The sequence below is a fragment of the Ascaphus truei genome, chromosome 3 (genome assembly GCF_040206685.1).
Source record: "Ascaphus truei isolate aAscTru1 chromosome 3, aAscTru1.hap1, whole genome shotgun sequence".
NCBI lineage: Eukaryota > Metazoa > Chordata > Amphibia > Anura > Ascaphidae > Ascaphus > Ascaphus truei.
In genome coordinates, this window is record NC_134485.1 from 431,518,609 (window position 1) to 431,590,697 (window position 72,089).

The 72,089-nt window shown below is 47.6% G+C and overlaps 1 protein-coding gene and 1 long non-coding RNA gene across 2 annotated transcripts; both read right to left on the reverse strand.

Moving 5' to 3' along the window:
- Nucleotides 1-20,545: 20,545 nt before the first annotated feature.
- On the reverse strand, nt 20,546-23,306 carry LOC142491214 (uncharacterized). The gene is made up of 4 exons (XR_012800348.1): nt 23,144-23,306; nt 22,543-22,656; nt 22,182-22,280; nt 20,546-21,337 (listed from the first exon to the last, which is right to left on the reverse strand). It is a non-coding gene; the product is annotated as an uncharacterized LOC142491214 (long non-coding RNA).
- Nucleotides 23,307-45,425: 22,119 nt separating this feature from the next.
- On the reverse strand, nt 45,426-50,305 carry LOC142490521 (uncharacterized). Its single transcript, XM_075592910.1, has 3 exons — nt 50,153-50,305; nt 49,787-49,885; nt 45,426-46,734 (listed from the first exon to the last, which is right to left on the reverse strand). Exons 2-3 carry the CDS (start codon nt 49,873-49,875, stop codon nt 46,209-46,211), a joined length of 615 nt encoding a protein of 204 aa, XP_075449025.1. The 5' UTR covers nt 49,876-49,885; nt 50,153-50,305; the 3' UTR covers nt 45,426-46,208.
- Between the last annotated feature and the right edge of the window lie 21,784 nt (nt 50,306-72,089).

A 72,089-nucleotide genomic window follows, 5' to 3' on the forward strand; every position in this document is an offset into this window, starting at 1 on the left:
TTATACAAAAAACTAAGGGCATGTTAATACATAACATATCATGTTTAACAATGAGAAATAACAAGTTTCTGTAGAGGTTATGTATCTGTGTCTTTGGACAAAGCATTAGTAAATTATCACATCTTGCTTGTGTTTGGCCGGCAGTTTCTACTTCTACATTACAAAGAGAAATACAGGGAATGTTTATCAATAGCATGCAGCTGTATTGTTTGGGACATTTTACGGCTCTTGTGCTATTGTATAAAAGGCAAACTGAGAACAACAGAAGTAAATAAAGATTACAACTAGCATAGTGAGTTAATTCTCTCAGTACTGGAACAGCCGTATAAGAAAGATAAAGGTAGCAGATTATATTCGCCCTTTCAATCCCTGAGACTTGTAGAGCTGACATATAATTTTAACCCCTTAACACAGTAAAAACAGTGGGAAAAAATGAGACACGGTTACCGCACTTACTCCGCTGGCGTCTTCACCCAGTTGATACCGCACTCAAGGATATGCGCTGTTGACGCGGTGTGCTTCGGATCGTTGTCCTGGTAGAAACGGGGACCATCCGGGAACTCACGTGTGATGTATTCCACAATCTCAGGCACAATTTTGTCTTGGAAGAAAGCTTTATTCATGATTCCTATAACAAGAAAAGAAAAGTGCTCAAAAAACTGCACACTAGTACAGTGCGTAAGGCAAAAGCGTGTGACATACATTTTACTGTAACTTCAAAGATGACGATGCATCCTGGTCCACGCCTAGAGATGGCACCCCACATATGCATCTTCACTGGGTGTTTTGGCCGCGGCTTCATAGATATGCAACCTTTTTTGTGGAATGCAAAGGTGGCAAATCTCTCCAGCGAAACAGTAGACTCGTCAGTTGAAGATGCAATCCCGGAAAGTTTCTCCACTGTCGATCCATGCCTGGGCCTGGACCTGGACCACTCTCTTGATTTTGTTAACGTCCCTTATCATGGGGCACACTCTGTAATGACAAGGGATAAATAATTTTAGCGGTACAGTACAGTTTCTTAAACAACACTTTTACCTCCTGTACTGTCCAGTACTAACCTCACACGTCCATATTTCCATCCAATTCTGCGTCTCATCTTCTTTATGCTGGTCTCGGATACAGTGAGATTGTGATTTTCCTGCAGAGTGTATTTGACCCTTAATGCACTGTTCTCATCATTCTCACTTATTTTGTCGACCAGAAAAGTTGTCTCCCTACAATGTACAGAAAAACAACAATCCGGTAAGTTACAGTGCAGTAGGCCACAAGCACAGCACATCATTGGCAGTAAAAATAGTATACAATGAGATAGATCTACACAATATTTTGTTCTATTAATATGCAGCAATATAAACAATATATATATATTGTTCTATTAATATGCAGCAATATAAACAATATATATATACTGTTATATAAATTTACCGAAATAACTATAAAATTAGATAGATATACACAATATATTGTTCTATTAAAATGCAGCAATATAAACAATATATACTGTATACTGTTATAAAAATATACCAAAATAACTATAAAATTAGATAGATATACACAATATATTGTTCTATTAATATGCAGCAATATAAACAATGATATACTGTATTATATAGTTATATAAATATACTTACGCGTTAGTTACCGTTGGTGTCCTCGTGCGTTGTTTGTTTTTTCCGTGTGCATGATAGCACACGGTGGTTGATGGTACAACGAGGCCAGAAGCAGCTAACCAGCGTTGGATATCTTCAATTCGGTGTCCGCTCGTGTACATCTCCTTAATTCTCATGCTGAGATCCTTTGAAATCTTTTTAACAGGCATTGCTGCGAGTAGAAAGAAATAGAAACACAAGAATGTATATTCGATGTTTAGTCTGTGTATTCAATGTGCAGTGAATCCACAAAATGGATGGTGTATTTATATGTTAATGACTCACATTAGAGTACGCCCACTTTCAACACATGTACCTCGTCGCCATGCATAAAAGGTTACACACTTTGCATAGCCCACCACTAGATGATCTTTATCTGAACTTGCCCTTGTCCAGATACTGCATTGTGCCATCTGCTTCCATGGATCAACCCCGATTCTACGGACGCAGGAACCCACTCGCCTCTGCCGTGCTTCTCATGCAGAAAAAGCGAAAGGCGGCGGCGGCAACAGCCATTTCCAAGCCAAGGCCAAAGCGACAGGCTAAGGCCAATAAAGAAAACCTTCTGCTGACCCCAAAGGCTAAGGGTTTTAAAACACGTAAGCCTTATTATGTCAAGAAGAAATACGGTGATGTACACTCAACGCAAAACAAATGGCAGCCAACCCATCGAACCCACAGGCCACTTCCTCGTTTATACTTCGACGACTCTGCCGCCGCTCTCCTGGAAATCTACAGCCCATCTTCTCCACTACTCGTCCAAGACACTGCCGCCGCTCCCCCGGAAACCCACAGGCCATCTTCGTCACTGCTCTTCGACGCCGCTGCCGCTGGTGCCCCTGAAATCCACGGGTCACTTTCTCCATTACGCTTAGACGACTCTGCCGCTTCTCGCCCGGAAATCCACAGGTCACTTTCTCCATCCCTCTTCGATGATGCTGCCGCTTCTCCTCTCCCGGAAATCCACAGGTCACCTCCTCCACCCTTCTTCGGCGACGCTGCCGCTTCTCTCCACGGAACCCCCATCTCATCCTCCGTAGCACCCATCCACCCAGATGTCCACAGCACGCCATGCACAAGAACCAGCTCGTTAGACCGCATCCTGAATGGGGTAAGTGTGGATATCCCCGGGAACTCTATTGTGCTGGCAAAGATAGATCTGCTTCTGTAGACCATTTTAAATATGGAGCAACGGATGCTAAATATGGATCAACGGATGGATCGACGGATGGAGAAGATAGAGGCTGACATAGCAGGGATACATAATTTGCTCGGTGTTCATGCCCCTGTATCCCCGATGCCGGAGCAGGAGGATGGCATGGATGTGATGAATGGGACCTTGGACCACCTTCCATCAGCAAGCGCACCCCCTCCACCAGAAGATTTTGTGTACATGTATGCCGTTGAGGAGGAGGATAACATGACAACCCCGTCAAGACCACGCCAGGAGACAACACGGCGACCAAGACAGGAGGAAAGCTTCCTCCCAGACAACCTACCCTCGCCTGCAGCCACAAGCACACCCGCTCACAAAAGCACACCCGCTCCCAGAACCCAACCTATATACGCTTGCATCGAGACGGTGCCCGACATCATCCTGCGCGAGCTTCCCCAGCCACTCAGGGAGAAGTATAGGGTGATGAGTGCTGGTATACCCCACAAGTATGCCATGTTAATTTTTAAGCACCACATGTCCTACTTGGTGTACAGCGAGTGGGCCTACAAAGTGAACTATGAAGGAAATCGCGAAAAAAAGGCGCTTTCTGACAATTTAACAAAGACTATTCTGGAGGAATTGCGGTCCTTTTTTTCAATTACAGATCCTTTAATGAAAAGCGTTCGAGACTCCATTAATGTCATTTTGCGCCATACAAGGCATCGGCCCTGGAAGTACAATCTGCTGGGGTACGCATTTGCGTGAGTGTTCAGCCTGGCGGTTGTGTCAGCAATTTATGGACCTTTGGGATGCAGTGGGTACAGGAAATGCAATTCCTTGGAGTTGAGGACATAGAGTATTTGGCCCATTTCCAGAAGTATCTTAAGTTCCTGTTGGAAAATGCTGGTGGGATCTCTACTAAGTTTCTTGTATGAATTAACATCGTTGAGTTGCCTACAGGCTTCCTTTCTATAGTCCTCAGAGGACTGGACAACAATGGCCCCACCCTTGTCAGCATTTTTAATGACAGGGGATTTGTCATTCTTAAGATTGTAAAGCTCCCGCTGCTCACCTAGTGTAAGGTTTTTGCAGAAGGAAGGAGTACTTACAAGACCATTGGCCAGTGCTCTAAGGTCCCTCTCTACCAATTTTTCAAATGTAGTAATAAAGGGCCCCTTAGAGGCACCTGCACAAAATGTAGACTTTTTGCGAAGATGTGAATGTTGATGAGAGAAGAATATCCCCTGAGGAATTCAACGTAACTGTTTGTTCATCAAGTAACCCCTCCATGTCAGTAAGAGTGCAAAGTTCCCTAAAGCTGAGTGTCTGATTGCATGTAGTAACAATACCATAATCATTGTCCCCACCTTGGGAAGTATTGGTCCCCAGCAAAGATGATGCATCCATGTCTGGTTGGGATTGCCTGTTGGAATTTTTTTTTTAAAACATAATTTACGTGTGAAACATTGGAGATCAATAGTAGTATTAAAAAGAAGGAAATCATTATTAGGTGCAAAATCTAGACCCTTGTTGAGGAGAGAACATTGTTCTGGGGTAAGTATAATGTCCGAATTATTAATGACATTGTCCTCAGAAGTGTCTATGCATATTTTTTCCTTTTGGTTGCCCCCCTCTGTTCGCCTCTTCCTCCTTTACCTCCTCGTCCTAAAAAAGGCCTGTGGCTACCTTCTTTCCAAGTTGGCAGGTCAGTTTCATTTTGCCAGGTTACGACAGACCAATGCAGATCATTCTTCCTTTAATTATACAGGCTGACAAGAATTTTAACCCAGGTGAGTGTTAGGACCTGCTACGGTCATGCCTTGTAAGTGGCATCAGGCTTAAGACACTTTGGCCAAAGGGTTAAACTAAATGACCCTTTTTTCAAGAGAATATATAGGTATTGCACTGTGGATTTTTGTCACATTGGAAGTAGCTTTGGGCATCTTTGTTTTTTGTTGTATACATTGTCAGGGGGACCTGCATTTCCATAACCTCAATGACCCTGGAGTTATTAGGAGGCACTTTCCTAGACAGCTGCTTGGGGGTGTAAGTCCATCAGGGATCCCATCTGCCCATCATCAATACGATTTCCCAGCTGTCCTCCTTAGGGACCAGGTGTACCTACCTACTGCAAGGCTGACGTTAGAACATCCTGGCCAGTGACAGTTCTGGGGAACGCTGGTTTAGGGATCTCCCTCTGGGAACCGGTCACACATACACTCCCTCAGTGGGCTGTTATGGCCTTCCATCAGATGTTAAGTGGCCCTATCTGGTTAGGGACACTTTCCCTAACTATGAACACAATAAAGGGGTCTCACACCTTAAACACAGAGTTACACACTTACTAGACTTGGGGTCTTATTCACTAAACTTTGATATGTGACTTATAGAACTATAATCGCCCTTATAGTGCGATGTTGCCTGTGTTGCTATTCGCAAAGCTCAGATAACAGTGCAATATCGCACTAAAACGGCTTTTTATAGCGCTATAACACGCTGGCTAAAACAAGCCGGGCGGTGAGCCAGAAAATGCCCCAAATCACAATTTATGCCAGAAACTGCTATTCACTAAACTCTGATATGCAAATAGTGCTATAAAAACTTGCAATCTTTTGTCGCCCGCTAAAGGATGGTGCTAAAGGAATTGCCATATGCATAAAAGGAGTTTCTTTAATTTTTACTGCATAGAATTAATACCGGAGGCCTGAGGGGACCCCCAGAGATCTAGGGGTTTTAGCCTAATTGGTAGGAGCGCAGGAATCATTCTTTGTTTTTCTATATGTTAAGGCCTATCTTTTTACCTGCAGCAAACTTCTATAGGGGGGAGCGAGGCATTATGTACAGTTTCTCACAAATATTAGGCAATCCTTTTCCTTGCTGCATACTCCCTAAGGGCATTGTAATATAGTATCTCTGAAACATCATAGGGGTAGGTTTATTGGCTCATCTGCTTTACATAGCAGTTACTGAGCCCCTACCAATTTTCCAATTAGTGCAGGTATAATACACCCCAGTGTCAGTCTGGACATCACCGTCTATTGAAGAGTAGGTGAATGTATAAGGCTAATAAATATAATTGCTCGCCTAATATATTTTCTGTGTCCTGAGTATAAAAGGTAGGTGCAAGGGAGTTAAATGGTATATACAGTACAGAGGGAACCCAAAAGAGATGAGTTCAAAGCACCCCACTATTTGCACTTATTACCATTGTTCACAATTAGATTCTCCTTTATGCCAATAGCCCGATCCCCATCAGGGAAATTGTGAGCGACAAAAACAAAAAAGTTTTATTACATATATAAGTACACATTAAATGGTTAAAATTGTAAAATTCCCCACGGAGGAGTAGTGGAGAAAAGAGGGTATTGTTACTGGTATACTACAATAAGACCTGTAGTCAGAAAAATCCCTTTCTTCTCCTGCGGTTATTGAATCATACGGTGCCCACTATCTATTGTCAGTGGGGGTGTTACTACACTTAATTGCAGATAGGTAATAGTTGATAAGCTATTTGTATAACAAACTAGTGTAACGGGTATTCCCTCCTGTCTGACCCACCCAATCTCACATTGGCCCGTGTGGTCTAACCGGTCCCCATTACGTGATGGTGTATGGTGGTGCACCTGCAGGCAACAGGACTCCTGAGTCTCCCACACGATGGTATTCGGGGATGTCATCAGGAACAGGTAGCTGAGGTAGTGGGTGTGAGTCCTACCTATATCATGTGCAGCGCCTCCACCTCATCAGGATCTATGCTTCCGCAGGGAGATGGTCCTGGTGAGGAACTCCTTCTCGGTGGTGACTGCCACTGCAGAGTAATCTCACACTCACACAGTGGGGGTATCTTTGAACAGGGCATCTTTATTGATGTACTCGATGAAGTAGACTGCCCCATGCAGCTGTCAGCTCTAGCCTCACATTTCTCCGTGCTGTCCCTTTGCCAGGTACTGCCCTCCAAATTGGAGTGGGATCCCCTCTCCCAGTAGGGAGATCACCCCAGTGCCAGGTCCCTAGTCACAGTGTGGCCTTGACAGGCTTGATCTGGAAATCAATGCCACTAGTTACAGCACTAATGGGCACAAAGCTATCCTGCAATCCCTTTCACAGGAGCCAAACACTTTAGCAACAACAAAACTAACTTGACAGTGTTGTGCCTTATATACCTCAGGGGGCAGGCACATCTCTGATGTCACTAACCAGGGACTCAGAGCATGTAGCCACTCCCATACATACATAGGGCACCTCACCAGGGTGTGAGGGAAAACCTCCATAACTACTGCTGGCATTCCTGTACTTACCAGGGTTTACTCCCAACCGGGAAGATGTCTGCAGTCCATTATTATGCATGGCTACATACTCCCCCTGGTGAATCCCCACCGTCCCGGCTGGGACCTAAATTTGGTGTACCTTGCATCAGGAAACACTGCAAAAGAACACAGAAATTTAGAATGGAAAACATCATTACATCACATAATAATGCCACGGTATGACACTCACTGACCAGCAGGGAGCGCTAGATTAAACACAGACTCTCTCTTAGGCAACCTAATAATAGTGTTGAGGGTCTGGCTTTTTCACCTCCCTCCCGGCTTCATCGGTCACTGTGACACTATACTCCCGGGGCAGACCTCGCTCATTGCGGTACACCACCTTGTGCATGTACACGCTGCGGCCGATAGTCCACACCCTCATTAACTGAGAAACCCTCTGCTCAGCTTGGACACCCGTAATGGCACCCTCTTTATTAACAATATAGTACTCAATGTCGGCCCGTAGCCACCTATCCCTATGCTCTTCAATCTCCCGCATAAGGCGTTCTGGGACATATGGGTACTCAAGCCCATGAGACCTCTTATATTTAGCCGCAATAGCTCGCTCAGCACGGCAGGACCGGGTCAACCTAGCATAGCCCGCCTGTAAGGCATCCACTCCTGGCTTTGATTATAGCTTTTGCAGACTTCTGCAGTTGCAAAAGCTTCCTCTGGCAATCAATGGCACATGTGCTGCTTCTCATTGCAGCTTCTGCCCTGTGCTCCATCATTGGAGAAATACTCACACACCCTCCTCCTGTGATTGGATCTCCCCCCTTTATATCCTGGGCGTTGGCACTGAAACAGTGCCGAGAATAATTTCCTACCCTGGACACGTTACTGTTTCTGCCACAAGCCACCCTAGCTTGTATCCTTGTGTACTAACCTTTCTGGCTCTTGTCCCTAGTTCCTGAGGCCTGCTGCTAGTTCCATGCGGGGGCCCGTTCCTGACTTCTCTGCTGAAGCGTTGTTTCCTGAGGCCGCCTGCTAGTTCAATTGCGGGGGCCCGTTCCGGACTTCTCTGCTGAAGCGTTGTTTCCTGAGGCCGCCTGCTAGTTCCATGCAGGGGCCCGTTCCTGACTTCTGTGCTGAAGCGTTGGTTTCCCGACGCTGCCCTGCGGTGTACTTAGGCCAGCCTGCTGTCTCCCCCTGCTGAGACCGGCGTCATGGTTCGAGGCCGCTCCTCACGAAGAGGTCACTCCCGCGCTCATGCTCCTAAGCTGAAGCGGGGAACTCCTGACTACCTGTTGCCGAACTCCTGCTTGAATAACGACGATGCTGCCTTCTCCACTCCTGACCCTGCTACGTACGACTACGAACTGCGCACTCCGGATCAGTCTGCGCGGACTAAGGTCGGTGATTATATAACCCCACCTCAGCCCCGCGGTCCGGTCCCGGTTTGTGGCGAGCACAATCGTAACACCGCCCTCCCCAGCAACACCCATGTCAGGGGCTCGTCTGCTTCCACGGGATCCTCTAACCCATCGGGACCCTTAGGTGTAATTAAGCCTCGCCTAATCTTACCCCACCTCGCCTGCAACTCCCTTAGGTAAGCCGCATCATCAAATTCACCTGTAGCCCACCAATGATCCACCACCCCATCTCTTTCCAGAATGAATCGGGTGCGGTCAAGCACGCTACATATCCCTCATACAGAGGCGCCCACCATCTAGTTTCCCTGAGCTCCTCTTGCCCGGACTCTAAGGACTCCTCTTCTTCGGGCCCCCCAGACGATACTCCCGATGTACCCTCAGATGGTACCGCAAGCCCCCTTTCCCGTGATTTGTTCCCAATCGTGACACTCATAGCGCTAGGACAGTCACTCGACACCGACACCTGTCGGGAAATCCTCCCCCCTCCCACCGATCCATCATCGGACGTTCCCCAGTCCAGGCTTCCAGTCCGTTCCTCGGAAGTGACCCGGGAATCCCCTGACATCCCTAGACTAGAAGTTGACCCAAACGTGAAAACGACTGGCACAGGGACTTTATCTAAGGCCTTGGGGCTAACTTTGGGAGTGGACGGGGTTTGGGGACGGGGACGGACAGTGGGCATGGGCAGGGCTATGACCTGCTCTTCGGCAATACCTGTCTCAGCTCCGCTACAAAGTCTCTCCTCTTCGCCAGTGCTAGGACTCTTTACTCTCCGGATCGATCGCCCATTCCTTCTTGCAGTAGGCGACCGGCTTCCGCTGCTCGACTGCAGAGGCGCGATCATCTCCCACTCGACCCCGCTCTGGTCATCAGGAACATTCTCCGTGCACGCACGTGCCTTGCCGCCATCTTGAGTTGGGTCCCCAATCGAGACCTCTTCCTCCACAAGGACATCCGGCAACGCCCTGCTCCTGCGCGATCCCGCCTGGGCCTGGCTCCGCTCTTCTTTGATCACCACCCCCGGAGTCTGCGATAGACATGGCTTCGCCTTACTACTCCGTAGTGTTGGGGTGGATCGACCTCCGTCTGAACCTCTAGTCACCACGGCCGTGGGACTCCACTGCTCGGGTTGTCGCGGCACTGGAGACACTCGACTCCGTGTCTCCACACCACGAGGAATGACATCTCGCCAAGGCGTACCGCTGGTATGGTACTCTGGTAACAAGTCCAGCACATCAGACAGCCTCGCACACTCCTCGTCCGAGGACTCTAGTTTCGCATTCGGGCGGGGCATCCCGTTAGGTGATCGCCGGTGTGCCCCTCTCTTGTCACCCCGTCGATGACTTTGTTTCTCTTTCTTGAGAACCGGGCCCAGTCCCTGTTCTTCGGGACCTGTGGTGTCTTGCCATAATGCACCCGGAAGCTCGGCTGCCAACATAGGGACATCTTCTTTTGCCTCCACAGCTTGCACGGCACAAAGGTCGGCATGGGCCACAGATACCGCAGTCCACAATGAGGGCATCGGGCAGCAGTGCCCACGGCTCCGCCCGGCAGTCTGCACTGCAGGCAGAGACATGCCACAGTCTCTACACCCTCTACCCGGAGGATCAGGAAGCCGCCTGGAGCCGAGTAGGGGTGTGTAGTAATCAAGGGACTCTGTTCAACTTGTTCAGAGACACCAGCCATATTCACCAGTGGAGGTACTCTCTTTAAGGGTCTGTACTGCTCACTGGTTCTTCGCAACTCGAGTGCAGGGGCTGGTTTGGCAACACCTCCTCCTACCTTCTCCATCCGCATCCGGTGGAACTGCAAACCACTCCCCCTGGTTGAAACTAGGGGGAGGTCTCGTAGACTTGTAGGCTGACCCAGCACAGGGGCGGAGTGACTCATAGTCCATGAGGGTGCGGCTCCAGCTTTCGCGCCACACTCCCCAACAGGGTGGGGCTTTCCAGTTGGCGCCACTTCTGGCCAACTATCAGCAAGCTGCAAAGTTGTAAGACTTTCTGCAACTGGTCCACGCGGTGTCCCGGGAACGCGGGAACCGCCATTTTGGTTCGTACTGTCTCTGTGATTCACATTTGAGGTAGCGTTTGGTTGTTTGTATATCGAATGATAAGCAAGTCCATTTCGTTCCTCCCATCTAACAACACTGTCGTCCTCGCTGTCCTCAGGGTTACTACCCCAAGGGCCTAAGCAGGACAAACACGGCGCAGCCACGGCTCTCACGACATTCCATAACAAGCCCACAAAAGTCTCTTCTGTAGCTTGTTCTTCATACTTGCACAGAACAGGTGCGTTCTCTTCCTCTGTCCGCCGTCCTGGACCTTCTGCACCTTGCAGATCCTCCATTCTTGCGGTTCTCTCTCGGTCACTGAATACTGTATTCTTGTACATGGAGCTCTGCTCTGCGGGGCAGCTACCACATCGATACAATAAAAATGCCTTGTGCACCACCTTGTGTACCTAACGTAGATCTGACTCGTGTTTGCACTACCTCAGGCTAGGCTCACTCTCTCGGTGTCTACTGTATCTCCTTCCTCCCAGTCTGTGCTCCTCTTGGTAAGTGGTCTGGAATGGAGACTAGAGTACTCTGGCTCTTTCATGCAGTACTTTAGGCGTCTACCTACTGTTGGCTAGCCTAGTGCGGACCCTTCCAGAATTCCTGCCCTAAGTTACCAGTTTATCCCTTCAGGCATCCCCCACCAGTGCTACCTCAAGGCGACTAGAACAGCAATATCCCCCTCTCCAGACCCACTAACCCCTTACAGGATCCCAGGGCTTCTGTGGGGTCTGCAGCTCCAGCAGCTCCCCGACTACCCCTGGCTCTGTCCCACGCAGCACAAAGTGGCAGCAGACACTCTCCCTGTTTCCTAGTGTGCCTAGCAAAAGCCTGTCCTGTTGACAGGTCTGTATCTCAGCAGCGCCTCCAAATGTAACAGGTATTCCCTCCTGTCTGACCCACCCAATCTCACATTGGCCCGTGTGGTCTAACCGGTCCCCATTACGTGATGGTGTATGGTGGTGCACCTGCAGGCAACAGGACTCCTGAGTCTCCCGCACGATGGTATTCGGGGATGTCATCAGGAACAGGTAGCTGAGGTAGTGGGTGCGAGTCCTACCTATATCATGTGCAGCGCCTCCACCTCATCAGGATCTATGCTTCCACAGGGAGATGGTCCTGGTGAGGAACTCCTTCTCGGTGGTGACTGCCACTGCAGAGTAATCTCACACTCACACAGTGGGGGTATCTTTGAACAGGGCATCTTTATTGATGTACTCGATGAAGTAGACTGCCCCATGCAGCTGTCAGCTCTAGCCTCACATTTCTCCGTGCTGTCCCTTTGCCAGGTACTGCCCTCCCAATTGGAGTGGGATCCCCTCTCCCCGTAGGGAGATCACCCCTGTGCCAGGTCCCTGGTCACAGTGTGGCCTTGACAGGCTTGATCTGGAAACCAGTGCCACTAGTTACAGCACTAGTGGGCACAAAGCTATCCTGCAATCCCTTTCACAGGAGCCAAACACTTTAGCAACAACAACACTAACTTGACAGTGTTGTGCCTTATATACCTCAGCGGGCAGGCACATCTCTGATGTCACTAACCATGGACTCAGAGCATGTAGCCACTCCCATCCATACATAGGGCACCTCACCAGGGTGTGAGGGAAAACCTCCATAACTACTGCTGGCATTCCTGTACTTACCAGGGTTTATTGCCAACAGGGAAAATGTCTGCAGTCCATTATTATGCATGGCTACACTAGTAATGAATGTTGTCAAAATATAGCCTTTACTAAACCATGGGTTTCCCCTGTTGGAATAAGTATATTTCCCAGGATTTACCAGGAAATCCCTGCAATATAGATTGTGCCTCATAAGATACAAATTAGCAGCTTATGCGGATCAGAAACTGCTCCAAAGTATGGATATATCTGAGTATACTGTATACAGCCGAAAACAGCAAACAGAGTATACTGTACACCTCCAGGAAGAAAGTTATGACTGTCAATGTGGGTTCTAAAATCTGTCATTGACACATGATATTAATAGAGGATAAACCAGCCACATACTATCAAATCATTCCTGCCACAGAGTATCCTCTCTGTCAGTAACAAAGTACATATACACAGCCCGTTCACTTTAACCAAGATTACTATAACCAGTGATTGTGAGGATATACACAGGGCAACACAAGGTTACAGCGAACCCAAAATGTAGGGAAATAGGATACAAGCCGTGTACTGCTCATCTGCATCAACCGCATGAACCGCCACTCTTGCGATGTCCTATTCAGCGCAACATATGTTTCGCGCGTTCTACACGCTTCTTCAGGGGGGGAGTCTACTCATCAGACCCTGTCGTAAGTATTTATGGGAAGGTCTGGATTCTGATTGGCTGGTCAGTAGTGATTCGTCTTATTTAAATAAATTCTTTAACCCTGTCGGACCGGGTCCAGTCAGATGACTTATTGTCACGGACAAATGTATATTCAGTGTAAAGATTCCCTACTCTCATGCCTTTCTCCAAAAGATATGTGTTCTGTGTTCGTTTAAATGTCGCTATGAACTGAGTTAGTGCCTCAAAACAAAGCTTGTGGATTATTACTTGCATATTCATGGTGTAGGAGTGTATGGTCAGTTTATATGATCCGCCCCTAGAGTCAATACGGATCTTGTCTGCATTTAACACTGTATATATAATGACAGATTTTAGAACCCACATTGACAGTCATAACTTTCTGCCTGGAGGTGTATACTCTGTTTGCTGTTTTCGGCTGTATACAGTATATTCAGATATATCCATACTTTGGAGCAGTTTCTGATCCGCATAAGCTGCTAATTTGTATTTTATGAGGCACAATCTATATTGCAGGGATTTCCTGGTAAATCCTGGGAAATATACTTATTCCAACAGGGGAAACTCATGGTTTAGTAAAGGCTATATTTTGACAACATTCATTACTAGTTTGTTATCCAAATAGCTTATCAACTATTACCTATCTGCAATTAAGTGTATTAACACCCCCACTGACAATAGATAGTGGGCACCGTATGATTCAATAACCGCAAGAGAAGAAAGGGATTTTTCTGACTACAGGTCTTATTGTAGTATACCAGTAACAATACCCTCTTTTCTTCAATACTCCTCCGTGGGGAATTTATATGTAATAAAACTTTTTTGTGTTTTTGTCGCTCACAATTTCCCTGATAGGGATCGGGCTATTGGCATAAAGGAGAATCTAATTGTGAACAATGGTAATAAGTGCAAATAGTGGGGTGCTTTGAACTCATCTCTTTTGGGTTCCCTCTGTACTGAATGTATAAGGCTGACAGAGAGAAATATGTGTACGTTTTATTATATTCACACCAGGGAATTTGTGCACCCACAGTTTGCCTTTATAACAAGGTTACTATGATACTGGCTTTAGCCAGATTTTAATTGCACTACTCACATCAGTTTATGCTTTATTTAACCCCTTCAGGGCTTTCACATATTTTATCACTAGTCCATGGGACAACTATTACATATATTTAGTGTAGGTACCTGCATACGGTTATGCCTTGTCGTGGCATGCAGGCTCACAAATGCTTTGGCCGAAGGATTTAACAAAATAACCATTTTCATGAGATTATTATTATTTTATTTTAGCCTAATTGGTAGGAGCGCAGGAATCGTTCTTTGTTTATATTTTCTTTTTACTGCATAGGTTTGATACCGGAGGCCTGCGGGGACCCCCGGAAATCCAGGAGTTTCCGCGGGTCCCCAGATCTCCAGGGGGTCCCACAGGCTCTGGTATCAATACTATGCATTCAAAATAAAATTGCAGCCAGTTTCATTACCTTAGCGGCTAACCGCTAAGGTAATGGAAGGGTTAAATAGCAGACACTGCTTTGCTGTTGGTACAGGGGGTGGGTGAATGTGGTAGTTGCCCCAGGGTGGGTGTTTAGGCCTTGTGGGAGGGTGGCAGTAGACATTAACCCCTTCATTACCTTAGCGGTTTCAACCACTAAGGTAAGTCAGGGGTTAACCACTCACGCTACCCTCCCACAAGGCCTAAACACCCACCCTGGGGCAACTACCACCTTCACCCACCTCCTGTATCAACAAAATTATGCCGGAATGGGTAAAAGTTTTATTAACCAAAGATGGCTAATGGCGCTTTTCCCCAATAAAAAAAACATTACAGTGCAGTACAAAATAATAAATACATAGTTATAGTCACATAGTTACATAGTCACATAGTAGATGAGGTTGAATAAAGACATGCGTCCATCAAGTTCAACCTACTGTCGCGGCCGAGTTTATTTGAGCATTTGCCCGCTCTCGGCCGCGACAGTAACCGGGCGCACGCCGGGGTGTCCCGGGCGCACGCCGAAGCCTCGGAGGAGCGCCCTCCGATCGGGGCTTCCCCCTCCCCTCTCTGGGTCCGCCGGGTCCCCCGGAACCCCCCACCGCCGTCCCCCACATCACGGGACACCAGGGCTCCCTCGGTGACGCGCGGCATGCCGAGGGGATTCGGCTAGCAAGACATCTCTCGGCTTGCGGAACTAGCCGCACTCAAATAAAACGTGCCGCCTCTGTATGCTAAATTTAGACGATGGATACTTCATCCTATATCCGTAATTACAATATATAGATCCAGAGGAAGGCAAACAAAAAACCCCAGTGACATCATTGAATGATATCTCATAAGGGGAAAAATAAATTCCTTCTTGACTCCAAGAATTGGCAATCGGATTAATTCCTGGATCAACATCCTTCCCATGTATACTTATTTGGTATATCCCTGTATACCTTTCCTTTCTAAAAGATGTCCAACTTTTTTTTGAACAGATTGATTGTATCTGCCATCACAGTCTCCATGGGTAATGAATCCCACACTGTAGCTGCCCTTACTGTAAATAAACCTTTACTTTGTTGCTGGTGAAATCTCCTTTCCTCCAACCTTATGGGATGACCCCGAGTCCTTAGTACTGCCCGTAGGATGAATAGTTCTTTTAAAAGCTCCTTGTAATTTCCCCGAATATATTTGTATCTAGTTATCATATCCCCTCTTAGTCGCCTCTTTTCTAATGTAAATACATCTAATTTAGCTGCCTCACCTCATACGTTAGATTGTCCGTCCCCTTTAGGGGATTTGCAGGATTTCCCTGTACATTCACCTTATTGGGGCTCATCTGGCTGTCCCGGGAGACCAGAACTTCTAACACTTCTTTACCATTTGGGATTAATTCCCTACGCAGAACAAGGTAGTGGAATATTCGGGTGAAACCCGATGACATACAAATGAAACACAAAATACAGATAAAACACACATAACTGGGGCTCTGGGGTGAATATCCAGCCTCGACTAGGTGCAGGGCACCCGCTACAGGAAGGCTTACCCTGTCCGACTCACGCCCAGGAACTCGCGGTACTCTTTTCGGGAGAGCCGCGGTGCTTTCCCCGCTTCGTTCTCCGCTCAGAACTTGGCCGCGTCTTTAAAACTTGGTCTCGGCTAGGCAGGTTTCTCCGGCTAAATGTGAAGCCGGTTACTCTGCTATTCGCAACAGAACAACTTTGAAAAGCCCGCCAGCGCCTCACCGACCCAAGCCTCAAGATCGTCTGGTTCTCTGATTGGGCAGTCTCCTTACATAGACCTCGCTGTCCTATGTTTAACATGGAAAGGAGACTGGCGACCAATCAGTGAACGAATCCTAACTCTACCAGCCAATCAGAATAGGGGCTTGTCTGGCTGGTTACATCAGAGGAGGGGGCGTGTTAAGCCGGCTTGAAAAGGCGGGCGAGCGAGAAATATGAGCTAACCAATGGGAACAGCGCCACAAGGAGAAGCTTCCCCCAGCCAGCCCATTGCCTCCCGCTGGGCAGGCACCACTATGTCTGACAGACCGAGTGTCTCCCCCGCGGGGAATCCTTGTTCTCCGGACCTAATACTCCGCCCTTCCCCGCTCACCAAACTGCTTCCACGCCTCTTAACTTCCCTTCTCCTCTTTGATCCCCGATCTCTGTGCAGACATCCCCGCTCCTACTTAGATTGCCCGGACTGTCTGTATAGAGATTAATACGCAACGTATAAAACATATGTAACCCTTACTTCCCCCCCCCCAATCTCATGTGGTGTCTGTCTGAGGTACATTCTACTCTGGTTACATGTTCTGTTTGTTGCACCTGCTGGTAACAGGACTCCTGAGTCTTCCGCATGATGGTAGGGGATATTGGGACAGGCCTTTGGTATGAACACTGAATTCTACTTACTGGTGCAGCGCCTCCATCTCGTGCAGCCCCCAGAGATATGGGGTGGAATCTCTGCCCGAAAACTCCTTTCATCCTCCCCCTGGTAGACTCCACTCTCAGGCAGGAAGTATATTGAATCAAACGAATGCTTTATTTCTCCTTGTCCTGGCAGACTGCCCATTGTTACAGCAAAGGAGCTTAGCAGCACATCACAGGCTTCCACCCTAAGGACGACCCTGGACACTGACTCCTAGTCTGAGCCTTAGAAACTGTCCTTGCTCTTCTCTTACCCTCTGGCAGGGTAAGAGGAATGATCTCCTGCCTCTCCCCTAAGGGAGAGCCTCAGAACTGCCAGAGCCCTGCACTGTTGGGGTAGATCTTGCCCCTCTCACGGTAGGGACAGACTGGCTTAATCAGGAACTGCATCTCCCTAAGTCAGATCCAGCAAGAGCCCGCCCCTGTCCCCTATTGGACAGATGCCTGACTGCACTGCCTTCTCTGACTCACTGAGCTGCAGTGAGTGGGGAAAACCCATACTTACTCCTGGCAAACCTGCCCTTACCAGGGATTATTGCCAGGATGAGGGAAAACCTATAGCCCAAACCTATAAGGGCTGCACATATTAAACTTCTTAATAAACTTATTAACCTTATGGGAACATCATACATGTGGGGGAAATGGGACTGGGATACTTGGGGCCGAAAGCCAGGATTCTGGGGGACACTGTGTAATTCCCTTTGCATTCCCGCAGAGCCTGTCTGCTCCTCAGGTTGAATTACAGGACTACCGGTAACTTTGTCCCCTGATCTTCTACACAGGTTTTAAATGCAATTCCACCCAAATATCCCCCTTGAAACTCCCACTCCCGAAATCCCACGATTATTACATTACAGGAAAAGCTTAACACACAACAGGACAGGTTTTAGGATAGATCTGTACAAGTAAACAAAGTAGCATGGAGCACAGCAAAAAAGAGATGACAGCTGGAAGCGGGTACTTTGTTTCCTTCCACGGATCTCTCCTTACGGGATACACGCCGGGATTATACTATTCGCTACTACAAGCAACATGGGTCCGTGAGGACATCATCTACCTTCTGTGCTGATCTTCTATCGATGGAGGCTGTGCTATTTGTTGTTACCTCGATCTAGAGCTGCTGGGGTGTATTTGACCCCATCTGTCGGCCGGCTTGGCTGCAGGGCTACACCTGGTGGTTACCCCTAGCAGACATCATTCTGATTCAGGGGTACAATTATCATTGTGAATACTCATATTGACGGACTATATCCCGACTATTACTTATGGAACTCCTTATCCTGTATCTCTGTGGCTTAGCTGGGATCTCTTGGAGCGCTACATTGGAGATTCACCTCTCCCTTTATACACAGGTTTTAGGGTATACATACAGTGTCCCCGGCTTATGCTGCTTCTAAGCTACCAGAGACACACGGTTTTCAGGGGTAACCAGTCGGGCTTCACCTTTTATTATGAAGACTGGCTACTCCCTAATGTCACACTGGCCAAAAACCTAGGTCTACAAATGTCTACAATGTCTAATGTAAACCTTTATTTTATCCCGTGTTTTATGGGTGCCTGGGATAAAGCCTTTCTGGGTTCCTTGGACATGCAGGTAAAGCCTTTGTCCAGTCTGCATGTCTGAGGAAACGGTTGGTGCTCATTCTGGAGGGATGAGTGGGGAACAGGCCAGGGGGCTCTAGCTAGAGTTGAGCATGGGAACACCCCGGACACCCGGGCGCCTATCACAGCGGGAGATATCCGGCCGGCCAGGGGAACAGTTGCTTTGTCCTGCTCTCATAGGTGCTGTTCTGATTGGCCGGTTTGAAGTTGCTGCTCTTGCCTAAACGCGCCCCTGTCACACCTCCAGCCTGGATTGGCCATCACAGGCGAGTCCTCGCTTTGTGATTGGCCCATACACAGCATCTGCGCTGTGATTGGTCACAGACCCGTTTCCCTTGTGTTAACCACTTCATTACCATAGCGGTTAGTAAAGCATTGCATGGCAATGATATACTAGCCACTAAGGTGGGCAACGGGGTTATGTAGTGTAGTTTTATGTTTATTTGAACCCCTTGGTGACTGGCTACTAATAGGTTAATATGTAATGTATTGTAATGACTATCACCTATTGCAGGTTGGTTTAGCTTATCGGGCCTCTGTATAGTATGGGCAGTATATGGGCCATTATATACATGGGACAGACACGGCTATCGCCAGACTGGTGTAGGTGATAGATTATTTGCGGCATTTCTGCCGTTCATCCCATTCTGCTCAACATGGGAACCTGACGTATGGCAGTTTTTACCTCTTTGGGGCGTGACTCTGGACCTCCTCGGGGGTCTGAGGAAGGAAACCATCCCCTGAAACCTACTCATTGTCCCCCTCCCCCAACTGAAATAATGACACCCACCCAATCACTGTCACCCACCCACCCAGTCACTGTCACCCACCCAGTCAATGTCACCGACCCATTCAATGTCACCCACTCACCCTGTGCTGAGGGGAAAAGGCCACAGCTTTTATTCCCAGCGTAACCACTAATAATGGGGTTTAGGAAAGGGGCGGTAAGACCAGGCTGAACCTCTCACGTGACGCGGCCGTCGCCTGAAGAAAACAATTTCCCTGCTCAGTTCTCCTGTCTGCCGCCTGCCGCTCCAGTCTGCGCGCGCGTCGCGCTAGGTATGTACAGTTTAATTGTCGTGTTGCTCTTTGTTTTTGAGCCGCCGGCCGCTTTTGGTTTAATCACGGCCTAAGAGGGGAAGGAACCCTTCGGGCAAACAGGCCCAGCCAAACCCGAAGAAGCCCGTCCCACGTTCAGCTCCTTAAACCTAAGGCTGAAACCCATCCACGTTACCCCCGGTTTCTTCAGGCCAGCCTGTAAACCCTACCCCTACCCCCCCCTCACACCACCCCACCCCTACCCCCTCTCTCACACCACAGAACCCCACCTCTACCCTCCCTCACACCACAGAACCCCCCCGTCTACCCCCCCCCCTCACACCACAGAACCCCACCCCTACCCCACTCCTACCCCCCCCTCACATCACAGCGAGGGCAGCTATAATTACTGCACTAACCAAACAGCACTCAGCATAGCCGTGCTGAGCGGCTGTAACACACCTTAACCCTTCTTCATTATCAGCGTCACTATTTGTTTTTATAAACCAAGTTGAACAATTTATAATCACCATAAAAAAGGGAGGAGAACGGTAAGGGAAGAGAAGCCCCCATCTGCCCCGCTATAGGCCAGCCAATGCCCCTTGCCTTGCTCTATCATTTAACCCCTAAACGCCCAGGGGTTACCCCCTTCTGTCCCTAGTCATATGCCCGTCTTCTTAACATTTAGGGGCTTCGGGGTCTCCTTTAGCCTTATGTTTTCTTTACCTGTTACCCTAATTACCATTGTCTGTCACTTATTAACCTCCTATAGAGAACCCTGACCAATGGGGGAGGCCTGACCCTTGGCCCTAGGATCCCTGAAGGGAGAGACCTCCCCAAAAGGTCCCCACCCACCCAGGAATTATGGGTAATATCTTTGTATCATGTGTTGTATTATTGTTTTCTGCTCACGCAATATTATGTTTTTATATAATCAGCTATATACACACAGTAAAAGTATACATAAATATGTGTTTATTTATTCTAATACGTATGTGTAGGGTACCAGTGAGATAGAGTGTGTGTGGTGTGTGGTGTGTGGTGTGTGGTGTGTGGTGTGTGGTGTGTGGTGTGTGGTGTGTGGTGTGTGGTGTGTGGTGTGTGGTGTGTGGTGTGTGGTGTGTGGTGTGTGGTGTGTGGTGTGTGTGTACTGTTTCTGAAGTAGGAGAATACACAAAATGATGCTGAAATGCTGTTTTGTTGCAAAGTAAAAGGGAAAAGCAGCGTACAAATGATCTTTGTGATTATACGGTTACAGACAGAGGAAGAAACTCTTCTCAGCACTGACAGTGTGACAGAGACACAGATATTAGGTGTATACTGTCAACACACGCACGGTTATTAGTAGCATGTACTTCTCATGTGTATGTGTGACACATTCTGAGTCTCACTCACTAAAGCACACACTCACATTAGTGCATGTTAGTACTAGTCACGTCAGTGACACTAGAGTGTGCTAAATCTCTGGCGTGGATTAGTGAGGGAGTCCCTTTTATCTTCATGTTACAGTCTGTCTTATTGTAACAGTGATCTCTCATTTCTATCATTATTATTTCATGGATAAAGCAGGAAATCAGGAGATTAAGGAAACCCCATAAAAGCAGCGTGACATGTATATTGTCCTTATACAGAGAGCGCAGTGTTACAGGACACTGTCCTTATACAGAGAGCGCAGTGTTACAGGACATTGTCCTTATACAGAGAGCGCAGTGTTACAGGACATTGCAAAGCTCACGTGTAATGAGGACAATCACTGGTGGATTTATTAATGTCCCCGCCCCCATGAAAGATCATCTGAATCTCTGCTCTCTATATTTTCCGCCCGCGTCTCCCGTGTGAGAAGAGATTGTACTTCTTCCGGGAGACCTGCCAGTCTCTTCATGCGATCTCCCTGCTCATTCTCCTCTCTCTTGGTCTCCAACATCTGATCTTCTTCACTAGACAAGGAGACAACAAACTGATGTCAGGAAATGTCACCGGGGGGAGTCAGGGGGCAAATATTTCCCACAGATTTAACCCATTCACTGTCACAGGGGCAAGTAAAGAACTGCCGAGCATTATAACTATATGCAGAGAGACATATAGTAGTAACACGCAGAGCGACATAACACGCAGAGCGACATAACAACACACAGTGATATAATAACATGCAGAGATATAATAACACGCAGAGAGATATAATAGCACACAGTGAGATATAATAACACGCAGTGAGATATAATAACACGCAGAGAGATATAATAACACGCAGAGAGATATAATAACACGCAGAAAGATATAATAACACACAGAGAGATATAATTACACGCAGAGAGACACAATAACACGCAGAGAGATACAATAACATGCAGAGAGATACAATAACATGCAGAGAGATACAATAACATGCAGAGAGAGACAATAACATGCAGAAAGATATAACACGCAGAGAGATATAATAACACGCAGAGAGAGAGAATAACACGCAGAGAGATACAATAACACACAGAGATACAATAACACGCAGAGAGAGACAATAACACGCAGAGAGATACAATAACACGCAGAGAGATACAATAACAGACAGAGAGATACAATAACACGCAGAGAGAGATATAACACGCACAAAGATATAATAACACGCAGAGAGATATAATAACACGTAAGACAGGCTGTTTATGGAACAAACACAGGAAGGTTAATATCAGACACGCATCACATGAAGGATCCCCAGCTACAACCCTACATACAGCACCAATAAATCTCTATTCCTTTCTCTGTCCCACAAACTCCATTTCTTACGTCTCATATTTGGCCGATTCCACCAATGTGACGATGGAGATTATCCCCAGGAGAAGCGCGAGCAGCAGAGGTCTCTGGGAGAGAAGCATCTTTACAGATCTGTTAGAGAATGTTACAGGTTATCACAGGTGTAATAATACGCTCAGCACGGGACAGATCAGACATATCTGGGGGGGCTGCACCCCGGGGATACAGTGTTACTTACAGTATAGTATCTAGTTATTACACTGTGGGATTATTGGTGGGGTTTGCAGGGGATATTTATAGACATTACATATAAAAAGATCAACATAGTAAAAATTACAGTTAATATAAAAATGAGAAAAATTAGTGAAAAAACATTAGAAATAATTGTACTTACAGTTGGATGGAGATGAAGCTGAGATGAGTAACCTGTGAATATCACCGGGTCTTTGTTACTATGGAGGGTAAGGTGAGTGTCCTGTCCGGGTCAGTTTACAGCCCCTTATAATGCCTAAGATAAACAAAAAAAACAAACAAACTTAGAAGGTGTACACAACAAACGACTAAAAAAGAGCCCACAAAATGTGTTTAAATAGCTCAGAGGCACGGATTGTATCCGTACCAGGTTATAGCCTCCTAAGTAAACAGAAAGTCGTTACAAAGCAATTGAGCAGCTATAACACATAATACAAATAAAATAAGGAACAGGGGTATCGCAAACAGGTAGGGTAATTAGTGCAGGTGGCCAGGAGTGTATAAAGCAGCCAGCATGTGAGCTGCATATAGTACCCAATACAGTGTTCAGGTTACACTCTGCAGAATGTCTGTAATAGACAACCTAAGAAGCTGCTACTGCCACCCTTATTAAGTGGTATTTGGCACAGCTTTAAAATGTAATATGTAGCCAGTGTGGCATCAATATATATGATCACAAGGCTAATAGCAAGTTTACAATATCAGACCTGCATCTCGGCGACTTGTGAGTCCTACCCGCTCACCGATCAGTTCGGCCCCTTACTGTTGCGTCCCAGCGTCATGACGTCAGTCTGGTCCCTCCTCCCACCTGACGTACGTTTCGCAGAGGCGCTTTGTCAAAGGTGGTGACGTCTGTGTAGACTGAGGTTTTTTTTGTATGCAATTGATCACCAATGGAGCAGTGATACACAGCAGCTGAGTGTAATCATCTATTGGCTATTGAACTAATGAGGACAACAGAGAGACAGCTCGAACTAACAGAAACACAGAGGGAAAAAACAAAACAATTGCACAATAAAGTCTATCTTAAAGACACAGTGTGGTAATTGTGTCAGGGAAAAGCAGAAACCCAGAGATAAAACAAATGCATAATGAAGCCTATCTTAAAGACACAGTGTGGTAATTGTGTCAGAGAGAGTGAAAGACTCACACATGCATATTAAATGAGATGATCACAATCAGGTAAGTAAGGTAAGTGAGGTCATCAACCTTTTGGAAAAAGGTGTAAGGGTGAATTATACCCACTGCCAAAGAGTGGAAATTGGGCTATTAGCCTTCAAATAAAGGGAGAGAACAAAAAGCCCTCATTTATCCCCCTTGTACCCAGGGTATAAATCCATTTGGATTCTTTCTGCAGGATTAGACGGTTCCAGTCCCCACCTCTCGGATTGGGGGGAACACTTTCTATTCCCAGAAATGTTAAGTCAGTGGTATCCCCTTTGTGCACTTGATGGATATGATCAGCCAAGGGGGTATCAAGATGGTTACGGATAGCCCCCAGATGTTCTAAAATACGTTGGCGAAATTCTCTTATTGTCTTGCCAACGTATTTTTTATGGCACTGGCATACAACCTGATAAATCACACCTTTCGTTCAGCAGTTAATAAACTGGCGTACCGTAAAGGATTTGGTGTCATTCCAATTGGAGAATCTATTCGTTACAGAGAGATGTGTACAGGCTTTACAGCCCTGGCATTTAAAGTTGCCAGTAGACCTATTCGTTAGCCAAGTGTTCAATAGAGGTGGTTTTAGATGACTATGAACCAATTTATCCTTGAGGTTCAAGGCCCTCCTACTGACCAGTGTAGGTGTTGGCTTCAAGACTTCTTTCAGGTCTTGATCTTCAGTGAGAATATACCAGGGTCTGCTTAGTATTGTATTGATTTCAGACCACTGGTTATTATAAGTTCCCACAAACCTAATCAATTTAGAGTCCTGAGAATTAGTTGAGTTGTTGCTCAATAAAGAGTTTCTATCAGTAAATTTGGCTCTTTGATATGCTTTAGAGATCGATCTATGGCTGTAGCCACGCTCTGTAAACCTCTCTCTCATCTTACTTGCTTCTATCTCAAAAGCAGTCAGAGTCTAACAGTTTCTGAGAGCTCTCAGAAACTGACCGATGGGGATACCTTCCTTTAATCGTTTTGGATGGTGACTCTCAAAACGTAAAAGGCTGTTGGTAGCAGTCGTTTCACGATGTACAGTACCGACACACTTTATTGCAGTGTGGTCGGTACCGCAAGCCGGGATATTTCCCGGCTTGCTTGTGGCTGCCCCTCGGCGTGCCGCGCGTCATAGACGCGCGGTCACGCTTCTTCGGGAGCGTGCGCCCCCTGCACGCGTGTCCAGGGCTCCCCGAGGGAGCCCTGGTGTCCCGCGATCTGCGGGACGGCGGCAGGGGGTTCCGGGGGACCCGGCGGACCCGGTAGCGGTAAAGAGAGCGCCCCGATCGGAGGGCGCTCTTCCGCTGCTTCGGCGCACGCCCATCACACTCGGGCGCGCGCCAGGCTACTGCTGCGGCCAAGAACGGGCAAATGCTCGAATAAACTTGGCCGCAGCAGTATAGTAGTTTTGACTTTGTCGTCAGTTCCCCTCATGATTTTAAGGTCTAAGAATGTTATTTCCTGTTAGCTGATCTCGTAGGTGAGATGTAGATTAAAGTGATTGGTATTGAGGATTTTAATAAATTCAATAAACAACGCCCGTGTCCCCTGCCACAGGATCAGGACGTCGTCTACGTAGCGGACCCATAGAGACATGTGTGAAGTAAATACCTCATTCACTTCTTGGAAGACCACCTCCGCCTCCCACCAGCCAAGATAGAGATTAGCATAGGTGGGGGTGCAGGTGGTCCCCATCGCCGTACCTCTTAGTTGATGATATATGGTACCATTAAAGATGAAGTAGTTGTGGGTCAAGATGAACCTCAATAGGTTCAATACAAATTGATTGTGTGTTGTATATTCACAGCTCCTGCTTCTGAGAAACTATTACAAATATGTAGTGTAGGTACCTGCATACGGTTATGCCTTGTCGTGGCATGCAGGCTCACAAATGCTTTCGCCGAAGGATTTAACAAAATAACCCTTACATGAGATTATTATTATTTTATTTTAGCCTAATTGGTAGGAGCGCAGGAATCGTTCTTTGTTTTTATTTTCTTTTTACTGCATAGGTTTGATACCGGAGGCCTGCAGGGACCCCGGAAATCCAGGAGTTTCCGCAGGTCCCCAGATCTCCAGGGGGTCCCACAGGCCCCTGGTATCAATACTATGCATTCAAAATCAAATTACAGCCAGTTTCATTACCTTAGCGGCTAACCGCTATGGTAATGAAAGGGTTAAATAGCAGCCACTGCTTTGTTGTTGGTACAAGGGGGGGGGGGTGAATGTGGTAGTTGCCCCAGGGTGGGTGTTTAGGCCTTGTGGGAGGGTGGCAGTAGACATTAACCCCTTCATTACCTTAGCAGTTTCAACCACTAAGGTAATGAAGGGGTTAACCACTCACGCTACCCTCCCTCAAGGCCTAAACACCCACCCTGGGGTAACTACCACCTTCACCCACCTCCTGTATCAACAACATTATGCCGGAATGGGTAAAAGGGCTATTAACCAAAGATGGCTAATGGCGCTTTTCCCCAATAAAAAAACATTACAGTGCATTACAAAGCAATAAATACATAGTTATAGTCACATAGTTACATAGTCACATAGTTACATAGTCACATAGTAGATGAGGTTGAATAAAGACATGCGTCCATCAAGTTCAACCTGTGCTAAATTTAGACGACAGATACTTTATCCTATATCCGTAATTACAGTATATAGATCCAGAGGAAGGCAAACAAAAAACCCCCAGTGACATCATTGAATGATATCTCATATGGGGAAAAATAAAATCCTTCTTGACTCCAAGAATGGGCAATAAGATTACTCCCTGGATCAACATCCTTCCCATGTATACTGATTTGATATATCCCTGTATACCTTTCCTTTCTAAAAAGATGTCCAACCTTTTTTTGAACAGATTGATTGTATCTGCCATCACAGTCCCCATGGGTAATGAATCCCACACTGTAGCTGCCCTTACTGTAAAGAACCCTTTCCTTTGTTGCTGGTGAAATCTCCTTTCCTCCAGCCTTAAGGGATGGCCCTGTGTCCTTAGTACTGCCCGTGGGATGAATAGTTCTTTTAAAAGCTCCTTGTACTGTCCCCGAATATATTTGAATATAGTTATTATATCCCCTCTTAGACGCCTCTTTTCTAATGTAAATACATCTAATTGAGCTGCCTCACCTCATAAGTTAGATTGTCCGTCCCCTTTAGGGGATTTGCAGGATTTCCCTGTACATTCACCTTATTGGGGCTCATCTGGCTGTCCCGGGAGACCAGAACTTCTAACACTTCTTTACCATTTGGGATTAATTCCCTACGCAGAACAAGGTAGTGGAATATTCGGGTGAAACCCGCTGACATACAAATGAAACACAAAATACCGATAAAACACACATAACTGGGGCTCTGGGGTGAATATCCAGCCTCGACTAGGTGCAGGGCACCCGCTACAGGAAGGCTTACCCTGTCCGACTCACGCCCAGGAACTCGCGGTACTCTTTTTGGGAGAACCGCGGTGCTTTCCCCGCTTCGTTCTCCGCTCAGAACTTGGCCGCGTCTTTAAAACTTGGTCTCGGCTAGGCAGGTTTCTCCGGCTAAAAGTGAAGCCGGTTACTCTGCTATTCGCATCAGAACAACTTTGAAAAGCCCGCCAGCGCCTCACCGACCCAAGCCTCAAGATCATCTGGTTCTCTGATTGGGCAGTATCCTTACATAGACCTCGCTGTCCTATGTTTAACATGGAAAGGAGACTGGCGACCAATCAGAGAACAGATCCTAACTACCAACTAATCAGAATAGAGGCTCGTCTGGCTGGTTACATCAGAGGAGGGGGCGTGTTAAGCCGGCTTGAAAAGGCGGGCGAGCGAGAAATATGAGCTAACCAATGGGAACAGCGCCACAAGGAGAAGCTTCCCCCAGCCAGCCCATTGCCTCCCGCTGGGCAGGCACCACTATGTCTGGCAGACCGAGTGTCTCCCCCGCGGGGAATCCTTGTTCTCCGGACCTAATACTCCGCCCTTCCCCGCTCACCAAACAGCTTCAACACCTCTTAACTTCCCTTCTCCTCTTTGATCCCCGATCTCTATGCAGACATCCCCGCTCCTACTTAGATTGCCCGGACTGTCTGTATAGAGATTAATACACGACGTATAATTTACATGTAACCCTTACTCCCCCTCCCCCCCCCCACAATCTCATGTTGGGTCTGTCTGTGATACTGTCCATTCTACTCTGGTTACATTTTCTATGTGTTGCACCTGCTGGTAACAGGACTCCTGAGTCTCCCGCATGATGGTACGGGTTATTGGGACAGGCCTTTGGTATGAACACTGAAATCTACTTACTGGTGCAGCGCCTCCATCTCATGCAGCCCCTAGAGATATGGGGTGGAATCTCTGCCCGAAAACTCCTTTCATCCTCCCTGTGACAGGGTGAAGTCAACCCCTATCAGTTATGCCTGGGAGACATATGTCTGAGTGCTTCATCCTGCACTCATAAGGGTTAACTCAGGTGGAAGCTAGATAATCAGGATGTAAGCTGACACCTGATAGCTAGCAAGGTATAAAAGGATGTTGTTACTGGTAGTAGCTGGCTGCCTTAGACCAGAGCACATGGTTATATGTGCTGCTAGCCAGACGGATACATCAAGCTAACTACTGCAATCAAAGTAAGAGACTTGTTCATTTGTTTTTCCTGACTGCTTAAAAGACACTTACGGTCTGGTTATGGTTTAGCCAGCCAGCCTGCTAGATAGGCCTGGTGTGTTAGTCAGTCCTCCCAATGTGGAGCAGGATTTGTTTTGTTTAAAGGGACAGTGTACCCGCATGTTATGTATGCTGTGGAGAAATAAAGCCACTGAACGTTTTTATTATCCTGAAACTATACGTGTGGACTGTTCCCTTACCTCGGCTACAGGCCGTCCTGCCACAGGTGGTGTCAGAAGTGGGATGTCGGACGGCCCCTGTATCTGAAGGGCCACACAGAAAGAAAAAAAAATGGAGACAATTTTTTCTCAGTTCCTTGAGCAACAGCTGTAGCTAGCAGAGAAGCAAGCTGAGCGACAAGCACAGCAAGATGAGCAACAGGCCCGGCGAGAGGAAAAGTTACTCCAACTGCTGGCCGAAGGCGCAGCCCCAGGCAGACCACGGATTCCAAATAACCCACCGGTGATGCTGCCTAAAATGAAGCCAACCGACGACCCAGAGGCATTTCTCCTCACTTTTGAAAGGGTAGCCACGGCCCACGGCTGGACAGTTGAACGCTGGGTAACGACTCTGGCTCCACTCCTCATAGGAGAAGCTCAGGCAGCCTATCAAGCTCTTCCAGCAGACGAGGCCATGGTCTATCAGCAACTAAAGGCTGCTATTCTGGATCGCCTAGGCCTTACTCCAGAGACCTACCGTCAGCGGTTCCGGACAGTCAAATATACAAACAGAGACAGACCCCGGGTCGTAGCCGACAGCTTAGTAGACTTATGTACCAGGTGGATACAACCGGAGAAGCATACCAAGGCAGAGATCCTTGAACAGTTTGTGCTCGAGCAGTTTATACAGATACTGCCCCCCTCCTCCCGCTCCTGGGTAAAAAGACACGCTGCATTTTCCCTGGATTCAGCGGTCCGCTTGGTGGAAAACTTCCTTGGTGACGACACCCAACAGGATAGCTGGGAATGGTCCGTGCAAACACCAGTTGCTTCCGGTGATACCAGAGGCAGGCGAGCAGACAATTGAGGGGTCTACAACCGGCCAGCTCGGGAGGACCAGTGAAGCCGATCGGAAGACCCTTTCTCATCTCGGAGGGTTCCTGGTACAAACTCCCGGAGAGACGCCCGTCCCGGGTCCAAGGCTATTGGATCACTCAAGGGAGGCCGCCACCCACAGTATTCCCCGAAAACCTGGGCTTCCGTCACCCATCCGGTGGAGAGGATACCACCACCAACCAGAAGGGAGGATCCCATCCAACAGCGGAGAAGTCCAAAAACCAAACCCCGTCGAGAGCTTCCGCTGACGACCGAGTTTGCGGACTCAAGAGATGATGAGATGGACTGTTCATATGGCAGAACCACTGCCACAGCTTCTCTCCGAGGGGACCACAATCCATGGTTAGTCCCAGCATCTTTGGAGGGGAAAATAGTAAAAGCCATGCTGGACTCAGGATCTGGAAAAACCCTGATCCTAGAGGGCCTAAATCCAAGCAACAGACTATCCTATGACTCTCCTTGGAATATCGAATGTATCCATGGGGATACAAAGAGATACCCGACCGCGAACGTTCTACTGCGTATCAAGGATCAAGAGTCTAGCCTAACAGTGGGAGTTGCTCCCTGGCTACCTGCTCCTGTTCTTCTTGGCTGAGACTGGCCCTACTTCGAAACATTGTTGGCCCCTACTCCTACGGAGCCTACTTCTCTGGTTCCGGAGAAGCCCGGAGACTTGTTTCCTTTTTCCCAGAGATTTTCCCCCGTAGATACCACGTCCCAAAGACACGTAAACAGAGATGTGCGGAAAAAGAGGACTGGTTAAGAAAGGCTGGGACTCTTGGTAACATTGTCAGCCCAAAAGACTGCAGGTCATGGCCGGAGATGACCAGGGTGGGGAACAGATAGATATGGGATTTTTGCCAGACCTGGATCTTCCTGATGTCCGTCAGAGGCAGAGGGAAGACCCAGCTCTGGCTAGACAATATGAGAAGGTGGTACAGGTCAACAACAAGATAATGGACAAACAAGGTGTAAAAGTGTTTCCACATTTTGAACTGTTAAATGACATTCTATATTGTTTGAATAAGGTTACACAAACAGGGGAGGTCATTCGACAGATGCTAGTCCCTAAAGGGTTGATTAAAACAGTGTTCACCCTAGCCCATACTCTCCCATGGGGTGGTCATTTGGGCAGAGATAAGACCACGGACCGGTTTTACTGGCCAGGCATACATGGTGACATCATGAAAACTATGTGAGACATGTCCAGAATGCCAGTTAACTAGCCAAAAAGGACAGAAGCTGGCTCCCTTGGTCCCTCTGCCCTTGGCAGCCGTCCCATTCGAGAGAATTGGGGTAGATCTGGTCGGACCTTTAGAACCCTCTGAGAAGGGACATAAATTTATACTCGTTGTTGTAGATTATGCCACCAGATATCCTGAGGCCTTTCCTCTGAGATCATCCACTGCTAAACAGGTTGCTCACAGGCTGTTAAAACTGTTCTTTAGGGTAGGACTGCCCCAAGTAATGTTAACTGACCAGGGAACAAATTTCATGGCAAAGTTAATGCAGGATGTCCTGAAGTTATTGGTGGTAAAATCCGTCAGGACCTCAGTCTACCATCCTCAGACTGATGGATTGGTAGAGAGGTTTAACCGTACTTTAAAAACCATGCTTAGAAAGTTTGTGGACACCGAAAAGCAAGCTTGGGATGAAGTTCTCCCTTTCCTGTTGTTTGCGGTACGAGAAGTTCCCCAATCATCCACAGGCTTCTCCCCGTTTGAGCTCCTATATGGACGCCAACCTCGGGGTATTCTCGACCTACTGAAGGAATCCTGGGAGGAGGAGTCCTCCCCCTCCAAGAATACCCTTCAGTATGTCATGGACCTTAGAAACCGCCTAGACATGATAGGTCGGTTTGCTAAGGAAAACCTACAATCTGCTCAAGAACGTCAAGAAAGGCAGTACAACCAAAATGCTCGCTTGAGGGTCTTCCAACCTGGGGACCAAGTGATGCTACTACTACCGACATCCGAGAGTAAACTCCTTGCGAAGTGGCAGGGTCCTTTCCAAGTTCTCCGCCGCACTGGGGAGGTGAACTATGAGATCGCTCAACCAGGGTCCAGGAAGGGTAAACAAATCTACCATGTGAACCTCCTGAAACCCTGGAAAACGATGAGATTGCTGTTCATCCACCCTCGGGAAGGAGAGACGGATTTGGGTCCACAGCTTCCAAAGGGTAGTACGTACAATGACCATCAGGTTCCCATGGGGGGGCAGTTAACAATGGAACAAAGGTCAGACCTACTAGAATTATGTGACCAGTTCCCAGATGTTTTTTCGGAGCTGCCAGGGCAGACGGATTTAGTGTCCCATAGGATTGAGACAGAACCTGGAGTAAAAGTACGGTCCCGTCCCTATAGATTGCCAGAGGGCCGAAAAGACCTGGTAGAAAGGGAGATAATAGACATGTTGGAATTGGGCGTGATTGAGGAGTCCCACAGCGAATGGTGTAGCCCTATAGTGTTGGTCCCTAAACCAGATGGGAAGGTGAGGTTTTGCGTGGATCTGCGAAAGGTAAATGCTGTATCCAGATTTGATGCATACCCAATGCCTAGGGTGGATGAATTGCTTGACTCACTTGGTAAGGCAGAGTATATCTCCACCCTAGATCTCACGAAAGGATATTGGCAGATACCTCTAGCGGAAGAATCCAAATGCAAAACTGCCTTCGCCACCCCTCTCGGTTTATACCAATTCGTCACTATGCCATTTGGGTTACATGGGGCTCCAGCCACGTTCCAAAGGTTAATGGACAAGGTACTAAGACCCCATAGGGCATATGCCGCGGCCTACTTGGATTACATTGTCATCTATAGCAGACACTGGCAGTCTCATATAAAAAGGTTAAGGGCAGTCCTAACGTCCTTAAGAGAAGCAGGGCTCACTGCAAATCCAAAAAAATGTGCCCTGGGTAAATCCACTACAAAGTACTTGGGCTATGCCATTGGGGGAAGGATAGTAAGGCCACTAGCTAGCAAGGTGGCCACAATAAAGGAAGTCCCCACCCCACAGACAAAGACACAGGTCCGCTCCCTTTTGGGGTTAGCAGGGTATTACAGATGGTTTATCCCAATTTTTCAGAAATTTCTGCACCCCTAACAGATCTGACAAAAAAGAGTGCCCCGACCCAAGTTAAATGGTCTAGGGAGTGCCAAGACACATTTGACATGCTAAAAAAGTGCCTGTCAGAGGGCCCCGCTCTTCGGAGCCCAGATTTTAAAGAGCCCTTCATCATCCAGACGGATGCCTCAGAGGTAGGACTGGGAGCAGTGCTGTCCCAGCAATTTGATGGTGTTGAACACTCCATACTGTTCATCAGCCGGAAGCTGTTCCCATGGGAAGCGAGGTATTCCGTCATTGAGAAGGAGTGCCTCGCTGTAAAATGGGCAATTGAGGCCTTGAGACATTATGTCACCGGAGTACACTTCACCCTGGTCACTGACCATGCGCCCTTGAAGTGGTTAAACACCATGAAGGACACAAATTCAAGGTTGACCAGGTGGTACATGGCCCTCCAACCCTTCTCTTTTGATATTCAGCATAGACCTGGAAAGGACCATGGAAATGCTGATTTTTTGTTAAGAGAAGGAGTGGAGGGTCGGGCTTCAGCCGTGTGGGACACTAGCCAAACACAAACAGGGGAGGTATGTGACAGGGTGAAGTCAACCCCTATCAGTTATGCCTGGGAGACATATGTCTGAGTGCTTCATCCAGCACTCATAAGGGTTAACTCAGGTGGAAGCTAGATAATCAGGATGTAAGCTGATACCTGATAGCCAGCAAGGTATAAAAGGATGTTGTTACTGCTAGCCAGACGGATACATCAAGCTAACTACTGCAACCAAAGTAAGAGACTTGTTCATTTGTTTTTCCTGACTGCTTAAAAGACACTTACGGTCTGGTTATGGTTTAGCCAGCCAGCCTGCTAGATAGGCCTGGTGTGTTAGTCAGTCCTCCCAATGTGGAGCAGGATTTGTTTTGTTTAAAGGGACAGTGTACCCGCATGTTATGTATGCTGTGGAGAAATAAAGCCACTGAACGTTTTTATTATCCTGAAACTATACGTGTGGACTGTTCCCTTACCTCGGCTACAGGCCGTCCTGCCACACTCCCCCTGATAGACTCCACTCTCAGGCAGGAAATATTTTGAATCAAACGAATGCTTTATTTCTCCTTGTCCAGGCAGACTGCCCATTGTTACAGCAAAGGAGCTTAGCAGCACATCACAGGCTTCCACCCTAAGGACGACCCTGGACACTGACTCCTAGTCTGAGCCCTAGAAACTGTCCTTGCTCTTCTCTTACCCTCTGGCAGGGTAAGAGGAATGATCTCCCGCCTCTCCCCTAAGGGAGAGCCTCAGAACTGCCAGAGCCCTGCACTGTTGGGGTAGATCTTGCCCCTCTCATGGTAGGGACAGACTGGCTAAATCAGGAACTGCATCTCCCTAAGTCAGATCCAGCAATGGCCCGCCCCTGTCCCCTATTGGACACAGGCCTGACTGCATTGCCTTCTCTGACTCACCGAGCTGCAGTGAGTGGGGAAACCCCATAATTACTCCTGGCAAACCTGCCCTTACCAGGGATTATTGCCAGGATGAGGGAAAACCTATAGCCCAAACCTATAAGGGCTGCACATATTAAACTTCTTTATAAACTTATTAACCTTACTTATGGAACTCATTATCCTGTATCTCTGTGTGGCTTAGCTGTGATCTCTTGGAGCGCTACATTCGAGATTCACCTCTCCCTTTATACACAGGTTTTAGGTTATACATACAGTGTCCCCAGCTTATGGTGCTTCTAAGCTACCAGGGCCCCACGGTTTTCAGAGGTAGCCAGTCGGGCTTCACCTTTTATTATGAAGACTGGCTACTCCCTAATGTCACACTGGCCAAAAACCTAGGTCTACAAATGTCTGTAATGTCTAATGTAAACCTTTATTTGATCCCGTGTTGTGTGGGTGCATGGGATAAAGCCTTTCTGTGTTCCTTGGACATGCAGGTAAAGCCTTTGTCCAGTCTGCATGTCTGAGAAAACGGTTGGTGCTCATTCTGGAGGGATGAGTGGGGAACAGGCCAGGGGGGCTCTAGCTAGCGTTGAGCATGGGAACACCCCGGACACCCAGGCGCCTATCACAGCGGGAGATATCCGGCCGGCCAGGGGAACAGTTGCTCTGTCCTGCTCTCATAGGTGCTGTTCTGATTGGCCGGTTTGAAGTTGCTGCTCTTGCCTAAACGTGCCCCTGTCACACCTCCAGCCTGGATTGGCCATCACAGGAGAGTCCTCGCTTTGTGATTGGCCCATATAAAGCATCTGCGCTGTGATTGGTCACAGACCCGTTTCCCTTGTGTTAACCACTTCATTTACCATAGCGGTTAATAAAGCATTGCATGGCAATGATATACAGAGGCGACCAACTTTATTCTAACTCGGCTAGTTCCGTGAATTTCAGAATATCCCGGTGATGTTCGGTTTTGTATCGTTTTCGGCCGCAGTGTATTGTGTTATTTTCCCGGCTGTGATTTAAGCATTTTATTCCCGCTGGCTGCAATACTGCAATGCCGTGTAAAAACACATGGGGGCGTTTGCAAGCTGTTGTGTTTGAAGTCTAATACCTTCGCGGTTCAACCTACACAGTCTGTGCGCCCGCAGTAATAATAAAATTGCATATTTAATTTATTTTAAAGTACAGTACTGTACATGCTCGGACCCTGTTGGGGTGAAGTGAGGGGGTTCCTAACATCTGGGGGCAAAAATAATTTTATTTCTAGGTGCCCTAGAACAGAAGTTCCCACGCCAATTGTCCGTGAACTTGACCGCGGCCCTAAGTAGTTCCCACGCCAATTGCGCGAATATAATGTAAAATAACCCATTCTGTGGGTCTGAGCGGGTTGAAAGTCGTCTGGTCCTCATGCGGAAGGACCCTTGCCATAGTGGCTAAATATCAGCTTTGCACGACCCACGGAACCGGAGATCCAAAAATACAGTTTAAAAGCACATTACCAACGTGGCTTTTTTTCTGCCATGCAAGTCAATGGCAGAAACCTGAACTTTAACATTACCCAGACTCCGTTCTGTTGCCACGAGAGGGTCGCAATTTGCCATGCAATCCTGCCGCAACTAGGACTACATGGTGACCGAATCTGGGCCCTCTAGGTTGAACAGAACCGGACTTGTGGGTTCCAGGTTTCTGCTCATTCTGACTTAGCCGGTTCAAAGCTTTGTCCGCCATTACGCTCAATGGTAGGAGCCTCCTCGCCGGCGTGACCCTTTCTCGCCGCCATTACTGCTCGGACCCTGTTGGGGTCAAGTGAGGGGGTTCCTAACATCTGGGGGCAAAAATAATTTTATTTCTAGGTGACCTAGAACAGAAGTTCCCACGCCAATTGACCTAGTTCCTACGCCAATTGCGCGCTCATTGCTCTTTTTTTACAATGTTGCGGATCTTGCGGCTGTGCGGTCTGGCAGTAAAAAAACAGTGCAGTAAGCCTCTACATTTGTTACACTGTCAAAGGAGCAAATGGAAACAATGGGAGATAATTCAACATAATTGAACATGTTCTTTTATTGTGGAGTCAGTACAAAAACATTTATTTACAAATACTGTACAATGTTGAAACATTTCAAGTGCACAGCAATTATAACCATCAACACACAATAATACATACAGTACTGCAGCCTTTATTAAATTCTTCTGCCACATTGAATTCGGAGAAAACATTTACAAAACATTTGTAAAACATGGAGATACCTGAAAAATGGACGTTTACACTGTATGAATATTAATTTATAATACAGTATACAGTATATATACTGTACTGTATATAAAATCTGTTTTTTTTTTGGTGCATGGGGCACAGGGAGTTAAAGTGACTTGCTTTTTATGTACTGTATTTGGGGCTTGTCTTTGGGGGTTTATTCATCAAATTATTATGATGAACTGCCTTTTGAAATTACAGTGCTGCTAACTATTTCAGCCACACACCTCCAGAGTTTTTAATCCCTCCCTAGCCAAGCGTCAATCGGCTGAGTCACCCTATCCTAACAACCCCCTCTCACCACTGGGTCGTTAACCTTCTGCATATTGCCATTGTGTTCTTAATCCAAAGGCTCAGTGCGCCTGCGTCTAATCACACCATCCCCCTCCCCCAACCCTTAGAGGCCTGCTTTGGAAAATCCCCTCTCGAATTTGAAATGTAAATCTGACTGTGATGTGCACAGCACTGTGAGAATTGAGCGTAAACTGATACATGTTTTCACACCCTGATGAAATACAGTGTCAGTCAGTATGGTTTACAGTCACATGTTTTAAATTAAATACAGTACATTCTTTAATATCTTTAAAATAAAAATATATAAATATATAAATATAATGTAAAATAACCCGTTCTGTGGGACTGAGCGAGTTGAAAGTCGCCTGGTCCTCATGCGGAAGGACCCTTGCCATAGTGGCTAAATATCAGCTTTGCACAACCCACGGAACCGGAGATCCAAAAATACATTACCAAAGTGGCTTTTTTTCTGCCATGCAAGTCAATGGCAGAAACCTGAACTTTAACATTACCCTGACTCCGTTCTGTTGCCACGAGAGGTTCACAATTTGCCATGCAATCCTGCCGCAACTAGGACTACATGGTGACCGAATCTGGGCCCTCTAAGTTGAACAGAACCGAACTTGTGGGTTCCAGGTTTCTGCTCATTCTGACTTAGCCGGTTCAAAGCTTTGTCCGCCATTACGCTCAATGGTAGGAGCCTCCTCGCCGGCGTGACCCTTTCTCGCCGCCATTACTGCTCGGACCCTGTTGGGGTCAAGTGAGGGGGTTCCTAACATCTGGGGGCAAAAATAATTTTATTTCTAGGTGCCCTAGAACAGAAGTTCCCACGCCAATTGACCTAGTTCCCACGCCAATTTCCCTAGTTCCTACGCCAATTGCACGCTCATTGCTCTTTTTTTACAATGTTGCGGATCTTGCGGCTGTGCGGTCTGGCAGTAAAAAAACAGTGCAGTAAGTCTCTACATTTGTTACACTGACAAAGGAGCAAATGGAAACAATGGGAGATAATTCAACATGTTCTTTTATTGTGGAGTCAGTACAAAAACATTTATTTACAAATACTGTACAATGTTGAAACATTTCAAGTGCACAGCAATTATAACCATCAACACTCAATAATACATACAGTACTGCAGCCTTTATTAAATTCTTCTGCCACATTGAAATCGGAGAAACATTTACAAAACATTTGTAAAACATGGAGATACCTGAGAAATGGACGTTTACACTGTATGAATATTAATTTATAATACAGTATACAGTATATATACTGTACTGTATATAAAATCTGTTTGTTTTTGGTGCATGGGGCACAGGGAGTTAAAGTGACTTGCTTTTAATGTACTGTATTTGGGGCTTGTCTTTGGGGGTTTATTCATCAAATTATTATGATGAACTGCCTTTTGAAATTACAGTGCTGCTAACTACTGTATTTCAGCCACACACCTCCAGAATTTTTAATCCCTCCCTAGCCAAGCGTCAATCGGCTGAGTCAAACTATCCTACAGTACCAACCCCCTCTCACCACTGGGTCGTTAACCTTCTGCATATTGCCATTGTGTTCTTAATCCACCCCTAGCCCAGCTACAAACGCTCAGTACGCCTGCGTCTAATCACACCATCCCCCTCCCCCAACCCTTAGAGGCCTGCTTTGGAAAATCCCCTCTCGAATTTGAAATGTAAATCTGACTGTGATGTGCACAGCACTGTGAGAATTGAGCGTAAACTGATACATGTTTTCACACCCTGATGAAATACAGTGTCAGTCAGTATGGTTTAAAGTCACATGTTTTAAATTAAATACAGTACATTCTTTAATATCTTTAAAATAAAAATATATAAATATATAAATATAATGTAAAATAACCCGTTCTGTGGGACTGAGCGAGTTGAAAGTCGCCTGGTCCTCATGCGGAAGGACCCTTGCCATAGTGGCTAAATATCAGCTTTGCACGACCCACGGAACCGGAGATCCAAAAATACAGTTTAAAAGCACATTACCAAAGTGGCTTTTTTTCTGCCATGCAAGTCAATGGCAGAAACCTGAACTTTAACATTACCCTGACTCCGTTCTGTTGCCACGAGAGGTTCGCAATTTGCCATGCAATCCTGCCGCAACTAGGACTACATGGTGACCGAATCTGGGCCCTCTAAGTTGAACAGAACCGAACTTGTGGGTTCCAGGTTTCTGCTCATTCTGACTTAGCCGGTTCAAAGCTTTGTCTGCCATTACGCTCAATGGTAGGAGCCTCCTGGCTGGCGTGATCCTTTCTCGCCGCCATTACTGCTCGGACCCTGTTGGGGTCAAGTGAGGGGGTTCCTAACATCTGGGGGCAAAAATAATTTTATTTCTAGGTGCCCTAGAACAGAAGTTCCCACGCCAATTGACCTAGTTCCTACGCCAATTGCGCGCTCATTGCTCTTTTTTTTACAATGTTGCGGATCTTGCGGCTGTGCGGTCTGGCAGTAAAAAAACAGTGCAGCAAGCCTCTACATTTGTTACACTGTCAACGGAGCAAATGGAAACAATGGGAGATAATTCAACATGTTCTTTTATTGTGGAGTCAGTACAAAAACATTTATTTACAAATACTGTACATGCAAGGAATCGGCCCTGGATGGACAATGCGGAGGACTTTCAGTGAGACCATACTGTTGTGCTGAACTGTATTGTACTGCACATGTTTTTCCCTACAGTACCTGCTGTACTTAAACAAAGGAGATGTTGTTGTGTGTTTTTTTTTACACAGGACAGGCACAACTCCAGTCCCTGATGGCCGCAAACAGGCACGGTTTTCAAGGTTGCCCTGAAAACCTGCCCTGTTTGCTGCCCTCTAGGACTGAACTGGTGCAGGTCTGACTGACAGTGTTGCGCACCATCCCACTGTACTGTACTGTATACAGTACTGTGTTTCTTTAATAAAGGAGATGTTACTTAAAATGTTTCAACATTGTATTTGTAAATAAATGTTTTTGAACTGAGTGCACCAATAAAAGAACATGTTCATTTCTCTCACTGTACTGTGCATTGTTTCCATTTGCTCCTTAGATAGTACTGTACTGTATAACAAAATACAGAGTAACAAATGTCGAGGCTTGGCTTGCTGCACTGTTTTTTTACTGCCTGGTCGCGCAATTGGCGTGGGAACTAGGGAAATTGGCGTGGGAACTAGGTCAATTGGCGTGGGAACTTCTGTTCTAGGTGAAGGTGAAAGAAAACGGCGCTAACTCTATTAGTGTACACTAATAATATACAGTGAATATTTTGACCAAAACAGTTAATTGTTAAACAGTGATATTGTGTTCAAATAACGTGATAATATTATTGAAAGGTTCAAACCCCCTGCTCAAACCTAGCTGGTGGGGACTGGTTTCGCTAGTCCCACAAATCGTCACTCTCCAGTTGTAATCCAGGGGGAGCATGAAGGGAAAAGAACATAAAACAAGAAAAACTATCTAAGTGCAGACAATAAAATTCAAGTGATATAAATTCTGCGTTCTTTCTTGGCTCATATGTGATGTCTACTTACAAGATGTAAGTCAAAATCAAGCGGTTTTGACACTCAATGGTCTCTGCTGTGCAGGTATTCCCACCAGGTGATAGGGTCTCCAGCTCTCAGCTCCGCAGCAAAGTGTATGTAAAAGAAATACAAACCATAGTGCAGACCAGTATAATGTAAAAAAAACTAGACTTTATGGGGTTTAAAAAATGAACACTTACAATAAAAACAAGTATTTCAGGCATGTACCACAATCATTGTGATCAAAGAGAGAAGATTTTTTGGTTTACACTTCAGGCTCACCCGCCTCCTCCGGTGTGACTTGGTGTGGACCACCACTCTCAGGGACTTTGTACCTCCAGCGGTGGGCGCATTGATCCAGGTCTCTCTCCCCTCGTGGGTTCCCTCTTCTGTGGGTCGATCACCTTCCCATAACAGCTGCCCGCAGGCACTGTGGAGTTCTTCACTGGGATACAGCCTCTCTGATGGATGTTTCAGCTTCACTCGCACACCGATGCGTCACTTCCGCTCCGTCCCGATACGTCACTTCCGGTCGCGGTTCTGTGAGTATCTGTCAGTAAATTTCTCCTCTCTTCTCTCTCCTCTCTGGGCGGCGACCACTCTACGCGTTTCGCCAAAAAAGGGTGTGTGGCTTCCTCAGGAGTGTCGACCCACAGAAGAGGGAACCCACGAGGGGAGAGAGACCTGGATCAATGCGCCCACCGCTGGAGGTACAAAGTCCCTGAGAGTGGTGGTCCACACCAAGTCACACCGGAGGAGGCGGGTGAGCCTGAAGTGTAAACCAAAAAATCTTCTCTCTTTGATCACAATGATTGTGGTACATGCCTGAAATACTTGTTTTTATTGTAAGTGTTCATTTTTTAAACCCCATAAAGTCTAGTTTTTTTTTACATTATACTGGTCTGCACTATGGTTTGTATTTCTTTTACATACACTTTGCTGCGGAGCTGAGAGCTGGAGACCCTATCACCTGGTGGGAATACATGCACAGCAGAGACCATTGAGTGTCAAAACCGCTTGATTTTGACTTACATCTTGTAAGTAGACATCACATATGAGCCAAGAAAGAACGCAGAATTTATATCACTTGAATTTTATTGTCTGCACTTAGATTGTTTTTCTTGTTTTATGTTCTTTTCCCTTCATGCTCCCCCTGGATTACAACTGGAGAACTTCTGTTCTAGGGCACCTAGAAATAAAATTATTTTTGCCCCCAGATGTTAGGAACCCCCTCACTTGACCCCAACAGGGTCCGAGCAGTAATGGCGGCGAGAAAGGGTCACGCCGGCGAGGAGGCTCCTACGTTGAGCGTAATGGCGGACAAAGCTTTGAACCGGCTAAGTCAGAATGAGCAGAAACCTGGAACCCACAAGTCCGGTTCTGTTCAACCTAGAGGGCCCAGATTCGGTCACCATGTAGTCCTAGTTGCGGCAGGATTGCATGGCAAATTGCGACCCTCTCGTGGCAACAGAACGGAGTCAGTCAAGCTGATATTTAGCCACTATGGCAAGGGTCCTTCCGCATGAGGACCAGGCGACTTTCAACCCGCTCAGAACCACAGAACGGGTTATTTTACATTATATTCGCGCAATTGGCGTGGGAACTACTTAGGGCCGCGGTCAAGTTCACGGACAATTGGCGTGGGAACTTCTGTTCTAGGGCACCTAGGAATAAAATTATTTTTGCCCATAGATGTTAGGCACTGTATACCACTGTACAGTATACTGTGGAAGACACATAATGACACGATACTGAACATGTAGAATAAATGCATAGTTTTATTTTTTCGGGTTTATTACACAGTAGACTGTACGGCAGGAAAACATCAGCATACAGTACAATATTATCCATCGAAATCCCCCCATTAGCCGTTTTCTTTTCTGAGGAAACACAAAAAAAAAGTTTTAATGTCAGTAATGGTCAGCCCCCTAAAGAAGTACCCAACCAGCCCCACCAAAATAATACGGCAACAATACAGTACTCACCATTGAATTTCCCATTCAGCTAGTGCCGGCGCCGGTCCACTGCCAGTCCAGTTTTTTTCATCATCCAAGTCGATAGTTAGCAGCGGGACTAGTCCATCTGTAGTCAGCAGGTGAGGCGGGAAATCGCTTAGGTACATGCAAGCTTCATCCAAACTGCACGCGAAATCCGGCTCAGCCTCAGGCTCAGGGTTGTCACTGACGGTGGGACCGTCATTGGAAGCTGGTACTGGTTCTGGTGCATTGCTTGGCAGCGACTGTCGCTTCTTAGTTGGTTTTAACATGACCCTTTGCCTTTTGCCGCCTCCATGATCATAGATACCGGAAAAACCCGGTGATACACACCAATACCCTCCAACAAATTGGGGCTCAATACGGTGAAAACAGGGATCACTACATAACCTTTTCCTTACTGCACGCTTCCACGTATGAGGAGGTGGCGAAAATTTGTAAAAGTCATAGTTTTCAATAAAATACTGATAAATTTGAGCAACTGTTGCCATCTTCTCCTCTGTTGCATTAATCGCGGCCCATATTAAATAAGCGTGGCTTCTGTCAGGTTTTTGGAAAGCGGGCTGCACTTGAACACTCATGGCGGGCGGGTTTCTGGAGAATAGTGTAAGCGAAACTGGTCTTTGTCTTTATTTAATATGTAAAGCCTAAATTGATACATTTTTGCAACTCTTCCTTCAGTCTCAAGGCCAAGGCCAAGTTACAATGGCACACTGTGGTACAGTACCTTTTTTAAACGAAACACCTGCAAGCCGACACATTACTGATTCGGCGCATTACAATTCATGAATTTATGCCATCTGGCGGACACGCGAAGCATTGCAGCCTAAAAATCCTGAACCATTATTAATTAACACATCAACCGCGCGTCAGCCGGGCATGAACCCTGGCTGGGAACGCAAAAGGAATGCGGCATGCTCCAGGTGAACAGCGTCGCATTCCAGGAACCAGCCAGGGACAAACCGGTGATTTGTTAGAATAAAGTCTGCCGCAGCAGTACTAGCCACTAAGGTGGGAAACGGGGTTATGTAGTGTAGTTTTATGTTTATTTGAACCCCTTGGTGACTGGCTACTAATAGGTTAATATGTCATGTATTGTAATGACTATCACCTATTGCAGGTTGGTTTAGCTTATCGGGCCTCTGTATAGTATGGGCAGTATATGGGCCATTATATACAGGGGACAGACAGGGCTATCGCCAGACTGGTGTAGGTGATAAATTATTTGCGGCATTTCTGCCGTTCATCCCATTCTGCTCAACATGGGAACCTGACGTGTGGCAGTTTTTACCTCTTTGGGGCGCGACTCTGGACCTCCTCTGGGGTCTGAGGAAGGAAACCATCCCCTGAAACCTACTCATTGTCCCCCTCCCACAACTGAAATAATGACACCCACCCAATCACTGTCACCCACCCACCCAGTCACTGTCAGAGTCACTGTCACCCACCCACACACTGTCACCAACCCACCCACCCTGTCACTATCACCCACCCAGTCACTGTCACCCAAAGTCACTATCAAACCCACCCAGTCACTGTCACACAGTCACTATCAAGGTCACTGTCAACCCACTCACCCAGTACTGTCACCCAAGTCACTGTCACCCACCCACCCTGTGCTGAGAGGAAAAGGCCACAGTTTTTATTCCCAGCGTAACCACTAATAATGGGGGTTGAGAAAGGGGCGGTAATACCAGGCTCGGCGGAATCGAACCCGAGCCCACGGATACCGTGACTCCCCTACAATGCATCCTGCAGACCAAACCAGTGGCAAAGCCATCACCCCACCGGGTGCTCATTGTAAGGCTACGATCATATCGGCGGCGGCTGGGCGGGCCCGAGATCTCGTGACGCCATCATTGCGAAGCGTCCGAGAGGCCCGCGCACTGCACGCAGGAGGCAGCCGGAGGAGACAGGGAGGCGTGGCGGTGAGCAGTTTGCCCTCATTGGCTGAACCTCTCATGTGACGCTGCCGTCGCCTGAAGAAAACAATTTCCCTGCTCAGTTCTCCTGTCTGCCGCCCGCCGCTCCAGTCTGCGCGCGCGTCGCGCTAGGTATGTACAGTTTAATTGTCGTGTTGCTCTTTGTTTTTGAGCCGCCGGCCGCTTTTGGTTTAATCACGGCCTAAGAGGGGAAGGAACCCTTCGGGCAAACCGGCCCAGCCAAACCCGAAGAAGCCCGTCCCACGTTCAGCTCCTTAAACCTAAGGCTGAAACCCATCCACGTTACCCCCGGGTTCTTCAGGCCAGCCTGGCAACTCCACCCCTACCCTCCCCTCATACCACAGAACCCCACCCCTACCCCCTCCCTCACACCACAGAACCCCACCCCTACCCCCCTCATACCACAGAACCACACCCACCCCCCCCTCACACCACAGAACCCCACCCTACCCCCCTCATACCACAGAACCACACCCATCCCCCCCCTCACACCACAGAACCCCTACCCCCCTCCCCCCTCACACCCCAGAACACCACCCCTACCACCCTCCCTCACACATGAGAACCACACCCCTACCCCCTCCTCACACCACAGCGGGGGCAGCTATAATTACTGCCCTAACCAAACAGCACTCAGCATAGCCGTGCTGAGCGGCTGTAACACACCTTAACCCTTCTTCATTATCATTGTCACTATTTGTTTTTATAAACGAAGTTGAACAATTCATAATCACCATAAACAAGGGAGGAGAACGGTAAGGGAAGAGAAGCCCCATCTGCCCCGCTATAGACCAGCCAATGCCCCTTGCCTTGCTCTATCATTTAACCCCTAAACGCCCAGGGGTTACCCCCTTCTGTCCCTAGTCATATGCCCATCTTCTTAACGTTTAGGGGCTTCGGGGTCTCCTTTAGCCTTATGTTTTCTTTACCTGTTACCCTAATTACCATTGTCTGTCACTTATTAACCTCCTATAGAGAACCCTGACCAATGGGGGAGGCCTGACCCTTGGCCCTAGGATCCCTGAAGGGAGAGACCTCCCCAAAAGGTCCCCACACACCCAGGAATTATGGGTAATATCTTTGTATCATGTGTTGTATTATTGTTTTCTGCTCACGCAATGTAATGTTTTTATATAAACAGCTATATACATACAGTAAAAGTATACATAAATATGTGTTTATTTATTCTAATACGTATGTGTAGGGTACCAGTGAGATAGAGTGTGTGTGTGTGTGTGTTTATCGTGTGTGTGTGTGTGTGTGTGTTTATCGTGTGTGTGTGTACTGTTACTGAGGTACAGTAGGAGAATACACAAACTGATGCTGAAATGCTGTTTTATTGCATAGTAAAAGGGAAAAGCAGCGTACAAATGATCTTTGTGATTATACGGTTACAGACAGAGGAAGAAACCCTTCTCAGCACTGACAGTGTGACACAGACACAGATATTAGGTATACTGTCAGCACACGCACGGTTATTAGTAGCATGTTCTTCTCATGTGTATGTGTGACACATGCTGAGTCTCACTCACTAAAGCACACACTCACATTAGTGCATGTGTCTGTGTGTGTGTGTGTGTCTCTGTGCATGTGTGTGTGTGTGTGCACTTTTACTGAAGTAGGAGGATGCACAAACTGATGCTGAAATGCTGTTTTATTGCATAGTAAAAGGGAAAAGCAGCGTACAAATGATCTTTGTGATTATACGGTTACAGACAGAGGAAGAAACTCTTCTCAGCACTGACAGTGTGACACAGACACAGATATTAGGTGTATACTGTCAGCACACGCACAGTTATTAGTAGAATGTTCTTCTCATGTGTGTGTGTGACAAATGCTGAGTCTCACTCACTAAAGCACACACTCACATTAGTGCATGTTAGTACTAGTCACGTCAGTGGCACTAGCGTGTGCTAAATCTCTGGCGTGGATTAGTGAGGGAGACCCTTTTATCTTCATGTTACAGTCTGTCTTATTGTAACAGAGATCTCTCATTTCTATCATTATTATTTCATGGAGAAAGCAGGAAATCAGGAGATTTAGGAACCCCCATAAAAGCAGCGTGACATGTATGTTGTCCTTATACAGAGAGCGCAGTGTTACAGGGCATTGTCCTTATACAGAGAGCGCAGTGTTACAGGAAATTGTCCTTATACAGAGAGCGCAGTGTTACAGGACATTGTCCTTATACAGAGAGCGCAGTGTTACAGGACATTGTTATACAGAGAGCGCAGTGTTACAGGACATTGTCCTTATACAGAGAGCGCAGTTTTACAGGACATTGCAAAGCTCACATGTAATGCGCAGAACTTATTAACGCCCCAGGCCCAACCCCCCAAGAAGATTGTCAAGTAAAGGAATATCTCTGGTCTCCAAATCACTATCACGTTTTCCCCCTAAAGGAAAATATTTAGTCATCTTAGTCAATTCTTCTGCTCCTTATATGATCCTCCCGTATCTCCCGTCCTTTTCCTTTTCCCATTGTATTATCCGCCCGCGTCTCCCGTCCTTTTCCTTTTCCCATTGTATGATCCTCCCGTATCTCCCGTCCTTTTCCTTTTCCCATTGTATTATCCGCCCGCGTCTCCCGTCCTTTTCCTTTTCCCATTGTATGATCCTCCCGTATCTCCCGTCCTTTTCCTTTTCCCATTGTATGATCCTCCCGTATCTCCCGTCCTTTTCCTTTTCCCATTGTATGATCCTCCCGTATCTCCCGTCCTTTTCCTTTTCCCATTGTATGATCCTCCCGTATCTCCCGTCCTTTTCCTTTTCCCATTGTATGATCCGCCCGCGTCTCCCGTCCTTTTCCTTTTCCCATTATATTATCCGCCCGTGTCTCCCGTGTGAGAAGAGATTGTACTTCTTCCAGGAGACCTGCCAGTCTCTTCATGCGATCTCCCTGCTCATTCTCCTCTCTCTTGGTCTCCAACATCTGATCTTCTTCACTAGACAAGGAGACAACAAACTGATGTCAGGAAATGTCACCGGGGGGAGTCAGGGGGCAAATATTTCCCACAGATTTAACCCATTCACTGTCACAGGGGCAAGTAAAGAATTGCAGAGCATTATAACCATATGCAGAGAGACATACAGTAGTAACACGCAGAGCGACATAACAACACGCAGAGCGACATAACAACACGCAGTGATATAATAACATGCAGAGATATAATAACATGCAGAGAGATATAATAACACGCAGAGAGATATAATAACACGCAGAGAGATATAATAACACGCAGAGAGACATACAGTAGTAATACGCAGAGCGACATAACAACATGCAGAGCGACATAACAACATGCAGAGCGACATAACAACACGCAGAGCGACATAATAACAACACGCAGAGATATAATAACACGCAGAGCGACATAACAACATGCAGAGCGACATAACAACACGCAGAGCAACATAACAACACGCAGAGCAACATAACAACACGCAGAGCGACATAACAACACGCAGAGAGATATAATAACACGCAGAGAGATATTATAACACGCAGAGCTACAGTAACAACACGCAGAGCGACATAACAACACGCAGAGCAACATAACAACACGCAGAGCGACATAACAACACGCAGAGAGATATAATAACACGCAGAGAGATATAATAACACGCAGAGAGATATAATAACACGCAGAGAGATATAATAACACGCAGAGCTACAATAACAAGCAGAGAGCTACAATAACACGCAGAGATACAATAACATGCAGAGAGAGACAATAACACGCAGAGAGATATAATAACGCGCAGAGAGAGATATAATAACACGCAGAGAGATATAATAACACACAGAGAGATATAATAACACGCAGAGAGAGATATAATAACACACAGAGAGAGATATAATAACACGCAGAGAGATATAATAACGCGAAGAGAGAGAAATAATAACACGCAGAGAGATACAATAACATGCAGAGAGAGATATAATACAGTAACACGCAGAGAGATATACTAACACGCAGAGAGAGATATAATAACACGCAGAGAGAGATATAATAACACGCAGAGAGAGATATAATAACACGCAGAGAGATATAATAACACGCAGATAGAGATATAATAACACGCAGAGAGAGATATAATACAGTAACACGCAGAGAGATATTATATCTCTCGCTGCGTGTTATTATATCTCTCTGCGTGTTACTGTATTATATCTCTCTCTGCGTGTTATTGTATCTCTCTGCGTGTTATTATATCTCTCTCTGCGTGTTATTATAACACGAGAGAGATATAATAACACGCAGAGAGATATAACACGCAGAGATACAATAACACGCAGAGATACAATAACACGCAGAGAGATACAATAACACGCAGAGAGATACAATAACACGCAGAGAGATACAATAACACGCAGAGAGATACAATAACACGCAGAGAGATACAATAACACGCAGAGAGATATAATAACGCGCAGAGAGAGACAATAACACGCAGGGAGATATAATAACACACAGGGAGATATAATAACGCGCAGAGAGAGACAATAACACGCAGGGAGATATAATAACACGCAGGGAGATATAATAACGCACAAAGAGATATAATAACACGCAGAGAGATATAATAACACGCAGAGAGAGACAATAACACGCAGAGAGAGACAATAACGCGCAGAGAGAGACAATAACGCGCAGAGAGAGACAATAACGCGCAGAGAGAGACAATAACGCGCAGAGAGAGACAATAACGCACAGAGAGAGACAATAACGCGCAGAGAGAGACAATAACGCGCAGAGAGAGACAATAACGCGCAGAGAGAGATAAAATAACACGCAGAGAGATATAATAACACACAGAGAGAGATATAATAACACGCAGAGAGAGAGATATAATAACACGCAGAGAGATATAATAACACGCAGAGAGATATAATAACACGCAGAGAGATATAATAACACGCAGAGAGAGATATAATAACACGCAGAGAGATATAATAACACGCAGAGAGATATAATAACACGCAGAGAGTGATATAATAACACGCAGAGAGATATAATACCACGCAGAGAGAGATATAATAACACGCAGATAGAGATATAATAACACGCAGAGAGATACAATAACACACAGAGAGAGATATAATAACACGCAGAGAGATATAATAACATGCAGAGAGAGATATAATAACACGCAGAGAGATATAATAACACGCAGAGAGATATAATAACACGCAGAGAGAGATACTGTACAATAACACGCAGAGAGAGATACAATAACACGCAGAGAGAGATATTATACAGTAACACAGAGAGAGATATAATAACACGTAGAGAGAGATATAATAACACGCAGAGAGATATAATAACACGCAGAGAGAGATATAATAACACGCAGAGAGATATAACACGCAGAGAGATACAATAACACGCAGAGAGATACAATAACATGCAGAGAGATACAATAACATGCAGAGAGATACAATAACATGCAGAGAGATACAATAACACGCAGAGAGAGACAATAACACGCAGATAGAGACAATAACACGCAGAGAGACAATAACACACAGAGAGATACAATAACACGCAGAGATACAATAACACGCAGAGGGATATAATAACATGCAGAGAGAGATACAATAACACGCAGAGAGATACAATAACACGCAGAGAGATACAATAACACGCAGAGAGATACAATAACACGCAGAGAGATCCAATAACAAGCAGAGAGAGATACAATAACACGCAGAGAGATACAATAACAAGCAGAGAGAGACAATAACACGCAGAGAGATATATAATAACACGCAGAGAGATACAATAACACGCAGAGAGATATAATAACACGCAGAGAGAGAGATATAATAACACGCAGAGAGAGATAATAACACGTAAGACAGGCTGTTTATGGAACAAACACAGGAAGGTTAATATCAGACACGCATCACATGAAGGATCCCCAGCTACAACCCTACATACAGCACCAATAAATCTCTATTCCTTTCTCTGTCCCACAAACTCCATCTCTTACGTCTCATATTTGGCCGATTCCACCAATGTGACGATGGAGATTATCCCCAGGAGAAGCGCGAGCAGCAGAGGTCTCTGGGAGAGAAGCATCTTTACAGATCTGTTAGAGAATGTTACAGGTTATCACAGGTGTAATAATACGCTCAGCACGGGACAGATCAGACATATCTGGGGGGGCTGCACCCCGGGGATACAGTGTTACTTACAGTATAGTATCTAGTTATTACACGTGAGGAGTATTAGTGGGGTTTGTATTGCAGAGAATATTTATAGACATTACATATAAAAAGATCAACAAAGTAAAAATTACTGTTAATATAAAAATAAGAAAAATTAGAGAAAAAACAATAGAAATAATTGTACTTACAGTTGGATGGAGATGGAGCTGGGATGAGTAGCCTGTGAATATCACCTGGTCTGTGTTACTATGGAGGGTGAGGTGAGTGTTATATACAGATTCTAATGGGACTGTGTCACTATAGAATCAGCAGACTCTGCGGGAGAAAGAAATCACATTATTTTATGGGCAAATATTTCCTTTCTCAGGCAGAACATTTCATGTCACATTTTTGGAAACAAACAAATAGCAGAGTTTACTGACTGCCTCATGTGACAAAGAAGGAGGAATATCTAACTTTTGTTTAGCGCAAATTGTGTGTGTAACCCCTCCTTGCCCGGCTCCTAAGGAGTGTTACTGTGAGGTAGTGTGTGTGTGTAACCCCTCCTTGCCCGGCTCCTAAGGAGTGTTACTGTGAGGTAGTGTGTGTGTGTAACCCCTACTTGCCCGGCTCCTAAGGAGTGTTACTGTGAGGTAGTGTATGTGTGTAACCCCTACTTGCCCGGCTCCTAAGGAGTGTTACTGTGAGGTAGTGTGTGTGTGTAACCCCTACTTGCCCGGCTCCTAAGGAGTGTTACTGTGAGGTAGTGTATGTGTGTAACCCCTACTTGCCCGGCTCCTAAGGAGTGTTACTGTGAGGTAGTGTATGTGTGTAACCCCTAGTTGCCCGGCTCCTAAGGAGTGTTACTGTGAGGTAGTGTATGTGTGTAACCCCTACTTGCCCGGCTCCTAAGGAGTGTTACTGTGAGGTAGTGTATGTGTGTAACCCCTACTTGCCCGGCTCCTAAGGAGTGTTACTGTGAGGTAGTGTGTGTGTGTAACCCCTACTTGCCCGGCCCCTAAGGAGTGTTACTGTGAGGTAGTGTGTGTGTGTAACCCCTCTTTGCCCAGCCCCTAAGGAGTGTTACTGTGAGGTAGTGTATGTGTGTAACCCCTCCTTGCCCGGCTCCTAAGGAGTGTTACTGTGAGGTAGTGTATGTGTGTAACCCCTCCTTGCCCGGCCCCTAAGGAGTGTTACTGTGAGGTAGTGTATGTGTGTAACCCCTCTTTGCCCGGCCCCTAAGGAGTGTTACTGTGAGGTAGTGTATGTGTGTAACCCCTCCTTGCCCGGCCCCTAAGGAGTGTTACTGTGAGGTAGTGTGTGTGTGTAACCCCTCTTTGCCCGGCCCCTAAGGAGTGTTACTGTGAGGTAGTGTATGTGTGTAACCCCTCCTTGCCCGGCCCCTAAGGAGTGTTACTGTGAGGTAGTGTGTGTGTGTAACCCCTCTTTGCCCAGCTCCTAAGGAGTGTTACTGTGAGGTAGTGTATGTGTGTAACCCCTCTTTGCCCGGCCCCTAAGGAGTGTTACTGTGAGGTAGTGTATGTGTGTAACCCCTCCTTGCCCGGCCCCTAAGGAGTGTTACTGTGAGGTAGTGTATGTGTGTAACCCCTCCTTGCCCGGCCCCTAAGGAGTGTTACTGTGAGGTAGTGTATGTGTGTAACCCCTCCTTGCCCGGCCCCTAAGGAGTGTTACTGTGAGGTAGTGTATGTGTGTAACCCCTACTTGCCCGGCCCCTAAGGAGTGTTACTGTGAGGTAGTGTGTGTGTGTAACCCCTACTTGCCCGGCCCCTAAGGAGTGTTACTGTGAGGTAGTGTGTGTGTGTAACCCCTCTTTGCCCGGCCCCTAAGGAGTGTTACTGTGAGGTAGTGTATGTGTGTAACCCCTCCTTGCCCGGCCCCTAAGGAGTGTTACTGTGAGGTAGTGTGTGTGTGTAACCCCTCCTTGCCCGGCCCCTAAGGAGTGTTACTGTGAGGTAGTGTGTGTGTGTAACCCCTCCTTGCCTGGCCCCTAAGGAGTGTTACTGTGAGGTAGTGTGTGTGTGTAACCCCTCCTTGCCCGGCCCCTAAGGAGTGTTACTGTGAGGTAGTGTGTGTGTTGACACAGACTCTTTACCTTCTCAGAGTGCTGTCGATCGGCTGGTTGTGTAAGCTCTCAGGGTGGTAAGAAAGGGTATTTAAAACCAGAGACGGAACATAAAACACAGACAGAGCTCAGTGCACATCCAGTGAAACTCATACACGGTACAGTGCCTAAATATATATGTATAAATATCTATTAAATAAAATGGTCTTTTAGTTTAACATTTTTGGCCAAAATTGTTGTACAGTAAGTCCCTGAGCCACTGCACGGCAGACCACATTTCCAGGGGTCCCTAACACTAATATAAATTCTTAATAACCTGTGCAAAACCAGGAAGAATGATTTATAATAAATCTGTCAATATTAGTTGCAAAGTTCTATATTAGTGTTAGGGACCCCTGGAAATGTGGTCTGCCGTGTAGTGGCTCAGGGGCTCACAACAATTTTGGCCAAAAATGTTAAACTAAAAGACCATTTTATTTAATAGATATTTATAAATATATATTTAGGCACTGTACCGTGTATGAGTTTTACTGGATGTGCACTGAGCTCTGTCTGTGTTTTATGTTCTGTCTCTGGTTTTAAATATATATTGCCATGCTCAGTAGCACTCCTCTGTGACACTCATATGCTTATATATATGTTGTGGTTATTTTGGGGGTTCAATAGGAGCTTTTTGTAGGTGTCCAGTATGTTTTACAATTCTTGTTCAGCTAGTCTTAGCTGATTGGAGGGTGGCAACCTCCTACCTAATTGAAGCTTACCCCTCCCACATTTAAATGGTTAAAAGCTCACTCCATAGCATCTCCCACTCAGGGGAACTTGCGTGCTTGCAGTATGGTTGTGAAAAATCTAATACAGAGTGCTTTCCCTGGTAATGTACAGGTTATTAAAAGCTTCAATCAGACTTAGAACTTTGCAACTAATATTGACAGATTTATTATAAATCATTCTTCCTGGTATTGCACAGGTTATTAAGAATTTATATTAGTGTTTGGGACCCCTGGAAATGTGGTCTGCCGTGCAGTGGCTCAGGGGCTTACAACAATTTTGGCCAAAAATGTTAAACTAAAAGACCATTTTATTTAATAGATATTTATACATATATATTTAGGCACTGTACCGTGTATGAGTTTCACTGGATGTGCACTGAGCTCTGTCTGTGTTTTATGTTCTGTCTCTGGTTTTAAATATATATTGCCATGCTCAGTAGCACTCCTCTGTGACACTCATATGCTTATATATATATGTTGTGGTTATTTTGGGGGTTCAATAGGAGCTTGTTAGGTGTCCAGTATGTTTTGGTAAGAAAGGGTGCCAGGAACTTTGTTATACAAACAGGACAGGTTTATTGACATGACAGGCTTTCACACTTACAGTTCTCTCCCTGGAACCCAGAAAACATCACAGGGAGGTACGCATGGCTTACATCACGTCATCTTGTACATTGTCACGGGGATCTGCATTTCCATAACCTCAATGACCCTGGAGTTATTTGGAGGCACTTTCCTAGACAGCTGCTTGGGGGTGTAAGTCCATCAGGGATCCCATCTGCCCATCATCAACACCATTTCCCAGCTGTCCCGCTTAGGGACCAGGCGTACCTACTTACTGCAAGGCTGACGTTAGAACATCCTGGCCAGTGACAGTTCTGGGGAACGCTGGTTTAGGGATCTCCCTCTGGGAACCGGTCACACATACACTCCCTCAGTGGGCTGTTATGGCCTTCCATCAGATGTTAAGTGGCCCTATCTGGTTAGGGACACTTTCCCTAACTATGAACACAATAAAGGGGTCTCACACCTTAAACACAGAGTTACACACTTACTAGACTTGGGGGCTTATTCACTAAACTTCGATACGTGACTTGTAGCACTATAAACGCCCTTATAGTGCGATGTTGCCTGTGTTGCTATTCACAAAGCTCTGATAACAGTGCAATATCGCACTAAAACGGCTTTTTATAGCGCTATAACACGCTGGCTGAAACAAGCCGGGCGGTGAGCCAGAAAATGCCCCAAATCTCATTTTATGCCAGAAACTGCTATTCACTAAACTCTGATATGCAAATAGTGCTATAAAAACTTGCAATCTTTTGTCGCCAACTAAAGGATGGCGCTAAAGGAATTGCCATATGCATAAAATGAGTTTCTTTTATTTTTACTGCATAGGATTGATACTGGAGGCCTGAGGGGACCCCCAGAGATCCAGGGCCCCCCCCGGGCCTCTGGTATCAATACTATCCATTCAAAAAAGAATTGCAGCCAGTTTCATTACCTTGACGGCTAACCGCTAAGGTAATGAAAGGGTTACATAGCAGCCACTGCGTTGTTGTTGGTACAGGGGGTGGGTGAATGTGGTAGTTGCCCCAGGGTGGGTAATTAGGGCTTGTGATAGGGTAACAATAGACATTAACCCCTTCATTACCGTAGCGGTTACCAACACCAAGGTAATGAAGGGGTTAACCACTCGCACTATCCTCACGCTAAAACCTAAACACCCACCCTGGGGCAACTACCACCTTCACCAACCTCCTGTATCAACAACACTATACTGGAATGGGTAAAAGCGCTATTAACCAAAGATGGCTAATGATGAGACAGAGGCCCCAGAATGAGGTCATAGGCACCTTAAGGGCTGCGACATCCTGATTGGCATGAGCTGGGGGGGGGGGGGGGGGGGGTCGGCTAACCCACCTTTCCTTACGGGGAAGGCTGCTTGTCTCCTCCCATGTAGGGGGAGGGGGTCGAGAGGGTATAAAGAGAGGGTCCCTAGGGGAAAGAGTCAGAGCTAACGGAATTCCCACCCACCCATCCCCAATGTTTGGCTATTGTATTAAACTGTTGGAATGTTATATTAACATGATTTGTATCACACAGGAGCAGTTTGTCTCCTCGTCACAGCGGAGCTGCCGCGCCAGCCAAGCTCAGGAGACGGAGAACGGGCGAGGACTTTAGGGTCCGCCTGTCAGCTGGAGCCCCTAGAACAGCTCGGCAGGCTGGAGGCGCCGGCTTTAGGGCCGGGCCGGCCTATGCCCAATCAATGCTAGTAAAAGGCTGGGCGCCAGCTTTAGGGCTGGGCCTAAGCTGACCCTAGGGGCGGGAGGGGGAGGGAAGCAGCCCAACATCGGCTGAATGAGGATCTCCCCCTCCCATCTTACAGTGCTTTGGGCGGGGGGAGGGAGCGGACCAATTGCTGGCTGTCTGGGCAAGGATCTCCCCCCCCATTTCGCATGGATCCTGCAGGCTGGTTGATTTTAACAGCGGGTGTTAAAATAAAGCTGTGACCTTTTCTCCTAACCTTGTGTGGTGTGACGTTATTTGGTTTAGCGTTACAAAGGAGGGGCAGCGCTTAAAGCCTATATGTATTAGTGTGGATGTGTGTGTGTGTGTGTGTGTGTGTGTATGTATTAGTGTGGATGTGTGTGTGTGTGTGTGTGTGTGTGTGTGTGTGTGTGTATTAGTGTGGATGTGTGTGTGTGCGTGTGTGTGTGTGTGTGTGTGTATTAGTGTGGATGTGTGTGTGTGTGTGTGTGTGTGTGTGTGGGTGTGTGTGTGTGTGTGTGTGTGTGTGTGTGTGTGTGTGTGTGTGTGTGTGTGTGTGTGTGTGTGTGTGTGTGTGTGTGTGTGTGTGTATGTATTAGTGTGGATGTGTGTGTGTGTGTGTGTGGATGTATTAGTGTGGATGTGTGTGGGGTGTGTGCATGTATTTGTGTAAATGTGCGTGTGCATAAAGCCTTTATAGCGCTTTTCCCCAATCAAAAAACATTACAGTGCAATACAAAACAATAAAAACATAGTTACATAGTAGATAAAGACAGGCGTCCATCAAGTTCAGCCTATGCTAAATTTAGACAACAGATACTTTATCCTTTATCTATACTTACTTATTGATCCAGAGGAAGCCAAACAAAAACCCCAGTGCCATATCATCCAATGATATCTCATAAGGGGAAAAATAAATTCCTTCCTGACTCCAAGAATTGGCAATCAGATTACACCCTGGATCAATATTCCTTTCCTTTCTAAAAATATGTCCAACCTTTTTTGAAGATATCTATTTTATCTGCCATCACAGCCTCCATGGGTAATGAATCCCACACTGTAACTGTAGAATAGCAGCAAATGGCGCACAGCCAGGGAAACAGGGAGCCAGTAACTGCCCTTACTGTAAAGAACCATTTCCTTTGTTGCTGGTGAAATCTCCTTTCCTCCAACCTTAAGGGATGCCCCCGAGTCCTTTGTACTGCCCTTGGGATGAATACTTATTTTAAAAGCTCCTTGTATTGTCCCCGAATATATTTGTGTAACAGGGTACCCCCTGGTTACTATTCTACCCAATGGGCTGGCAGTAAACCCTGGTATTCACAGGCTTGCCAGTAGTTATCATGGGGTTTTCCCCTTCACCTTTTGGTGCTGCACTTGAGTGACAGCAGAGGGTGGCACATCCTGTTGTAGCTGGGACAACGGGATGCCCGCCTTCTGGCTGGACTTAAGGGCAAGACCGCCCTAAAGTTCCGTTCGTTGTCCTTCCCTCTGAGGAAGGCAGGTCACACTGGGAGCCTGAGATTGGGGCGGTCCCATCTGCTCTTACCTCCAGGAGTGAGTGCCTTCGCTAGAGAGGTGGGGGTGCCCTTGGCCTGTAGTGGCGGTCCAGGGACCTTCTCCAGTGAGAGCTGATCTAAAGAGACGGTATCCGGCAGAAGACTGCTGAGTACCTGTTGTGTTACTGCAGACCGTAGTAATAAACCGTTCCTGTTTGTAATATACCTCCGGCCTGGTGTGTGATCTAACTGGGGGGAGAGGTAATCAGTTCTAACGTGGGAGATCGCCTCCATATCCCTGGAGCCTGCGGCAGATGGAGGCACTGCTCTGCTAAGTATTATGTGGGGTATGAACCCCAGAATCCTGTTCCTGTGTCCCCAAGTCATCGCGGACGACTCAGCCCTCTTGTTGCCAGCAGGTATATGCACCATACATACTGTAATGGCACCTATCTGCGATTGGTTGGGGGAAACACTGTTACATTTGTATATAGTTATCATATCCTCTCATACATGCCTCTTTTCTAATGTAAATAAATCTAATTTAGCTAGCTTCTCCTCATAAGTTAGATTGTCCACCCCCTTTATTAATTTGGTGGCTCTTCTCTGCACTCTCTCTAGTTCCATAATGTCTTTTCATGCCCAAAATTGTACTCCATATTCAAGGTGTGGTCTTACTAATGCTTTGTAAAGGGGCATAATTACGTTTACTTCCCTTCCATCCATTGCCCGTTTGATGAAAGATAAGATCTTGTTTGCCTTTGCAGCTACTGCATGACATTGGGCACTATTGCTAAGCCTGCTCTCTACAAGCACTCCTACATCCTTCTCCATCAAGGATTCCCCCAATATATCTCCATTTAATTTGTAAGTCACCTGTTAATTCTTTTTTCCCAAATACATAACCTTATATTTATCTGTCTTAAACCTCATCTGCCATTTACCTGCCCACGTTTACAATCTCTCCAAGTCCTTCTGGAGAGAAATTACATCCTGCTCTGATTCTATTACCTTACACAGTTTAGTGTCATCAGCAAAAATGGAGACTTTGCTCTCGATGCCAACCTGAAGGTTATTAATAAACAAGTTAAAAAGCAACCCTATACCCCCCAACTCATACAATACAGTAATGTGCAAAATTACTATTATTCAGATATGGATAATAGCGCATTTGCCCATTAAAAATAAAACAATACCCAGCCAGCATAATGTAAATTAAAGTTGCACTTACCCCTGCCTGGATGAAGGCCGTCCTCGTCCTCCTCATCTTCCTTCTCGTCCTTCGTGGGCAGCAACATTACAATAAAAAACTAAGGGCCACTAACCCCTTAATCACCTTAGCGGTTAGTAACTGCTATAGTAATTAAGGGGTTAACACCCCTTCTCATCTACCAACCCAGGAGGCCTAACCACCCTACCATAACCACGCCGCATAACCGCGCTCTGCGTCACCGCGTATACCCCGCTCTGCGTCACCGCGTAACCCCGCTCTGTGTCACCACATATCCCCGCTCTGTGTCACCGCATATCCCCGCTCTGCGTCACCGCGTAACCCCGCTCTGTGTCACCGCGTAACCCCGCTCTGTGTCACCGCGTAACCCCGCTCTGTGTCACCGTATAACCCTGCTCTGTGTCACCGCGTAACCCCGCTCTGTGTCACCGCGTAACCCCATTCTGCGTCACCGCGTAACCCCGCTCTGTGTCACCGTATAACCCTGCTCTGTGTCACCGCATAACCCCGCTTTGTGTCACCGCATAACCCCGCTCTGTGTCACCGCATAACCCCGCTTTGTGTCACCGCATAACCCCGCTCTGCGTCACCGCGTAACCCCACTCTGTGTCACCGCGTAACCCCGCTCTGCGTCACCGCGTAACCCCGCTCTGCGTCACCGCGTAACCCCACTCTGTGTCACCGCGTAACCCCGCTCTGCGTCACCGCGTAACCCCGCTCTGTGTCACCGCGTAACCCTGCTCTGTGTCACCGCGTAACCCTGCTCTGTGTCACCGCGTAACCCCGCTCTATGTCACCGCGTAACCCCGCTCTGTGTCATCGCGTATCCCCGCTCTGTGTCATCCGCGTAACCCCGCTCTGTGTCACCGCGTAACCCCGCTCTGTGTCACCGCATAACCCCGCTCTGTGTCACCACATAACCCCGCTCTGTGTCACCGCATAACCCCGCTTTGTGTCACCGCATAACCCCGCTCTGTGTCACCGCATAACCCCGCTCTGTGTCACCGCATAACCCCGCTTTGTGTCACCGCATAACCCCGCTCTGTGTCACCGCATAACCCCGCTCTGTGTCACCGCATAACCCCGCTGTGTCACCGCGTAACCCCGCTCTATGTCACCGCGTAACCCCGCTCTGTGTCACCGCATAATCCCGCTCTGCGTCACCGAATAACCCCGCTCTGTGTCACCGCGTAACCCCGTTCTGTGTCACCGCATAAACCCGCTCTGTGTCACCGCGTAACCCCGATCTGCGTCACCGCATAACCCCGCTCTGTGTCACCGCATAACCCCGCTTTGCATCACCGCGTATCCCCGCTCTGTGTCACCGCGTAACCCTGCTCTGTGTCACCGCAAAACGCCGCTCTGTGTCACCGCGTAACACCGATCTGCATCACCGAATAACCCTGCTCTATGTCACCGCATAACCCAGCTCTGCGTCACCGCGTAACCCCGCTCTGCGTCACCGCGTAACCCTGCTCTGTGTCACCGCGTAACCCTGCTCTGTGTCACCGCGTAACCCCGCTCTGTGTCACCGCGTAACCCTGCTCTGTGTCACCGCGTAACCCTGCTCTGTGTCACCGCGTAACCCCGCTCTGTGTCACCGCGTAACACCACTCTGTCACAGCATAACCCCGCTCTGTGTCACCACATAACCCCGCTCTGTGTCACCGCGTAACCCTGCTCTGCGTCACCGCGTAACCCTGCTCTGCGTCACCGCGTAACCCCGCTCTGTGTCACCGCGTAACCCCGCTCTGTGTCACCGCGTAACCCCGCTCTGTGTCACCACGAAACCCCGCTCTGTGTCACCGAGTAACCCCGCTCTGTGTCACTGCGTAACCCCGCTCTGTGTCACCGCGTAACCCCGCTCTGTGTCACCGCGTAACCTCGCTCTGTGTCACCGCGTAACCCCGCTCTGTGTCACCGCGTTACCCCGCTCTGTGTCACCACGTAACCCCACTCTGTCACCACGTAACCCCGCTTTGTCACCGCGTAACCCCGCTCTGTGTCACTGCGTAACCCCGCTCTGTGTCACCGCGTAACCCCGCTCTGTGTCACCGCGTAACCCCACTCTGTGTCACCACGTATCCCCGCTCTGTCACCGCATAACCCCGCTCTGTGTCACCGCGTATCCCCGCTCTGTGTCACCACGTAACCCCGCTCTGTCACCGCATAACCCCGCTCTGTCACCGCGTAACCCCGCTCTGCATCACCGCGTAACCCCACTCTGTGTCACCACGTATCCCCGCTCTGTCACCGCATAACCCCGCTCTGTGTCACCGCGTATCCCCGCTCTGTGTCACCACGTAACCCCGCTCTGTCACCGCATAACCCCGCTCTGTCACCACGTAACCCCGCTCTGTGTCACCGCATAACCCCGCTCTGTGTCACCGCGTATCCCCGCTCTGTGTCACCGCGTATCCCCGCTCTGTGTCACCGCATAACCCCGCTCTGTGTCACCGCATACCCCCGCTCTGTGTCACCACGTAACCCCGCTCTGTGTCACCGCATACCCCCGCTCTGTGTCACCGCGTAACCCCGCTCTGTGTCACCGCGTAACCCCACTCTGTGACACATTATAACCCCGCTCTGCGTCACCGCGTAACCCCGCTCTATGTCACCGCATAACCCCGCTCTGTGTCACCGCGTAACCCCGCTCTGTGTCACCGCGTATCCCCGCTCTGCGTAACCGCGTAACCCCGCTCTGTGTCACCGCGTATCCCCGCTCTGCGTAACCGCGTAACCCCGCAACCCCGCTCTGCGTCACCGAGTAACCCCGCTCTGTGTCACCACGTAACCCCGCTCTGTGTCACCGCGTAACCCCGCTCTGTGTCACCGCGTAACCCCGCTCTGTGTCACCGGGTAACCCCGCTCTGCATCACCGCGTAACCCCGCTCTGTGACACAGCATAACCCCGCTCTGTGTCACCGCGTATCCCCGCTCTGTGTCACCGCATAACCCCGCTCTGTGTCACCGCGTATCCCCGCTCTGTGTCACCGCATAACCCCGCTCTGTGTCACCGCGTATCCCCGCTCTGTGTCACCGTGTAACCCCGCTCTGTGTCACCGCATAACCCCGCTCTGTGTCACCGCATAACCCCGCTCTGTGTCACCGCATAACCCCGCTCTGTGTCACCGCGTAACCCCGTTCTGTGTCACCGCATAACCCCGCTCTGTGTCACCGCGTAACCCCGCTCTGCGTAACCGCGTAACCCCGCAACCCCGCTCTGTGTCACCGCATAACCCCGCTCTGTGTCACCGCATAACCCCGCTCTGTGTCACCGCATAACCCCGCTCTGTGTCACTGCATAACCCCGCTCTGCATCACCGCGTAACCCCGCTCTGTGTCACCGCGTAACCCCGCTCTGTGTCACCGCGTAACCCCGCTCTGTGTCACCGCGTAACCCCGCTCTGTGTCACCGCGTAACCCCGCTCTGTGTCACCGCGTAACCCCACTCTGTGACACATTATAACCCCGCTCTGTGTCACCGCGTAACCCCGCTCTGTGTCACCGCGTAACCCCGCTCTGTGTCACCGCGTAACCCCGCTCTGTGTCACCGCGTAACCCCGCTCTGTGTCACCGCGTAACCCCGCTCTGTGTCACCGCGTAACCCCACTCTGTGACACATTATAACCCCGCTCTGCGTCACCGCGTAACCCCGCTCTATGTCACCGCATAACCCCGCTCTGTGTCACCGCGTAATCCCGCTCTGTGTCACCGCGTATCCCCGCTCTGCGTAACCGCGTAACCCCGCTCTGTGTCACCGCGTATCCCCGCTCTGCGTAACCGCGTAACCCCGCAACCCCGCTCTGTGTCACCGCGTATCCCCGCTCTGTGTCACCGCATAACCCCGCTCTGTGTCACCGCGTATCCCCGCTCTGTGTCACCGCATAACCCCGCTCTGTGTCACCGCGTATCCCCGCTCTGTGTCACCGTGTAACCCCGCTCTGTGTCACCGCATAACCCCGCTCTGTGTCACCGCATAACCCCGCTCTGTGTCACCGCATAACCCCGCTCTGTGTCACCGCGTAACCCCGTTCTGTGTCACCGCATAACCCCGCTCTGTGTCACCGCGTATCCCCGCTCTGCGTAACCGCGTAACCCCGCAACCCCGCTCTGTGTCACCGCATAACCCCGCTCTGTGTCACCGCATAACCCCGCTCTGTGTCACCGCGTATCCCCGCTCTGTGTCACCGCATAACCCCGCTCTGTGTCACCGCGTATCCCCGCTCTGTGTCACCGCATAACCCCGCTCTGTGTCACCGCATAACCCCGCTCTGTGTCACCGCGTAACCCCGCTCTGTGTCACCGCGTAACCCCGCTTTGTGTCACACCGTAACCCCGCACTGTGTCACCGCATAACCCCGCTCTGTGTCACTGCGTAACCCCGCTCTGTGTCACCGCGTAACCCCGCTCTGTGTCACCGTGTAACCCCGCTCTGTGTCACCGCATAACCCCGCTCTGTGTCACCGCATAACCCCGCTCTGTGTCACCATGTAACCCCGCTCTGTGTCACCGTGTAACCCCACTCTGTGTCACCGCATAACCCCGCTCTGTGTCACCGCATATCCCCGCTCTGTCACTGCATAACCCCGCTCTGTGTCACCGCATAACCCCGCTCTGTGTCACCGCATAACCCCGCTCTGTGTCACCGCGTAACCCCGTTCTGTGTCACTGCATAACCCCGCTCTGTGTCACCGCGTAACCCCGCTCTGTGTCACCACGTAACCCCCGCTCTGCGTCACCGCGTAACCCCGCTCTGTGTCACCGCGTAACCCTGCTCTGCGTCACCGCGTAACCTCGCTCTGTGTCCCCGCTTAACCCTGCTCTGTCACCGCGTAACCCCGCTCTGTCACTGCATAACCCCGCTCTGTGTCACCACGAAACCCCGCTCTGTGTCACCACGAAACCCCGCTCTGCGTCACCGCATAACCCCGCTCTGTCACCGCATAACCCCGCTCTGTGTCACCACGTAACCCCGCTCTGTCACCGCATAACCCCGCTCTGTGTCACCGCATATCCCCGCTCTGTGTCACCGCATATCCCCGCTCTGTGTCACCGCGTAACCCCGTTCTGTGTCACCGCATAACCCCGCTCTGTGTCACCGCGTAACCCCGCTCTGTGTCACCACGTAACCCCCGCTCTGCGTCACCGCGTAACCCGCTCTGTGTCACCGCATAACCCCGCTCTGCATCACCGCGTAACCCTGCTCTGCGTCACCGCGTAACCTCGCTCTGTGTCACCGCATAACCCCGCTCTGCGTTACCGCGTAACCCCGCTCTGGGTCACGGCATAACCCCGCTCAGTGTCCCCGCTTAACCCTGCTCTGTGTCACCGCGTAACCCCGCTCTGTGTCACCACGAAACCCCGCTCTGTGTCACCACGAAACCCCGCTCTGCGTCACCGCATAACCCCGCTCTGTCACCGCATAACCCCGCTCTGTGTCACCACGTAACCCCGCTCTGTCACCGCATAACCCCGCTCTGTGTCACCACGTAACCCCGCTCTGTCACCGCATAACCCCGCTCTGTGTCACGGCGTAACCCCGCTCTGTGTAACCACGTAACCCCGCTCTGTGTCACCACGTAACCCCGCTCTGTGTAACCACGTAACCCCGCTCTGTGTCACCACGTAACCCCGCTCTGTGTCACCGCGTAACCCCGCTCTGTGTCACCGCGTAACCCCGCTCTGTGTCACCACGTAACCCCGCTCTGTGTCACCGCGTAACCCCGCTCTGTGTCACCGCGTAACCCCACTCTGTGTCACCGCATAACCCCGCTCTGTGTCACCGCGTAACCCCGCTCTGTGTCACCGCGTAACCCCACTCTGTGACACATTATAACCCCGCTCTGTGTCACGGCGTAACCCCGCTCTGTGTCACCGCGTAACCCCGCTCTGTGTCACCGCATAACCCTGCTCTGTGTCACCGCGTAACCCCGCTCTATGTCACCGCATAACCCCTCTCTGTGTCACCGCGTAACCCCGCTCTGTGTCACCGCGTATCCCCGCTCTGCGTAACCGCGTAACCCCGCTCTGTGTCACCGCGTATCCCCGCTCTGTGTCACCGCATAACCCCTCTCTGTGTCACCGCATAACCCTGCTCTGTGTCACCGCGTAACCCCGCTCTATGTCACCGCATAACCCCTCTCTGTGTCACCGCGTAACCCCGCTCTGTGTCACCGCGTATCCCCGCTCTGCGTAACCGCGTAACCCCGCTCTGTGTCACCGCGTATCCCCGCTCTGTGTCACCGCGTAACCCCGCTCTGTGTCACCGCATATCCCCGCTCTGTCACTGCATAACCCCGCTCTGTGTCACCGCGTATCCCCGCTCTGTGTCACCGCATAACCCCGCTCTGTGTCACCGCGTAACCCCGCTCTGTGTCACCGCGTATCCCCGCTCTGCGTAACCGCGTAACCCCGCTCTGTGTCACCGCGTATCCCCACTCTGTGTCACCGCATAACCCGGCTCTGTGTCACCGCGTAACCCCGCTCTGTGTCACCGCGTAACCCCGCTTTGTGTCACCGCGTAACCCCGCTCTGTCACCGCATAACCCCGCTCTGTCACTGCATAACCCCGCTCTGTGTCACCGCATAACCCCGCTCTGTGTCACCGCATAACCCCGCTCTGTGTCACCGCGTAACCCCGCTCTGTGTCAACATGTAACCCCCGCTCTGCGTCACCGCGTAAGCCCGCTCTGTGTCACCGCATAACCCCGCTCTGCGTTACCGCGTAACCCCGCTCTGCGTCACGGCATAACCCCGCTCTGTGTCACCGCGTAACCCCGCTCTCTGTCACCGCATAACCCCGCTCTGTGTCACCGCGCAACCCCTGCTCTGTGTCACCGTGTAGACGGACGTTCACAGAGGTACACAATTGGAGACTTTATAAGGTGAAATAATAATAGGCTTTATTGTGCCTTTTCCTTTTCATCAGGAAACCATCCAAACACAGGGGGGGGGGGGGGGGAACAAAGCTTCTATTCACTTGGGAGTATCTCTAGTGAAAATACCATGCAATTAATTCACAACTCCATAAGTCAAGCATGTCTCGCAGCCCCAAAACATATAGCATGAAATAAGCAGATATAAGCAGTCTCTTCATAATGAAAGTCTTATCTGTTATCTGCTGTAGAGTAAGCTTCTCTGCTCTCCTGGAACCGCACCCGTGCATGCACAGAAAATATCAGCATCCAGGTTTAGAAGTCTTATTTGGTGTCTTGCAATCAGCTATGCTGGGCAGAGCTCAAGACCGGTCAGCTCCAGAGATGTGTGTTCTCTTGGTCAGACTCTCCTGGGAGTCTCAAGAACACCCCTCTGTCTCTCCAAAGGTCAGCTCTCATTCAGAGCTAAGGAGTCACTTCCTGTCTCAACAGACAGGCTTTTGTAAGCAATCAGACAGGTGGTGTTTATTAATTGACTACCAGCAGTTAACCACTACACAGCTAGATTAAAGGCACATTACTTGAACAGGGATTACTCTCCTGTTACATACCTCCCTTGTTTGTGGGAAGCTCGGGCTTGCCACGGCCAAAGCCCATCCTTCCACTCTCATTCTAGATATCTCAGTTACATAATTACATAGTTACATAGTAGATGAGGTTGAAAAAAGACTTCCGTCCATCAAGTTCAACCTATGCTATATTTAGACAACAGATACTTTATCCTATATCTATACTAATTGATCCAGAGGAAGGCAAACAAAAAAACCCATTTAGGGGAAAAATTAATTCCTTCCTGACTCCAAGAATTGGCAATCGGATTATTCCCTGGATCAACATCCTTCCCATGTATACTTATTTGGTATATCCCTGTATACCTTTCCCATCTAAAAAGATGTCCAACCTTTTTTTGAACAGATCTATTGTATCTGCCATCACAGTCTCTATGGGTAATGAATTCCACATTTTAACTGCCCTTACTGTAAAGAACCCTTTCCTTTGTTGCTGGTGAAATTTCCTTTCCTCCAACCTTAAGACATGGCCCGAGTCCTTTGTACTGCCCGTGGGATGAATAGTTCTTTTGAAAGCTCCTTGTATTGTCCCTGAATATATTTGTATATAGTTATCATATCCCCTCTTAGACGCCTCTTTTCTAATGTAAATAAATCTAATTTAGCTAGCCTCTCCTCATAAGTTAGAATGTCCATCCCCTTTATTAATTTGGTGGCTCTTCTCTGTAATCTCTCTAGTTCCATAATGTCTTTTCTTAGGATTGGTGCCCAAAATTGTGCTCCATATTCAAGGTGTGGTCTTATTAATGCTTTGTAAAGGGGCATAATTATGTTTACTTCCCTTCCATCCATTGCCCGTTTGATGCAAGATAAGATCTTGTTTGCCTTTGCAGCTACTGCATGACATTGGGCACTATTGCTAAGCCTGCTGTCTACAAGCACTCCTAAATCCTTCTCCATCAAGGATTCCCCCAATATATCTCCATTTAATTTGTAAATCGCCTTTTTATTCTTGCATCCCAAATGCATAACCTTACATTTATCTGTATTAAACCTCATCTGCCATTTACCTGCCCACGTTTCCAGTCTCTCCAAGTCCTTCTGAAGAGAAATTACATCCTGCTCTGATTCTATTACCTTACACAATTTAGTATCATCAGCAAAGATGGAGACTTTGCTCTCGATCCCAACCTCAAGGTCATTAATAAACAAGTTAAAAAGCAGGGGTCCCAGTACCGATCCCTGAGGTACTCCACTCACGACTTTTGCCCAACCTGAAAAAGTTCCATTTATGACAACCCTCTGTTGTCTGTCCTTTAACCAGTTTTCAATCCAGGTGAATTGTTAGATCTCTACAGATCAGGTCCTTTTCTAGGGCAAGCAAAACACTTCTCCCAGGAGCACATGGAACGCAACGGATATGGGGTGCTTTCAAGTAGTATCGCAGACGAGCTCGGAGCTGTAAGAATTCAAGGAGGCTGATGGTTGAATTCCCACAACTGAGTTTTAATGGTTCACAAAGCAGATTTTATACATAAGGCAGGGACAAAAATACAGTTGTTATCTGTTAGAAATATGGGTACACATCTAAATTTACATGTAACCTCTACATAATGCCTTTTCTGTAGATCTTAAAACATTTAACTGCTGAGCAAGAGGAATATACAATGGTGACTTATAAGGCAGCCCTATCCTCTGTAGCTTTGTTTTAACAACGTATGACAGGCACGAAACAGTTGGTCTAAAAGCTATTTACAATAGCCTCCCGTGAAAATACCAAGGCCAGCGTATTCTGTTTAACCTTATCAATTCCAGAGCTGACAGAAGACAGTTTTAACCTTACATGCATATATTATTACTGAGTCCAATTTTCTTTATTTTGTACACCAACCTCTTGTGTGAAACCGTATGAAAAGCCTTTGCAAAATCTAAGTAGGCCACATCAACTGCATTACCCTGGTCTAAATTCCTACTTACCTCCTCAAAGAAACAAATAAGGTTAGTTTGGCAAGATCTATCCTTCATAAATCCATGCTGACTATTACTAATAATTTTGTTTTCCATTAGGTATTCCTGAATATTATCCCGTATTAAACCTTCAAGTAGTTTCCCTACTATTGAAGTCAGGCTTACAGGTCTGTAATTCCCCGGATGTGATCTAGCTCCCTTTTTAAATATAGGCACCACATCTGCTTTACGCCAATCTTGTGGTACTGAGCCTGTGGAAATGGAGTCCTTGAATATTAAATATAATGGTTTTGCTATTACTGAGCTTAACTCCTTGAGAACTCTTGGATGTATGCCATCGGGGCCAGGTGCCTTATTTATTTTAATTTTTTCAAGTCGCTTATGAACTTCTTCCTCAGTTAACCAATTGTTCATTAATATGGAGGTTGTGGCTTCCTCCTGCCGCACTACTATTGAACTTGATTCTTCCCTGGTAAACACAGAGGCAAAGAATATGTTTAATACCTCTGCTTTTTCCTTATCTCCAATAATCTGCCTACCCATCTCACACTGAAAGGGTCCTACTGTATATTTTCTTTTCTCATTTTTTTGTTATTAAGGTACTTAAAGAACTTTCTGGGTTGACCTTACTTTCTATTGCAATCCTTTTTTCATTATCCATTTTTGCTAATTTAATTGCCCTTTTGCAATTTTTGTTACATTCCTTATAATTCTGATACGATGTCTCTGTCCCTTCTGACTTAAAGAATCTAAACGCCTTCCTCTTCTTGTCCATTTCCTCCCCTACCTGTTTATTTAGCCACATTGGTTTTGACTTATTTCTTTTATACTTATTACCCAAGGGTATACACTGATAAGTGTGTGTTTCTAACAATGTTTTAAAGACTGCCCATTTATCTTCTACATTTTTCCCTGCAAAAACATCATCCCATTGTATTACTACTAGATTAGACCTCAGTTTATTAAAATCTGCCTTTCTAAAGTTTAAGGTCTTTGTTGAACCCAAGAAATCTATTTTTTGATAATTTATTTCAAATGAGACCATGTTATGATCACTGTTACCCAAATGTTCCAGGACTTGAATATTTGTTATTACTTCTACATTGTTTGATATGACCAAAACCAGAACTTCCCCTCTCTCTTGTTGGTTCCTCAATAATTTGGGTCATATCATTGTCTTTAAGCACCCCCAAAAACCTGTTTCCTTTTGTTGTAACGCTAATCTCATTGCCCCAGTCTATGTCTGGATAATTAAAATCCCCCATTATGCAAACATGACCCAGTTTTGATGCCTTCTCCATTTGCAAATGTATTTTAGCTTCCTCAATCTCGCAGATATTTGGTGTTTTAAGCATATTCCCACAAACATTTTCTTTATACTTTTACCTCCACTGCTAATTTCTATCCACAAGGACTCTACATTTTCATCATTCCCTCCATAGATATCAACCCTTATAAAAGGTTTTAGATCTGGTTTAACATATAGACATACTCCACCTCCCCTTCTATTTGTTCGATCCTTCCGAAAAAGAGAATACCCCTTTAAATTAACTGTCCAGTCATGAGTTTCATCCCACCATGTTTCAGTAATGCCTATGATATCATACTGCTCCCTTGCAGCTATTAATTCAAGCTCCCCCATTTTATCTGTCAGGCTTCTTGGATTAGCAAGCATGCATTTAAGTTTTTTTTCAGCCTGTACTATTATCTTATCTGCTCCTTCCTTTCTGCTCCCACTTGGTTTAGTCTTTAGAAGTTTTCTAGTATTATCTCTCTTTACTATGGGTATCTCACTGCTTGTCAAACTTGCACTTGCCCCCATTCTACCTCCATACCACCTTGTATCCTCATCTATTCCATTTAGTTCATTATCTGTTTCATTCCCCTCCCCCCTCCATCCTAGTTTAAAATCTCCTCCAACCTTTTTAGCATTCTCCCCCCTAGCACAGAAGATCCCTCTTCATTGAGGTGCAATCTGTCCCGAGAATATAGATGGCACCTCTCAGAAAAGGAGTCCCAGTGCTCTAAAAACCCAAACCCCTCCTTCCTACACCACTTTCTTAGCCATGCATTAACATTAACCATTAACCACGCTCAATAGCACTCCATTTTGACACATATACATATATATATTTTGTGGGGGCTCAGGGGTTTCCAAAAAGAGCTTGCTGGGGTTCTGTGTTTTGTTAACCCATGCATTAACCTCCCTGATCTCTGACTGTCTCCCTGCGGTAGCACATGGCACTGGTAGTATTTCAGAAAATACTACCTTGGAGGTCCTTGCCTTAAGCTTTTGGCCTATATCCCTTAAATCATTTTTTAGGACTCTCCATCTTTCTCTAACTTTGTCATTGGTGCCAACATGTACCAAGACCGCATGGTCAATCCCAGCCCCCTCCAACTATCTGTCTACCCGATCAGCAATGTCCCGAACCCGAGCACCCAGGAGACAACAAACTGTTCGGTTCATGCGGTCCCAGCAACAGATTGCCCTATCTACCTTCCTAATAATGGAGTCCCCTACCACCACAATCTGTCTTTGCATCTGAGCATCCTAAGTCCCCACTGTGCTGGAGGAACTATTCCCCTGGCTGCTAGAGGAATTAGTCTCCCCCAGCCTTGCCATTTCTGCCCCAACATTCCCAATATCTTCACTCAACATGGCAAATCTATTGGGATGTGTCAGCTCAGAAACGACCTGCCTCTCCCTATTGCCCCTGCTTCCCCTTCTAACTGTCACCCAGCTACCTACCTGCTCCTCACTAACAGCAACTAAGCTACCTACCTGCTCCTCACTAAAAGCGCCACCATCTGCACCACTAGTCGAAGCAAGGGCCTGCTCAGTGAGCTCTAATTCCCTTTCAAGATTGCCAATGTCCCTCAATATTGCAAGTTGCCTCTTCAGATCAGCAATCTCTGATTCTAAAGAGACCACCTGCTCACACTTCTCACAGCGGTATGCTCCTTGGAACAGCTGCTCCAAGTGCACATACATGTGGCAAGATGTGCATTGAGTGGCATTTTCAATCCTGCTCATTCTAGCAACTATGAAGTTTAGAAGTACTAACAGTAAACTGTACTTCAATAAACTATACCTTGTTTAACTGCTTCCTTGTTCAAACTGCTTCTGGTTCTAACTGCACACACTTTAATCAGCCAGAACTTCAAGCAACCACACAGATCAATCAGTACACGCAAGCTCAGTGACTTGAATGAGAGTGGATGGAGGAAGAGAACCCTCAGTCCTGTTGGGATTGGAGCCCTTTCTCCAGTTTATTCGTGTCTCCACCTGAAGGTGTTTGAGATCAGCACCCCTCAGTCGCTCGAGGAGGACTTTCTCCAAGTATAGTCTTTTTTCTACGTGCGCGGTCATGAGATTTCCCTCGCGTCGGGTGCTCGTCTTATTGTAGGCATACTGTATGGCAGCAGTTGCAGAGCGTTTAAAAACAGCCCTTTGAGTTTTCCGCTCTTGAAGCTGTCTCTCTGACCTTTTCCCACTCAATGGGGTTGCTAGTTCAGCCTCTTTGAGATTAAGTTGCAATTCCACACCCACTTCCAGAGAATGTCCCATCTCTTCAGCTTCATCAGCTAAGGACTCTTCTGGTTTTAATTTATCATGTGTACCTTCTTTTGTTGCCTGCTGGGTGGCTGAAGGTTTTGCTAGTGCTTGTTTAGGTGGTTCAAATTTTGCAACCTCGTCTTTCAGGTGAGCTGTATTCCCAGCTCTCACTGTACCCTTGTCTTCATGGGTTTTTGAGGCTGTGGGATACTGACGCTTAGTCAGGGTCAATACTTGTCCTTGTAGGACTGTAATCTCATCCGCGAGAGATCCCTGTTTTTTGAGTGCGTCTTGCAAGTCTCTTCTCAGGGAATTTATCTGCATGCTTTGCTTTCTCTGAGCTTACCTCCACATTTTTATTGCATTGTGAAGCACTATGAACTTCTTTGCTTGGGCCACAGTTACTTGTTTCAGTTTCTGGACCTTCTTGTGCTCCCTTTTGTGCCGCGTCACCTGTGTTCTAAGTGTAACGGTATTTCTGGCCCGGCCTGACCCACCCAATCTCACATTGGCCCCTGTGGTCTAACCGGTCCCCATTACAGTGTGGTAGTGTCTGGTGGTGCACCTGTTGGCTACAGGACTCCTGAGTCTCCCGCATGATGGTGTGTGGGGAGGACCCGTCCAGACAGGCAGCTGAGGTAGTGTGCTGAGTCTCACCTAGTTCCAGTGCAGCGCCTCCACCTCATCAGGGTCCCTGCGTCTGCAAGGGGATGATCCTGTTGAGGAACTCCTCCGTGGTGCAACCTCCTGTGTAATCATACTCTCACACACAGTGGTCTTTCTGATTAGCTCCATCTTTATTGTACTGGTGGGCATAGCTGCCCTCCACAATGGGGTGTACTTAGCCAATCATTTTCCAGCCGCTTCCCTTTGGTAGGTATGTCTCCTAGATTAGGGATTCACTGCCCTGTGCCAGGTCCCTGGACACAGTCTCCTCTGGAGTTACTATAACATAACTAACACTCTGTTGAACTTGGAACACCTTCCTGAACCTTGCAAGAACTCTCTGCAAGAACTAACTGTTAGTCACAGTGCTGTGTCTTATGTACTCTGGGGGCTGACTCAACTCTGACATCACCAACCAGGGAGTCAGAGTCTGTGACCACTCCCATAGCTACACAGGACACCTCACCAGGGTGTGAGGGAAAACCTCCATGATTACTGCTGGCATGCCCACACTTGCCAGGCCTTGCTGCCAGCAGGAGAGATGACTGTAGGCATTTTACATGACCGCTACATTCTCCCCCTGGTGAATCCCATCGTCCTCGCTGGGACCTAAATTTGTATACCTCTTTCCAGGAAGCACTGTAACAGAAAA

What these genes read in the sequence shown, in the direction of transcription:
- LOC142490521 (XM_075592910.1), bottom strand. Translation starts at nt 49,875, where the DNA reads ATGCTTCTCTCCCAGAGACCTCTGCTGCTCGCGCTTCTCCTGGGGATA. An exon ending in GAATCGGCCAAATATGAGAC is followed by an intron (nt 46,735 to 49,786) that starts GTAAGAGATGGA and finishes CTCCTTGTCTAG; the next exon opens with TGAAGAAGATCAGATGTTGG.